Below are 72,089 nucleotides of genomic sequence, written 5' to 3' on the forward strand. Positions count from 1 at the left end.
TAAATAAACTAGTTTCAAATATATATGTATATACCATAAACAGGTCGATAACATTTTTTTTTAAAAAAAAAATCTTACTAGTTTTATTTTTTCTGCTTTAAAATAATTTTTTTTATGAATTTTAAGAGATCAAATCAGATTTTTATTATTTTTAGAAAATAGAAACCCACCTATGAAACCAGCTGGACGATCAAAATTTTCGAGTTACGATAATTAGAATGTGTTCATTATTTGGATTCGCAGTTTAGGGTTGAAAATTAGACTGACATGCAATTTGAAGGTTGAAAAGTGTACTTTGCCCTAATAACTAAAGTGTGTATATGTAACAGCTTTCAAAAATTTGAAGAACTTGCGAGAATTGCATCTACAGGGAAATCAATTGACCGGAACCATCCCAGCTTCCTTATTTGAGCTTCCACAGCTTAAGTACTTGGATATGTCAGATAACCTCCTTCAAGGACATATACCTATAAGCCCATCTTCAAATCTTTCTCCGTCGCTTCAAACTCTTATATTATCAAGAAATAAACTAGAGGGGACATTTGATTTATTCTGGCTAACAAACCTTACCGTGCTCGAGACTGTAGAGCTATCCATGAACGCTGATTTGACTGTTGGCGTGACGTTCAGTGGATGGGTACCTCATTTAGTCATTTTCAACTCAGGTCACTAATGCTCTCTGATTGTAACATCGACAACAGCATCATTCCGTTCCTTGGCACGCAACATCATTTACAAGTTCTTGACTTGTCTAGAAACAAATTGACAGGAAATATTCTCATTTGGATCTTTACCAATGAAGCAACTCTATTATATTTGGATCTTTCAAACAATTTGCTAGTAGGATCAGTAGATCCAATGTGGTGGCACCAATCTAATCTTTCATTTATCAACATATCTATGAACCATTTTGAAGGACAGTTGCCAAACAACATCAGCTCAGTCTTTCTAAATCTTGAAGCTCTAGATGCTTCCTATAACAACATCTCCGGATATATTCCACTGTCATTATGAGAAGTGCATGCCTGTTTAGTGGACCTATCAAATAATAAATTTATAGGAGAAGTGCATGCCTGTTTGTTCACTGATCTAGATGTCCCAATCTTGAAGCTCTCAGATAACAATCTCGGGGGTCCAATATTTGGTGGGGCCAATAATTTATCCGTGCTTGAAATAAGCCTTGGCGGCAACAGGATTGAAGGAACACTCCCCAGCAATCTGTCCGCAATCAATATGTATATCATGGATTTACACGATAACAACTTGTCTGGCAATCTCACTGCTTCATATTGGAATCTCCCTTTTTTGGCAGTTCTGAATATTGCTAGCAACAACTTAACTGGTGAAATTGATCCTACTATTTGCAAACTGACTGGCCTTCTCTTTTTAGATTTGTCAGACAACAAGTTAATGGGGTCTATACCAAACTGTAATGGCAGTTTACCATTGCAAGTTCTGAGCATGTCGGGAAATTCCATATCAGGCATCCCTAGTGTTTTTTTTCAATAGCTCCTATGTCAGAGTTCTGGATCTAAGATATAATCGGTTTACAGGTACTCTTGACTGGATACAACATCTTTCCCAAATCAGGATGCTTCTATTAGGCAGCAATTTGTTTGAGGGAAGTATCTCCCCAAATATATGTCGCCTCCACTTCTTTACTATAATTGACTTTTCACACAAACTTTCGGGTTCATTACCACCTTGCATTGGTGGCCTGTCCTTTGGATATCAAGCAGATTACCTTTCGCTTGTTGGCTTCAGTTTTGATATGTCCTCTGGAACGGAAATTGCTAGTTTTGATCCTGATGACTTATCTTTCATGTATTCTGATCAGTATCACCTCAAATGGTTTAAATTCTATACTAAAAGGAATCTTTACACATATGATAGTAACTTTGTCAGTATGATGTTTGGCATCGACCTATCTAGAAACATGTTATCAGGAGAAATTCCTAGGGAGGTTGGAAATCTGAGTAATGTTAAGTCCCTCAATTTGTCACACAATTCATTTACCGGCAGAATTCCAGCTACCCTTGGAAATATGATTGAGATAGAAAGCTTGGATTTGTCTCACAATGAGTTAAATGGAACGATACCATGGGAGTTGACTCGGTTATCATCGCTGGAGATGTTTTCTGTGGCATACAATAACCTATCAGGATGCATACCAGACTCTGGCCAGTTTGGAACTTTCAGCATGGGCAGCTACCAAGGCAACAAGAACCTCCAAGACATGTCACTGGGCCATGGGTGTTCTGCTGGATCAGGTTCCGTTTCCCCTGTGCTGGAAGATGCAGGTGAGGCATCTGACAATGTAATCCTTGACGTGGTCAGCGCTGCTTCGTTTGTGTTGGCATTTTGGGCCACTGTTGCATTCTCATTTTGCCATCCTCATGGGCGCTCTGTCATGCTCAAAGTATTAGATCACAACATCAGGATTTGGCTGACCGCCTCCGTGGAATAAGATGTACTAATGAAACTGTCGACACAGAATTTTCGCCTCCGTGCTGAGGACACACGCAGCAAGCTAGAAGGATCCGCTCGATGGAGCAGATCCGCCTGGCTTTAGCGCAAGGGTGGTCGATCCTGCGCAATCCTCCCGAGACGTGCCAGTCAATTTGACACTGCAATTGACAAGGAGAGAAAGCTTATCGGTAATTAAGGGCGAAACGTGCCGGTGTTGCCAGACAGTCCCGAATGTGTGGCTCTGAGAGCCAATATGAGAGGAAATCGACTAAAAAGCCGATCCCAGCATGTTCACAAGAATAAATCGATTAAAGCTCATGGGGTTGTATAAGAAGGATCGGTTATCATTCAGGATAAATGTTATTTAAGCAAATATTAATCAATGACAATAAGATATCAATGATGATTGATTTATGCTGAGCCAATGATTACAAGTAACCGAACTCCTTTTATTTAAAGAAACAACTCAACACCTCTTAACCATTTAATAAAGGTAAATCTAATGAACATGTTAGATCTCATCTATCACCATGACCAGTGGGGCATGAGACAGAATCATGCAGGCCGTAGAAACAACAATAGACTCGACGACCCTAACTCATTACTAATATCAGTGGGGCATGAGGCAGAATCATGCAGACCGTAATACCATAACAAGATCATAGTGCTAACACATCTTTTAACTTATCTCTACTTCAATGATCTCGTAATGTGAACTGTTCGTGAAAGCATTCGATATCGGCTAAACAGCCGATTCGGACATAGCGCACAGTTAAGGTCATGCATTCTCAGGAACAGGTCTACTAACTAACGATCCCCACTCCACGGTGCCAACAGTGGGATGAGAGGCACAATACCCGGAGTCTAAACATGAACCTTACTCGAGTACGACTCAATACAATCTTTGGTATAATAAAAATATTCCTAATTTAAGATAACTTGGACTCTAATCTTTCCCTTTTTGTAGAGTCCAGTATGTCTCGTCCCAGCGCCGATCGTAGCCTCTGTCGTCATCTGCTGGCGCTATCTGAAGAAAGCCGACTCTAGTGCATCCAAATCAACTAGTTCCGATCTCCACGCAGCTGATTCCTTGATGATAACATGATTTTCGGGAGCTTTCGAACCCCTGTAACTCTTCTTCTAAATTCTGGTGTAAACACATGCCCCTCCCCCAATTTTGGAATAAAAGTAATTTTATTTCAAAATTATCACGTCTTCATCTTTGATGGGTCTGCAGTCATGGGTAGAGAATCTTGATCTGGGGTCTACTGTTTGTCGCTGCTTATGTCAGCTCATGAGCCCATGCTTCACAACTTTTACGAGAGCATCATCGCTTCACAGACACTTGGATTCATCCTCCCAGGCTGGCTATAAAATGCCTATCCGCCCCCGGTGAGAGCAGCTTAATGATTCAGCTATGCTTCTCTTCTACCTGCCCTCTCGAGCTCTGACTTTGCTGGACCCTCCATGGTCCATCTTTTGCTATGAAGGTTTTGAGTGGCTAGAAGAATTCTTATGTATAGGGCGATTGTGTCGCTCATTCTAGCACCTTGTCGAGCAAGAGGATTAGCTATTGCGGCTAGAAGAAGTCTTGTGATACCACCTGAGTCTTCTCTCCATGCTTGCAAAGCTGTTCTAGTGTTTGCAAGGGCTAAAATGTGTGGACACTTTCCCCTTGTTTGCTTCATCAAACGCCCGCTGGGAGAGCCACAGGCTTCTTTCCCACAGTTCTCGATCTACCAAGCGGGCGGCCTTTCCCCTTCTCCTGGTAGAATTCCATTATCCGGCCGATGTAACCTGTTTCATGATGACCTTCGGCCTTGTGGGGGTCTGGACTTCCTTCAATCCAAAGAAGTCTTGGTGGGTTGGTTTCTGATTAAATATAAATTCTTTGCATCCATCCTATGATGTTTCGTAATATGGGAAAGCAATAAGTCTGAATCTATTATCTCTTCGTTATCTCTCCCCTAAAATTCCGGAGTGCCGATTCATTTCCGTATCTATTTTCATTTTTCATATCCTCGGCAAAATCTACCTCCTCGAGCTATATATGCGGGCCACGGCTGGGGCTCAGAAAACTACCCGTCTCGACTCAAACCTCTTGCGTCTTTAGCATAGTCCCTGCTTTTTTGTAGGTTTGAGATCATAGAGAATAGCAAGAGGCTTGCTGAGGAAGTTCTTAACGGGTCCGCATCATCGCACCAGCGTCTTCATCGCCGAGAAGGCGCTACTCGGGATGTCTCCACCACCCCAGAGCATAGGGTTGACTTGGTTCAACCTTCAATATCGTCTTCAACACTGACTCGCCGCCAACTTCCCAGTTGTCCGAGGAGGCAGATCGATAATGATGATATAATCGCTTCCATTGATTGGACTGATCAAAGTTTAACCAACTGTCTTTCCCTCGTGGAGTCGGCTCTAGCCATGATTCAAATCCGATCATCCTCTGAGGCCGATCTGAGAGAACGGTTGGCCAGGGCTAAAGTCACAATCACAGGTAAGATGGCTACCGCAATTTCTTTCGCTTTTCCTTAACTTTACCTCCGAGGCCTTCTCATCAATCATTCCTTTAATTTTTTTTTAGATCTAACTGCCCAGTTGGAAAGCCTTCGATCAGTCGTAGACCATGCGGTGAGATTTGTCAATGCCAGGGGCGCCGTTCCGGTAATCTACTTGCATGACATCCTAAACCGTGTCACAGAGGTTGCTCTTCATGGCGTTCGTCATGGTGCTGCCACAGCGTTGGCTACTGCACAAGACCGCTCAGGTCACAATCTTTGGCTCCTTCCTCATAGTTTTCTGGATGCAGTGCCTCCCGAGGATCATGAGCGTTTGATTGAGGAATTCTTTATTGCCGCCAATTCTATAGCTTTCAATACTTTGGCCGATGATGTAGTGAGCAAATTATTTTCCGGCCTGTAGCTTGTAATAGGTGATTTTTAGCAAACAATTCCTTTGTCTCTTATTTCATATTATACGTATCACTTCATCCATGTTTGCTTTCCCTCTATAGGCGATACGCATCGTACCGGCTTCTTTTCCTTTGGGTTCATTTTTTGTACTAGAGGCGATACCTTTCTGATATCAGCTATTAGAGTTGTTGACCGAACAAATCAGCTACTTAAGTGTTAATCCAAACACTAGGATAATATTTCTTTAGATATTTCCCATTGATTGCTCGGCTAAACTCTTCCTCTCCTCCTAGTGTCTCCAAAATATAAGCATTACTGGGCACACAATGTTTTATCCGATAAGGCCCTTCCCAATTGGGTGACTATTTGCCGAACTTACTGTCCTTTGACCCGATCGGCAATTTCACTTTCCACACTAAATCTCCTTCAAAAAATTACTTATTCTTGACCCTTTTATTGTAATATTTTGCGACCCTCAATTGATTGGCTTCAATATTTTTAAGAGCGCGCAACCAAAGGCAACTTAAGTCTTCTAAGTCGTCCATCATAAGATCTTTGTAGACTTCAGCTGTCAAATCATTTTGTAACATAACACGCCTCGATCCGGTTTGCATTTCCCAAGGAAGGACTGCGTTATGGCCATACACAAGCTCATAAGGTGATGTTTTAATTAATCCATGATAGGCCATCATGTATGCCCATAGTGCCTCATTAAGCGTTGATGCCACTTCCTGGGCTGTTCCTCAATTTTTTTCTTGATCAGCTTAATCATAATCTGATTGGATGCCTCTGCCTGACCATTAGCCTGAGCATAGTAAGGAGAAAAATTTAGCAGCTTGATCCCCATACTGGCAGCAAAATCTCCAAATTCTTCTGATGTGAACATGGTCCCTTGATCGGTAGTGATGGTTTGAGGAATCCCAAAACGATACACAATATGCTCCTTAACAAAATCAATCATGTTTTTGAAGTTACTACTTTTAAGGGGACTGCTTCAACCCACTTGGTGAAGTAATCTATTGCTACCAATATGAACTTATGTCCCTTGCTCGAGGGTGGAAAGATCTGGCCAATTAAATTAATTCCTCAGCCCCAAAACGGCCATGGTTTGATTATTGGGTTCATGGCCGATGCAGGCGACTTCTAGATATTACCAAAACATTGATAGTCTTGACATCCCTTGTAATATTCAAAATAATCTTCTAATATTGTTGGCCAAAAATATCTAATTCTACGGATAATCCATTTCATCTTATAAGCCGATTAATGAGCTCCACATGTCCCTTCATGCACTTCGCCCATTAAAACCTTAGCCTCTTCTTGATTCAGGCATTTGAGTAAGGCTCCGTCGATCGTTTTGTAATACAGCTGATCATCTAGTAAAACATATTTAGTCAATTTATACCTTAGCTTTCTAGTAACTTTTCATGACGGATCTCTAAGGTAGTCTACTATCTCAACTCTCCAGTCATTATCCAAGGTTTCATTGCTCAAGATTTCTTGAATTACTCGATAACCTGATGCACTTTGAGCCAAATGGTTAGCTTCTTGATTTTGTGCCCTCGGAATGTGCTGAAATGAGACATGAGGAAACTCTTTGAGCAACCTCTGACACTTGTCATAATATCTCCTCAAAGTGTTTTCCTTGCACTCGTATAGGCCGATCAACTTATTAATAATTAATAGTGAGTCTCTAAATATTTTAATTGCTTTGGCCTTTACCTCATGAAGAAGTTGAATCCCTCTTAGAATAGCCTCATATTCTGCCTGATTGTTGGTAACCATTGGCTTGGTTGGAAAGGTAAACTCAAAATTTGTCTCCCGAGACGAAATAATAACAATACCAATGCCATCACCTTGCTTGCAAGATGATCCATCGAAGAATATCGTCCAAGGTATCGGTTCTACATAATTCATGCTTTGTTTACGATACTGGGTGACAAAATCGGCTATTACCTGCCCTTTGACTGCTTTAGCCGATTCGTACCTCAAGTCAAACTCTGATAACGCGAGAATCCATTTTCCCACTCTCCCATTTAGTATTGGTAGTGATAACATGTGCTTAATTACGTCAGCCTTGGAAACAACCGTACATTCGGCCGACAATAAGTAATGCCTCAACTTGGTGCAAGAGAAATATAAGCATAACTTTTCGGTGGGAGAATATCTTGTTTCTAGATCTAGAAGTTTCCTGCTTAGATAGAAAACCACTCGCTCCTTTCCTTCAAACTCTTGCATCAAGGCCGATCCAATTGTTTTGTCATCGGCCGATATGTACAACTTGTAAGGCTTACCCTGCTGTGGAGGAACTAGCACTGGTGGATGCTTCATATACTCTTTTATCTCTTCAAACGCCTTCTGTTGTATGTCACCCTATCTGAATTCTTGATCGTTCTTTAATTTCAACAAGGGAGAAAATGGAAGAACCCTTTTCGACAAATTTGAAATAAACCTTCTGATGAAATTAATCTTGCCAAGCAAAGATTGCAACTCTGTCTTAGTAGTCGGGGCACCGCATCATCAATTGCCTTCATGCTCTTTTGACTGACCTCAATCCCTCTCTCATGGACCATAAAACCCAAGAATTACCCAGCTGATACCCCAAAGGCACACTTATTAGGATTCATCTTCAGACCATGTGTTCTCGTGCATTCCAGAGTTTCCCGCAAATCAGCTAGATGCTCTTTGTATCATTTTGATTTTATCATCACATCATCAATGTAGATTTTAACAATCCTGCCGATCAACTTATGAAAAATATAATTCATTGCCCTTTGATAAGTGGCACCAGCATTCTTTAGACCAAAGGTCATCACAACCCATTCGAACAAGCTGATTGCGTCGAGGCACCTAAAAGCGATCTTCGCTATGTCCTCTTCAGCCATAAAAATTTGGTTGTACCCTGCATTGCCGTCCATGAAGCTAATAACCTTGTGCCTGGCTGTTGCATCTACTAACATATCGGCTATCGGTATTGGATAACCATCCATGGGTGTGGCTTTGTTTAGATCCCTAAAATCAATGCAAACTCTTAATTTTCCATTCTTCTTCTATACAGGGACAACATTCGATATCCAATCTACATATCGGCATGGTCGGATGAACTTCGTCTCCAGTAGCCTTTCAGTCTCTTTTTTAATATCATTAAGCACGTTCGGATTGAATTTCCTTGGAGCTTGCTTGAATGGCCGATATCTAGGTTTGATTGGCAGCCGATGCTCAACAATTGACCGGTCTAAACCAGACATTTCATAGTATTCCCAAGCAAAGCATTCTTTAAACTCTTTCAATACATTAATTATTTTCTGCTTATACTCCGAATCTAATTTAGCACTTACATACGTCGGCCTAGGTCTGTCTCCAGAGCCAATATCCACTTCTTCCAATTCATCAACCGACGTAATGCCATGTCCTAGTTTATCATCTATACCATCTATTGGATTATCCATTAAAACAAACTTTCAAAGCCGACTGCTTGGGTCGGCTGTGGGCTTTCACCATTGACTCTGAACTATGACGGCAATAGAAAAACCATTCGAATATTAGTCGATGGTTGCTTTCTATCGGCTATTTGCTTGGCATGCCATACTTGAGTTTTACTGGATGCCTGAGTCTGTTCCAACTCCTTATTCCTTAGGCGTTGCATTCTTCTCTTCTGGCTTCTTGTTAAACCTCCGGGGCACCATTGGCCTTCCTGCCAAACATGTTCCCTTTGATTGTTTCCTTCTTTATGATCAGCCTAGTCTTGGTCAACAACTCTCTTTCCCAGCCTATCATGAATACTTTTATTTTTTAAGCGCCGATCCATGTTATTATGATGATATGCATTCTGGGCATGGATAGACCGGTGGTTGATTTGAGATTGCCTAAACTCCTAATATTGATTACTGCATTCCGGACAGTCATGTCTGATAGGTAATTTTAAACCTTTGTTCCAGCAGTATCTAAAGAAAGGACAATTCTGGTGTGATTCGGCTTGCTTCCTTTCATACCTCTCTTCTTCCAGTTGACGCTGGTATTCTTGAGCCTTTAACCATTGCTGATAATCTTTTTCCTTCTGCTGCCGCCAATTATTCAATAGGATCTGAGATGTGACTCGTGGCCTCATTGCTCCATCCTTTGACGTTTTCCCCTGCTCGTATCAGCTCTTCTACTGATCATGACGTTTTTAACCTCTCTGTATTTATCAGCCGATATCTACATCTTAGGATCGACTGTTCCATCTTTTCTTGATTTGGCCAATGTTAGGACCTTAGTTTTTCCTTTGAATATCCCAACATCAACCATATTTTGATCTCTTGGGAAAGAATTATCATTAACTTTTATCTTCCGAGGCGTATCGAACTTGAGCCTCCCTTGCTGAATAGCCCTCTGTATATACTGTCGGAAAATTCTGCACTCATTAGTGGAATGAGAAGTAGCATTATGGAACTTGCAGAACTTCTTATTCTTCAATTGTTCAGGGGGCAACATAATATGATTGTCCGACAATTTGATCTGGCCCTTCTCAAGTAAAAAGTTAAAGAGCTTGTCTGATTTCATAACATCAAAGTCATAGCTCTTCTCGACTCTTCTTCCCCAAGAATTTGGCACCATTACTGTCTTCTTGCCCCAATTCCAATCAGCTGCAGCAACCACCTCTTCTTTATCTTCATAGTCGTCATCTGCTAAGTATGGATCATAAGCTTTGGCTACGGTGGCACTCTTCTAGAATCGGGTGTCTACGCATACTCTGGAATTGGCTGTTGAGCGCTGCTACTCGTTGAGCCAATTGACCCAAGTTATAAAATTCTTGTCCTAGTAGCTTTTCCTTCCACATTGACAGCATTCCTTGGACAGCTAAAGCAGCTAGCTGATCATCGGCCAAACTCAATGAGAAGCACAAATTTCTAGTCTCAGAATCTCTGAAGAAACTCAGTGTTCGATTCATTAGTCCTCTGTCTCATGATCGTCAGATCGGTGATCTTCTTTTCTCTAGTCCCAGTATAAAAATATGTATGAAACTTCTTCTCTAGGTCAGCCCAATTAGCAATGGAGTTGGCTGGTAGTGACGAGAACTAAGTGAAGGCTGGCCCTGATAGAGATAAGGAGAAGAAACGAACCCGATGGGCATCCTCAACTGATGCTTCACCCAATTATGTAAGATACCGACTGATATGTTTTATTGTGCTTATACTGTCTTGACCAGTGAACTTGGCGAACTCTAGTAGCTTGTAATTTGTAGGAAGAGCGACCAAATCATACCATTCTGGATATGGACGTTTGTATGAAAAGGTCAGACCTTTCGGCTTCAGACCGAACTGATTCTTCATCATCTCGGTCACCTTTAGCAGCAACTCATCAGCTTGCGGATTTGGATTTCTCGGTACTTGCTGACCCATCTATGGATTGAAATCTCACGTGCCTTGATATCCTGGATTTAGCATCATGTGGAGGGTGTTATAATATGTGCCATAGTGATAGCCTTATGGAATCTTAATCTATTGGGTCCTTTGCTGGCTTGCTGCTTGAAGTCTCTGATTATAGACATAAAGATCGATATCTCTATGGATCTTTTGAATTGATGGTGCTATTTTTTGAGCCGACGACGGTATGTGGCCTGATGTGCCAAAATTGATTATCTGGTTCTGACTTTGCCCTGTCGGCTATTGTACATGCTGTATTGATGGTCTAGGATTGTATTGTACCTGATTCGTAGCAGTGCTTGGAGTTTGTTCAGATGAACCTTGAAGTGTCTGGACATCACCATTACTAGCTGGTACTGCTTCTTGATGGCTGGTATCGACTTGATTAGTCTCTTGAGTCGATGGATCTAGAATATTGTAATAAGTCGATCCAACCTGACCAACTGGAATCCCATGAATCGTCTCTTTCATGGTGTTGTGAAATGCGTCAACAAAAGCTTTATTACGACTTAATATGGCATCACGAACAGATTTGTCTATGGCTTCTGTAAAGAAACGCTTGTCATCAGCTTCGATTGTATCTGTCTGCCCGTGTAGTAGAACTCTTGGTAGTGGAAATTTCTGAATAATTATGTTGTCACGTATTTTGGTGTAGGACAACAAACACTTCTTCTGAAATTCTTCTGTAGCCTTGCCAATGGTATCCTTATCCTCATCAGGTAGGTCTTCATAGTGTACCATAAGAATGTTGTCATTGTTGTGAGCCGCCATGATGATTGTGGTATCCCACCGGGCGTGCCAGAAACGTGTGTCGACACAGAATTTTCGCCTCTATGCCGAGGACACCGCAGCAAGCCGAAAGGGTCCGCTCGATGGAGCAGATCCGCCTGGCTTCAGCGCAAGGGTGGTCGATCCTATGCAATCCTCTCGAGACGTGTCAGTCAATTTGACCCTGCAATTGACAAGGAGAGAAAGCTTATCAGTAATTAAGGGCGAAACGTGCCGGTGTTGCCAGATAGTCCCGAATGTATGGCTCTGAGAGCCAATATGAGAGAAAATCGACTGAAAAGTCGATCCCAGCATGTTCACAAGAATGAATCGATTAAAGTTTATGGGGTTATATAAGAAGGATCGGTTATCATTCAGGATAAATGTTATTTAAGCAAATATTAATCAATGACAATAAGATATCAATGATGATTAGTTTATACTGAGCCAATGATTACAAGTAACCGAACTCCTTTTATTTAAAGAAATAACTCAACACCTCTTAACCATTTAATAAAGGTAAATCTAATGAACATGTTAGATCTCATCTATCACCATGACCAGTGGGGCATGAGGCAGAATCATATAGGCCGTAGAAACAACAATAGACTCGATGACCCTAACTCATTACTAATATCAGTGGGGCATGAGGCAGAATCATGTAGGCCGTAATACCATAACAAGATCATGGGGCTAATACATCTTTCAACTTATCTCTACTTCAATGATCTCATAATGTGAATTGTTCGTGAAAGCATTCGATATCGGCTAAACAGCTGATTCGGACATAGCGCACAGTTAAGGTCATGTCTTCTCAGGAACAGGTTTACTAACTAACGATCCCCACTCCACGGTGCCAACAATGGGGTGAGAGGCAGAATCTCATAGGCCGTGATGACGGACCATGGAACGGTTTTCATTAACTAATAGATCTACTTAAGATCAGACATGCCTTAACCGCACGCTATGCACGATTAAGATTGACGTAAAACAGCCGATAAAAACATAACTCATCGCTTAAGATGTAGATTAGATCAGTTTTAGATTAGCAAACGATGAGTTAAACAAGATATAAGGCCGATCCAGATCAATCTCAATCAGCAGAGTGATATTGCTGTAATTAGATAAACAATGAAAGCAATAAGCAATATCGGTAACTTAATGAATCTATCAAAGACTGCCATACTAAGGTAGAGCCGATAACTTGACCTTGATCTAATTCAAGCAGTGAGGTGTGAGGCAGAATCACACAGGCCATACTTGAATTAGACAAGAATCGATAACTAGCCTATACCAGAGTCGCAGTGGGGGGTCGATCGGATCGATGCAGCCATACGAACAGAGGTATAAACTATGACGGTACTTATAGACAAGCAGTGGAGGTCGACCGGATCGATGCAGTCGTACTCACTGAAGAACTCGCCGAGATCTACTCTACTTTTACTCCTAAGGGGTGACCGGAGCCGAAAAAAGTAATTGACTTTGTATTTGATTGATTGTTGTTTTTACAATAGCCGGGGTTTAGTATTTATACCTAGAGTCTAAACATGAACCTTACTCGAGTACGACTCAATACAATCTTTGGTATAATAAAAATATTCCTAATTTAAAATAATTTGGACTCTAATCTTTCTCTTTTTGTAGAGTCCAGTATGTCTCGTCCCAGTGCTGATCGTAGCCTCTGTCGTCATCTGCTGGCGCTATCTGAAGAAAGCCGACTCTAGTGCATCCGAATCAACTAGTTTCGATCTCCACGCAGCTGATTTTTTGATGATGACATGATTTTCAAGAGCTTCCGAACCTCTGTAACTCTTTTTCTAAATTCTGGTGTAAACAGAAACCCTCTAGTGTCTATTGAAGTTGCTTTGCATGTGCAATCTTGCATTCATCCAATAAAGTGCTAGGATGAATGAATTTTTCTAGCACTTTATCCCGTACTTCCTCCATTCCAAATTATAGGTCATTCTAACTTTTTTGGAAAGTCAAAACATCTCAAGTTTGATTAAAATTATAGAGAAAATTACAAAGATTTGTGACATCAAATAGATATACTATGAAAATATAATTAATAGAGAATCTAATGATACTTAGTTGGTATTATAAATATTATTATTTTATTATATAAATTTGGTTAGACTTGGGATGTTTTGACTCTCCTAGAAAGTTAAAAAGACTTATAATTTAGGATGGAAGGAGTATATTATTGTACAATACTATTAAAAGAAGCCACCATCTTCACCCACGGGGTCTAAAAAATTACGAGATTTATCATAATAAACAATAAAAGAGTACGCACTGTTGATTTTAATGACAAATGTAACGGTTAGATTGATCTGAGGAGTCCATACGAAATATGACTGATATAGCTAAATTCAAAATAAAAAATAATAAAATCAGTAGTTTGGTATAAATACGAATTGTAAGTGAAACAGAAAAAAAAACTCGGCCCGCGGCGGGCAGACAGCCCCCGTGACTTTGCGCTAGGAAGAAGACCTCTCACGCATGCCGAGAAAATCCCCGAACCCCATGCCCTGTTCGCACACAGGGGCCCGTAACCCTGTGAGTGGGTCGGTCCTTATACCTGTGTTTTGGGAACGCGGGACAGATAATGAGGTTTTGTCTACACAAACTGCACAAGGTTTGTGAGTGTGGTGTTGCGTTGTAGCTCCTATTGACATCATTGGAAGCTCATTTGATCAAATTATATTATGGAAGATGTTGTTTACATGTTTGTTAGGTATTTAGGAACTTCGTGGGGACTGAAAATAGTTACATCATGCCTCCTCTGATAATTTTTCATCCATCTGCAAGTGAAAAGGCAGAAATGTTTAAGTATTGCCTGACCGCCACACGTTATGGCTCCTCTGTGTCTCTTTTTCTTTTCTTTTTCAAAAGGTCTTAGCTCGTGTTAACTCGCAGTAGTATACCAAATTCAGAAATTTGTTCATCTCATAACCACATACAGAACCCGAATGAGGCTAGGCGTCTGACGATCCCATTCTTCATGTATTCTAGCGTTTGACATGAAATGCTTCGAGATTTGGCTCTGTATGTGGTTATGAGATGAACAAATTTCAAGACACTCCACTTGTTACATCTCTTCAATATAGATTGTGTTTTCCGCATGTAGTATCCAAGTTCATTTGGCTGTGCCATGTTCATTTGGCTGTGGCTTGTCGTAAATGATCGTAAATTTTCAATCGGAACAGTATTTTACCTCATGTATTCTACCTTATGAAGCATGTTCGTTTGGCTGTACCAAGTTCATGTATTATATCTCATGGAGCCTGTTCGTTTGGCTGTGGCTTGGCGTAAACGATCGTAAATTTCCAGCCGGAACAGTATTTTACCTCATGTATTCTACCTCATGGAGCCTGTTCGTTTGGCTCTGCCAAGTTCATGTATTCTATCTCATGGAGCCTGTTCGTTTGGCTGTGGCTTGTCGTAAACGATCGTAAATTTCCAGCCGGAACAGTATTCTACCTCATGGAGCCTGTTCGTTTGGCTGTGAAGTTCATGTATTCTACCTCATGGAGCCTGTTCGTTTGGTTGTGGCTTGTCGTAAACGATCGTAAATTTTTAGACGGAACAGTATTTTTCCTCATGGAGCCTGTTCGTTTGGCTGTGCCAAGTTCATGTATTCTATCTCATGGAGCATGTTCGTTTGGCTGTGTCTTGTCGTAAACGATCGTAAATTTCCAGCCGGAACAGTATTTTTTCTCATGGAGCCTGTTCGTTTGGCTGTGCCAAGTTCATGTATTCTACCTCATGAGCCTGTTCGTTTGGCTGTGGCTTGTCGTAAACGATCGTAAATTTCCAGCCGGAACAGTATTTTTCTCTCACACAAACCAGCCAGCAGTACTTCTTCACGAACCAGCAACGATACGAACCAGCCAACCGAACAAGCTGATGTATCTTCGAAGAAGTTTATCCGGGAAACACATACCAAGTAAATACATGCCAATAAGGTTCGCATACGTGTGTTCCAGTCAAGACTAACTGCTAGTCAGCAAAGGCTACTAATTCCTCCTCTTGCTTGTTCTTGATGACCTATTACCCTTGCCTCCAGAATCTGAAACTGTAGGGAGTGGAACCAGCGTACCACCCTTGACACCGTCGTTCTTCTCTATTGACTTCTGCAGCTTGATGGAAAATTTGAAATCCTTTATCTGCAAGAATTTTACAAGACAAGTGTCAAGGAGTGGCCCTTGTTACTGAACAACAAATACCACCCTCTGAAAATGTATACTTCACACAAAAACAATGAAAAGCACCTGTTCTTCCAGATCGAGAATCATTTCGTGCTTCGACTTCAACTGTGCTCTTTCCCTGACAATGCATACCTAATTATTAATATCAACAAACAAAAAGGAAAACTTGTGGTCACACAGAGTGACCTTTTCACTGAACTGGGACTTAAAAATATATATAGTTCATTGGATCATTGCAAATATCAATGACTTGGGTTACTTCAGTGGATGCCATTTGTAGCCTTATAGTATTATTTCTGTTTTTGAAACCATAATAACACTGTTTCCTATTTGCAGAAATCAAACACACCTTTCCTCTATATCTCTTAGTGTCTGACGCCACATGTCTTGGCTCCTAGTGAGTTTTTCATTCATCTGCAGAAAGGCAGAAAAACATCAACACAACGAGACAATTGGTTATAATAATGCTAACAGCTGGCTGTGCTTGATAAATATGCATGAGATAAAATGCTCACATCTGCAATTTTCTTTTTCTCCACAATAAGGTTCTCAAGCTTAAGTTGCATCTCTTGAAGCTTATCATTTACAGCTTTATCAACAGCTTCAGAAATCTGGTGCTCCTTGTTTCTTTTAGCCTCAGACAACAGACCCTCATAATACTGCGAGTATGAACATTAGGCAGATGAATGCATCAGAGATGAACTACGTTTTCAACTGGCTAACAAAGTCTATACAATCTATACATCAGAGACAAACTTTGCTTTCAATAGTGACATAGAAAACTTAGCAGGTATGGACTGCACCTCTCTCTGAGTTTCAAGTTGACTTGCCAGGAGGCGATTGTACTCGTCCACAATCTATTGAGAAGAGCACGGTGTATGTAATTTATAAAACGAGATTAACAGCAAGACATGAGAGGGTAATTCAAATCAAGTGAACTTAAAATTCATACTGTTTCAGCTTTGCTGTTGAACATAGCTCCACCCATGTCAGAGTCATCATTGCACGAGCAGTTTACACAGTCATCCCCAGAATACTTACATTTTGATTTGAACTTAGCATGTTTTGCATCACTCTTGGATTGATTCAGCCGATGTACAAAACTATCACCAACATAGTCCCAAACACGCTGTGTTTCCAAATCTAGTGAATAGCAATGCTGAGTGTCTTTCCAGTGCTGTTTCGCATGGCCTTCTTTATACCTAGAACATCAAAGTCAATATTGGTAAGGTTGATTTTTTTTTTACAACTATAATAGTAAGATTGATTGGCCAGGTACAGAGAGGTTCAATGAATACCAAGCTGTGTATTTCAATCTTCTGGTAATAACTAATGTCCGCGTCATTATAAATGAATGTCTTTCCATGTAGCAGTCTTAACTTGGACTACGTAATTATGTATGTAAAAATACTTTAATATGAACACCCTTAAGATGGCAATGATTACTGATTACTGACTTACAGCAGAAAATATTAATACCTCCAGCCAACTTTAGTTAACGTTTCAGACAACAAATGTGACTTGCTTGTAGCTTATTTTTCTTGTCTGAAAACGTCAGTTTTTACTAACTGAAGGGAGTAAGTCAGTAATGGCATACCTTCCACATCCAACAAAACCACATATCACACATATCCAGAGGTTTCCAGTGGTTTGGCAAACAGAACATGTAGAATTTTCAGATTGTTTCTGACAAAACTGGCATACCTGAAATGCAAACAGCTATTGGTAAAGGCCCAACTCATGCTCAATAAAGTTCCGTATGTGATAATGGAAAGGAAAACGTTCTCATTTCTCATAATTCTCAATACACTGGAAGTAACTCGATATCACTTCTAGTTGAAGTACTGGCAATAATAAATTGGAGTACATAAGCAAGCATTTCCTGAGTATAATGTCCCTATGACTCACACGGTTTCCATTACCAAACTCAATATTTTTTCCTTGTGCAATTACTTGGAAGATATACATGTAGACATCTAGTGAATTCAGTAAGCAGTATCATGTATATGTCCCTGCCTCTGGGTAAGTTCATATTGGGTGGCCAGCATATCAAATTAGCAAGTTTGTGTGTGTGTGTGTGTGTTGGGTGGGTGGGTGGGTGGGGGGGGGGGGGGGGGGGTTCCAAACTGTTGTAAAGAATATCAAGCACACCAGAAATTCACTAGTCATCAAGAAGGTTATGCGCAAATAACACATCTATAAATTTATATGACGTACTTGTTATTTCAAATCCAGTACAATGTATACATCATAGAAAGAAATAATAAACGCCACAGCGAGCCCATGTTTTGACTGTTTACTGCCCTAGGACAAATTATTTAAGAGCAAAACAATCATTCATTACCGGACAGGATGAATTGGCCCACACTGAAACACATGAGCATTGGAAAGAGTGATCACAAGTAGTTGCCAAAATCCCACTGATGTCTTGATCCAATCTTTCTGATAAATTAACACATTAAGATGGCAGAGAATAGTTAGGTGTACCGTAAACAGGGCAGACAACTTAAACAATCAACAGAATATGAAAAGTGAAAATAATAGATGAAGTGTTGCTGTTGCATCAAACAGAAAGGTATCTAAAGTTAAAAACTATAGTCAGGAAAATAAGAAATTTAGCGTCTATTTATGAAGTGTCACATGTGTACATAATAATGTTGGCTATACAACGCATGATTAGTTTTCTTTTTTTCCTCAAAACAAACTTGGATGCACTGTTTGATACAACATAATTCAACATGGGTATGATCCTAGTAGGTTCGAAAGCTGCTCCCTGAAGGCAGCTCTAAAGTAATTCGTCAAAAATTCAAAATTGAAAGGTATTGGAATATGCAGCAGGAGTAAGGTTATTAGTTAAGCCTTCAAGTAAACAGAACTCCAAGACTGATAAGTTCGGGGATTTTGCAGAGATATTTTTCCAAGCATAGAACAGAAGTGCCTAAATCTCTTCATCAAAGATCACAACATGAATTCAAATGTGACACCATGGTGACGTGTACACATGACTATAAATTGTATTGCAGAGTCAACCCAGAAACAAAAATACAAAACAGTAAGCTCACCAATGCAAACAGGACACATCGGAAGTTCAGTGGATCCAGCCGGTGGAGTTGTGGCAACCTCTGAGGAAGGTGTATACTGCACAGCAGCTATAAACAGAACATGGCACACCTCTCGCTACACCATGGAACAAGAGTTAATCGCCAATTCAGCAACAGTCTCGAATATGATCAGCAAATAAACTTGAATTCAACTAAGAATATTTGACACCTCAGAGGTTGAGAACCTCCAACCATTGAGATCCGCGTAGAACCTTTCAGCGCTATTCTGGTCCTCAAACTCCACAAGGACGCTGTACCGGTCCTCCACTCCATCATCCCTACCGTTCGAACAGCATGTGTAAGTAAATTGCTCACTAAACAGGGCATGTTGCCATTTGCTTTTAAGGCGGTAACTGACCTGATGAAACGAATGTAGGAGGCACGATCGAGGCAGGGGCCGCAGAAGCGAACAAAGTCGTCCGGCGAAACGCGAGTCGGAACGGCGAGCACCAGGAGGCGCGTGCCGCGACATGGCTGCGAGAGGGAGACAGAAAGCAACTGGCGTAAGCGCGCGGAAGGCAATAAGAGAGAACCCGAGGAATAGTGGTTACCGGGAGGTGCGAGTCGGAGGCGAGCTGCGGGGCGGCCGGCCCGGACGAGGAGGAGGAGGTGGCGGCGACGGCCGAGGCGTAGGAGGAGGAGGTGGAGGTGGACGACGACGAGTGGTAGAGGTGGATGACGCCGCGCGTGTGGAGGATCCTAGGGCTTCGGCCGGGCGCGGCAGGGGTTGCGCCGGGGAGCTCGAGAGGAGGTATGGACGATGTGGTGGTAAAGGGGGGAGGGTGGCCAGAGAGCGGATGGGAGGTGGCAGCGCCGCCGCTGCTGGTGTCGACTTCGTCGGCGGCGACTGCTGCCGGGGAGGCGGACGCGGCGGCGTCGGGGAAGTCGACGGACTGGATTCGCAGGGCGAACATGATGGCTGGGTTCGCTGGGCTTTTGGGCCCTTTCCCTTCTTTTTGGCCTGGGGCTTGTAACTTGTTTAGTTTGCGAATTTTTTTGAAAAATAGTACTATAGTATTTTCGTTGTTATTTGGTAATTAGTATTCAATCATAGTCTAATTAGACTTAAAAGATTCATCTCGTGAATTTCGTCTAAACTATGTAATTAGTTTTATTTTTTATTTATATTTAATGCTTCATGCATGGGTCCAAAGATTCGATGTGACGAAAAATCTTGAAAATTTTTGTAAAATTTTAGGAACTAAACAGGCACTTGACTTCCATTACTTCGGTTTTTGTTTTTTTTACCGTATTGCTTTGTTTTTTCATGAGCGATTTTCTTCCACTCTGGACATTTTAAACGGCAAGTTTGGGTAGAGAATAGTTTTCATTTCACTGATGTTCGGCAATCAAGACCTGAGTAGGTGTGTGACTCATGAGTCATGAGCCACTCCACAAACCAATAAATTCGGTACGTTTGGCTTGACTTTGACTTATAAGATTTCTTTGGTTGATATCTAACTTTTTTATTCTAACAATCTTAGTCAAGTTATGGCTGCCACGTGAGATGTGGCGAATAAACTCAAAACTACAAATGAAGCAGAATTTAACACGAGATGTGTCTATAACGTGAGTTATGATACTAAAAAATTATGGCAAGCCATAGCATGGCATGGCAACGCTCTATAATCAACTAAACGAGTCCTGAGACGTTGCAATTGCAACTATTGGAATAGTCTTGGGCTCTGTAATATTTGTCTTCAAGGCCAACTCAACTCCATAAAACCCAATACAGCTTAGATAAATCTGACGCCACAGCTCACATACACCCGTAAGGCTCAAGTTAGAATTACATCCACTAACTTTAATGTGCAAAATTCCTGTGCCACGGTCATATAATATTTTTTTACATGTGCAATAGTTAGGCCCCGTTTAGTAGGGTTTCTCCACCGGCTTCAGGAGCCGTTTGGAGCCGTTTTTTACCAAACGGGGTAAAATAAAATAGCTTCACTTGTGAAGCCCCTAAAAATATGCTCTCACAGTGATTTGGGGTGGGATGGAGCCAAAAAAAGTGGCTTCTCCCGGCTCCTCCTCCAGACCCCTAAAAACATGCTCTCACAGGGAAGCTATTTTGCCAAACGGTTTACCAAAACCGCTTCAGCTCCACCGGTGGAACTGTTCGTGGAGCTGAAGCCAAAAAAAAATAGCTTCACTAGTAAAGTGAAGCCCTGTCAAACGGGACCTTAATCTCATGGCTACAACAGTCGAGGGGTCAAAGCCTAAGCTTTTTTTGGTGATATAGAGTCCAGACTGCAATTGTTGTATTTTTATTGTTAGCGTATTAAATATATTGTCATCTCTACAACCATGAAAAAGAGATAGTGCCGCTACCACAAGAGAACTGATGTGGGGATGCTAGTAAATATCAAATGGTGTTATATTTATGGGTCAATTAATTATTTACATGGCATTTTAATTCATTTCTTCTACTATAAATCAAGTACATGGTATTTTGTTTTAGTTCGTTTTAGTAAGTTATGGGTAGACTCAATAACCTGAAACAAGTGAAAATGGCAACATATAATTGAAGCTTCAGTCATGTGATTGATGTCGCTTAGAGTTCTCGCCAAAAAAAAAAACTCTTTGTCAAATGTATGGTAGTGTTAAAGTAACCTTTTTTCCGGTACGAAGAGGAGTTGATTGGTTTAGTTTCCATTCCTTTGATCTTGTCCTATGCAAGAATCTTTGTCAAATATATGGAACTTTGCTTTCTGCAGTAGCCATAGATGAAGAGCAAGGTGGTACTCTAAAAGTTTACAATGGTGCAATGAACCTTGTCGCCACAACTATTGACGCGGGATGGCGGAAAGTGATAGACTTGTAGCACCTCTGGCTGCAGATCAGTGGGAAAATTCTTAACTTAGATAAGCAGACTTGGTAATGTACCTCGTCGAGTGCAGTCGCGGCCGTAGCGCTGCCAACAAGGTGGTCACGACGTGTCGGTGTAGGGGAAGCCGTGCAGGCGCCCGCTAGGTCGTCGACGGTAGCAACAGCGTAGGCGCGGACCAGTGGCGACGGTGAAGACTGTGTGGACTTCCCGTCGCTTATAGCGCGCCCTTCTAGATCAGACTAGGGCTAGGAACCTCGATGGGACGCTGGCGGCTACGGTAAACCTCATCGTTGCGCCATAGCCCCCACCTTCCTCTTTCTGGCGCTACGCGACGGGGGGGCATCAGCAGGAGAACGGCTATGCGCCCCCGATCAGGACACAGATCAATGGTCCAATTGGCCGTTGGACCAACTGGTGGAGATCAATCTAACATTCCCCCCTTGATCTCATGTTATGACTTAAACTTAACTTACTTTATCTTTTTCCCATTCCATCGCAGATCAGTGCATAGAGCGTGCCTCATCATCACGGTCAGTTGCCAATAGATTAAATAGCTACAATTAAAACAGATTCTCAACTAGACCCTTAATATCCAGAAATCATAGGTTTTCCCGTAAACCCATGTCGACTGTGTATTCTCTAAACGCACTGGGTGGTTAGCCTTTGATAAGTGGATCTGCAAGTAGTTGCTTGGTACTTATATGCTCAATGCTTTTAAAATAATTCTGGATTTTCTCTTTTACAACATATAACTTAATATCAATGTGTTTGATAGCATACTTGACCTGTTGTCTTAGGAGTTAACTACTTTAAATGGTTATTGTTGTTGACTACCATTGTTAAATCAAGGTACATATTTCCTTAACCATTTTTGCATGTCCCTGAGGCCTCATGACAAGCTATACTATGGTATGCATCATTGATGACACCATAGCTGTTTTATTGGAGCTTTTTCATAATAATACTTCAACTGCGAGGTTAGCAACAACTGTGGATTTCACTACACATCTCGTCAAAACTTAACATTTATACCCATAACTATTTAAGAGTACTTATTCTTTCTTACTCAGCATGAGGCCTATGATACTTTACAAAAATTGCAAGATATTCTTAACTACATTCCAGTGATCTATATCTGGACTGGACTTTTGCCAAAATATCCCAGATACATAAGCTACGTCAGGGTAAGTTCTTACTTGTACATTCACTAAGCTTCCAACAGCTGAAGCATATGGAACCATGTTCATTTGATCGATCTCATATCGGCTCCTAAAACACTGAAAGTTCCCAAATCTACTACCCTTAACTATAGGAGCAGACGTAGTTTTACTCGCATGCATACTTTATTTCTTTAGAATCTTTTCTAAGTATGCCTTTACGATAGTCCTAATACCTCTTTTCATCTATCTCGGTGAATTTTAATTCCTAGAACCAATGAGGCTTTACCTAGATCATTCACATTAAAACTTGAGGACAAAGACTTCTTCTTCTCTAATGGCAGATTAACATTACTACTAGTGAGTAGGATGTCATCTATACACAGGATGTGAAAAAGGAATTTTTCATTCTAGAACTTCGCATAAACGTTATTGTCCTTCTCATTTTCTTTAAACCCAAACTTTCTTATCATTTCATCAACTTCAAATACTACAGTCTAGAGACTTATTTTAATCCATAAATGGATTTCTACAGGCGGCATCCCTTACTTTCTTTTTCTTCCGCGACAAAACATTTGGGTTGTGCCATGTAAACGTTTTCATACAAATCCCCATCGAGGAATACTGTCTTTACATCCATCTGATGTAACTCTAAATCGTAATGTACCAATAACACCATTATAATTCTAAAAAAATCCTTGCATGAAACTGGAGAGAAAACTCTCATCGTAATCTATTTATTCTCTTTGCGTAAAGCCTTTTGCTACAAGTCATGCTTTATATCTTTCCACATTTCTTTTGGAGTCACATCTTGTCTTGTAGACTATTTCACAGCCTACTGTTTTGGCTCCATTAGAAATTTCTTCTAAGTCCCAAATATCGTTGGTATTCATCGAATTCATTTCAACTTCCATAGCTTCTTGCCATTCAAACGAGTAAACGCTTCTCATGGCTTCTTCAAATGAGGTGGGATCACCCTCCATTTGAATTTCTTCACTAACATGAACTTCATAGTCATCAAAAAATTGGTTTACTAATTCTTTGAGACCTTCTAGGGCCTCAGCTACGGGCACTTTCATGTGGGGCTGTTGTTGCTCTTCATTGCTAAGAGGCAATTGATTCTATAGGCTCCTATATCACAAGATCCTTGTTTAAATTATTTATCTTCTTCGAAGAGCCAACAACAGATGTTGTATAAGTCATACAACACAACAGGTATCGAGAAATTCATTGTTTTGAATCACTGAAGTGGGCACGCAGTCCTGCTTCTCTTCAAGTCATAGGTCTCTACATATCATGCTCCCCCAGATCGTCCCATCTTTTATAAAGATAAGTATCTTTTAATTTCTTATTTGGGTTCAATCTGTTAAAATCTTATATGGCGCTTTAAGCACCGTTTTAATATCTTTGATGGTGACTACGCTATATTCCTCTCAGAACTTTAAAAAAAATCTAGGAATTTAGTTGTTTCTCTGCTTAGAGATAACATTGTTATGACCGATGGTCACATTCATCAAAATTTTTATCTCACTTAGTTTCTTACAAAATTTGTATCTCACTCTCAATGAAGAGTACACATTCATCAACATCTTTATCTCACTCTTAATAAAGAGTAGTTTCTTAATTGATATTAATTCTTACTCTTAATTTATCTCACAATTCTCCCCTTCGAAATATGGCATGAACTATACTGCCATAATTTTGAGAACTATTCAGAAAACTGTGAACGAGGAGACACTTATAACTTACTTCATTCACATGATTATGCCATACAAATAAAGTTATTTCTTGATCCGTATAGGAGTACACTTTCCTCATTCCACTTTAAGAACTCGACGAGGTCTTTTATTAACTGTACTTTTGTAAGTCACGCTTGCATCTTTTTCTTGTCCTTTGATTAGTATTGACCATGACGGTGCATTTCTATTGTGCCATGGTCAATACTAGGATAGCATAAGAGCTACCCAAACTTCTCTCGCTATGCGGGATATAAAAACATATGAGCCATTACAAAACTTCTCCTGCCATACAGGATTGACTAGCATAAGTACCATATCAAACTTCTCCCCATGCAAGATAACTCTATATACAAATTACTATAACGAAAAATTTAGTCATGATGACTAAAACATTCACTTCTACTTCATTTTCCAATTAAATCTTCCCATTAGTTCTAATTTAATCAGAAAATTAGTAAACTAACAAAAAATATCCTGAACTGGCTTGACTTAAGCCTTTTCATTCACATACCCCAACATTGCAGCCCATTGACATGCAGTCGAGTGATCTCGTTGGTTAAAAAATAAAACTTACAAGATGCTTCTGCATCAATTCTACATCACCGTTGGACAGAAAATAAAATTAATGCATAAAACTCATAAATTAACTTGAAAGACATATAACTACTCTTTAAAATTAAATTTTCCCGTTGGTTTGAATTTAATTAGAAGATAATCAACATCATTGCAGCGAAACACAATAATAAAATACATTCTATTAGTTCAAGAGCATTTCTTGATCTTTATCTACTCTCTAAAAAATTGACCACGTTGATGTAAAATTTATCAGAGATTTAAACTTCAACCTTAAACTCATTATGATATTGTTATCATCAATGTTGGTTAGAAAATAATAATACCATAATTTAACATAAACAAATCGGACTACTCCTTTAATTTAAATTTTCTCGTTGGTTCCAATTTAATTAGAGGATAAACATAATCATAATTTATAAAAAGTAACTGCTCTTCAAATTAAATTCTCCCGCTGGTTTGAATTTAATTAGAAGATAATCAGCATTAAACTTTGCAGCAGAAATATGAAAAAATAATTTATCTATTTTCAGAAACATTTTACTATGTACTTATCTACTCTCTAAACAATTTATCTCTTTAGTTCAAAATTGAATAGAGATGAAAAACTAATCAAAATTCACTTCTGAAAATAATAAACAAATTCACACTCATCACTGTGCATTCGGCCCGCCCTGGGGAAACCGTGCATGGCCCATTTCTCTATGCATCCGCAAGCGTGGCTCAGCGGCAACCCAACGGTGGCCCAGCGGCCTGCTTCGCCCACGCGCGTGCGCCCACTCCCCACGCCCAGGCCGCAACCTAGGCCTGAGCCGGGATTTTCCAACCCCACCTGGGCCGCTTTCGACCTGAATCTCTCTAAGCCGTCCATCATCATCCGACAGTCAGCCTTTACTTTCGTGAGATCAAAACCCAGTCACCTCGGCGGTGCGCCCTAACCCTAATTCATTTCTACCTTTCTTCTTCTGTTTCACCACCGCAGCCAAAAATGAAAGGAGCAGCGGTGTAGCGGCACCACCGTCGGTCCCCTCGCCGGCATGCATGCTTGCCTTAGGCTGAGTGCACCGCCATCGAGTGGTCTAGGCAACGGTGCCCTAGCCCCCCATGCGCGCTAACCCTAGCTCTATCCCTCTCTTCCCCGCACACCATAGCTACCACACCCGAGATCTGAAGGGCAGACACGACGCAAGAGGTGGCGCCGCCGCCGTAGCATCCTTCGCTGGTGCACGTGTGCGGTCGGAGCCATGTGCGGCGCACCACGGTGGTGCTCTTTGCGCCCTGCGCACGTGTACGCGGTGCCATAGAGCACCAGCGAGGTGGCGTCTCTCTTCCAGTGTGCGCGGTCTTCCCTCACGACGGTGGTACCGTCGGTAGTGAGGAGAACCCGGGTAGGTCTCTCCCCTCGCCGACCTCTCTTCTAGGGTTAGGGTTAGGGTTCCGATCTGATTTGAATCACTTGATTCTTGATTTCAATTCTGATTTCTACCCCAATCTGCTAGATCTACACACTAGGAATGGCTCTGATACCATTGATAGACTTGTAGGACCTCTAGGTGTAGATCAGTGGGAAAATTCTTAACTTAGATAAGGAGACTTGGTAATATACCTCGTCGAGTGCAGTCGCGGCCGTGGCGCCGCCAACAAGGTGGGCGCGACATGTCGATGTAGGGGAAGTCGTGCAGGCGCCCACTAGGTCATCGACGGTAGTAGCAGCATAGGCACGGACCAGTGGCGATGGTGAAGGCGGTGTGGACTTTCTGTCGCTTACAGCGCACCCTTCTAGATCGGACTAGGGCTTAGAACCTCGGTGGGGCGCTGGCGGCTACGATGAACCTCATCGTTGCACCCTGTCCCCCACCTTCCTCTTTATAGCGTTGCGCGATGGGGGCCCATCAGCCAGGAGAACGGCTAGGCGCCCCCGATCAGGGCGCGGATCAAGGGCCCAATTAGTCGTTGGGCCAACTGGTGGAGGTCAATCTAATAGAAAGATCATTGGTATTTAGCATTGGCGCGTCGATGAAGTGAGCAGGGTTGGTACTGAGCTGGCGATATTGTGTGTTTACTCAAGGATGAGATGAATGGCCACTAATATAGCAAGAGGGAGTTGCCAGAGCGGGAAGACAAAGGTGTGCAAGGAACAAAGACATTCATGGTCATAAGAAAAGAGAGCAATCGTGATAGGGATGGACATAACACCCGATACTTGAAACTTGAACATGAGTTATTTGGACTTGACCTCAAAATATCTAAACCCGAATTACCCTATCGTTATTTTGGATGATAAGTATGAAAAGTGATTTTAGTTTGGGTATTAGGCCCCGATAGCTTATTTACTCGTTTTACCCAAAATAGTATGGACCTATATATTTGCTACTAATCAGTACTATTGTGATTTGCTGATTATGCTATTTTCTGCTAATTTAATATTCTAATTTTCATGTTTTTTGTTCTACAAAACACTGCTGAGAGTTGTTTATATCACTTAAACTTGCAACTATATTTATGTCTCTTATGTTTTTTATGGTTTTACTGATTTTAGATAGTTTAGGAGTACCCGAACTTGAACCGAAATAGTAGGTACTATTTTCTCAAAAAAAATTAGGTATCGGTTTAAAACCAAATTTCTTAAAAACCTGAATTACCCAATCTAGATTTTTTTCCTATTCCGAGTGTCCACCCCTAAAACCACCGCCTGGTTTTTCTTGTGTGGCTCTTCTCCATAGTTGTTTCATGAGAGATACAATGACGATGGAACAACAAATAAACGAGAACATAAATAGCAAAATGAAGGATCCGCGATACGGCAATAATAACATGAATACACGAGTTATCACTTTCCCCGAAGTCATGCTGTTTGTTTAGGAGCACTTCAATCATGAAAATGTATAGGCCTGTTTGATCCACCCAATGAACTATTAGTTGTATTAGTTAGGGAATACTAGCTAATACTCTCTCAATTCCAAATTATAAGTCGCTTTGATTTTTTTAGCATATAGAATTTGCTATGTATCTACACATATATTATATCTAGATGCATAACAAAATGCATGTGTCAAAAAAATCAAAACGACTTATAATTTAGAATGGAAGGAGTGGCTAATTGTTAACTTGATGACAGGTAAGACATTAGCTAACTTATTAGCTAGGATCAAATAGAGCTTAGCTCCTAACAGACCTATTACTCCAATCGGTTTGTCACGATCAAAGTGCTGCCATTGAGGGCCCTTTGGTCTGAAGGATTGCCATAGGAATTTTGGAAAATTGAGTTTCCTAAGGATTCTTTTTTATAGAGCTCTTTGGTTCACAGAAACAGTAAAAGAACAATTCCTTAGGATTGTATTAAAAGGAGCGTGAGCTCCGAGTTCTTGGAAAATTTCCTGCTCGCTCACTTGTTTTCCCGTTGGCTCGTATCGCTTGGCGCTTGTGTTTTTAGATAAGGACAAAACCACCGCTCGGTCAACCAAGGCCTTGTTTAGTTGGCGAAATTAATTTTTAGCGAAATGGTACTGTAGCACTTTCGTTGTTATTTGACAATTAGTGTCCAATCATAGTCTAATTAGGCTTAAAAGATTCGTTTCATAAATTTTGTCTAAACTATGTAGTTAGTTTTATTTTTTATTTATATTTAATACTTCATGCATGCGTCCAAAGATTCGATGTGACGGAGAATCTTGAAAAATTTTGCAAAATGAAGTGCAACTAAACAGCTCCCAAAACGAAACCCTTCCCCATCGCGGGCCAAGGGGCGGCAGCAGCCGCCGCATCACCGTCTTACGCGACGGTAGACGGACACCTGTCGTTGGCGCAGGCGATGGTCGCCCCATCACCGGTTCACACGACGGCGACCCCATCACCACTGCACGAGACGACGGGAGGCCCTCCCCATCGCCGACCAACGAGTCGGCCTGCCCCAAAGTCGGTGACGGAATCTGCCGGACCCCATCCCCGGCCACCTAGTCCAGCACTCGCAGCTACAACGCCATACGGATCCATGCATCCGCGTGTTCCTCCATCGTCCAGGTATTTCCTTTTCCCCCATCTGCATGCAAGTACGTTACTTTTCCCCATGTGAGCATGAGTCAAAGGCGGAGCTCCCCATGCGACCACACGGCATCCCGAGGGCCGAGGCCCCAGCGGCAGCTGCTGCCGGCGCGCCGCTCGCGCGCTCGCTGCAGCCCCAGCCGTGCCGCGCAGCCGCGCCGCTCGCAGCTGCCATGTCGACGCCACCGTGCCGCACCGGTCGCCATAGCCCGCAGGCCGCAGGCCACTGCAGCGCCGCGCCGCTCACAGGTTGTAGCCATGGAAGAGGAGGATTTGGGGGTGGGGGATGGTCGCGGCGAGCAGACAAGAGGCGTAGCAGCAAGTGGCGCTGGCCACAAGTGTCGCCGGGGTGCACCTGGCGCCGAGAGGCAACAGCTACATGCTGAAGCAGAGGGAACTGATGCCGAGTACTTTTTAATACCATATTTTATACGCCTAGTTCATCTAATATACCTTATTTTATTGCAAGGGAACTGATGCCGTGGAGAGGATCCACCCAGATTAATATGGTTGATCAACACACTTTGTCTGATATACGACACCACCACTCCCAATCACAATGGTCTGTTGATGCTGACGATGAGCATCAGTCTACAGAAAATAGCCAGCAAATAGGTGATTCTTCTTCTCATTTCAGATCCACCAGTACCTTGCCTATAATTTGTAGTTGCATATTCCTGATGAAACAGAGTCTATGTAATCATCTGAACTGTAGTGAATTTAGGGACAACAAAGAGAGCCAGATGGAGTCACCAAATGAAATCATTCCTTATTGATCTTTTAAAAGAACATGATGTGCCGGGTTTCAGAACACATAATGCTTGGAGTAAGGACGCATGGACAAACATTGTTCGTCGCATGAATACAAAGTTTGGTACATCATATTCTCTTAACCAAGTCAAATAGCAGGAGCAAGACTTGAAGAAAGCTTACCGTAGTGTTAAATATTTGTTGGCTGAAAGTGGATTTGGATGGGATAATGAGAGAATGATGCTCACTGCACCTGCAAGTGTTTGGGCTAGTTTTACTGCTTGCAAGAACAATAAGGACGCTCTCCATTCCCATATTATAATGCTTTATCTTCACTCTGCGATGGTGAGGTTCACATATTCTGTACTTTTTTATTTGCATTTTTCTTTGTTTTTCTAAAATGTGGTGATCATTTTTTTTGTTGCACATCATTCTGCAGGGCGTCACGCCGAAGGGAGAACCTATCATGGCATGGACCATTACGCAACCAAAGCAAAGAATGCGTCAGTTCCATCGACACAAGCAGCACAAGTGGCTGACACATATCAATCACCGTCTCCAACGTTAAATGCTCTGGGTGAATTAGGTTTGCAGTTTCCTTTTGAGGAAGAGACCGAAGGTCCATACAGCATCAACAACCTAGGTCAGTAGGTGGTAAACTTGGTTGTAGCTAGTTACACTCTTTTGGTAGAAGCAAGTAGAATATATTAAGTTGCTTATTAGGAGTACAAGGGTTGCAATGACCCTGACTTTTATATCAGTAAATACAATGTTACTAAGTCCTTCATGCTATGTAATGATCCCACATCCTTCTTGCTATGTCATCTCACTTTTGATTCCCAGCTTGTCTAGAGTTATTGAATGCTTGAATATCACCATTATAGTTCAGATCTCCATTTGGCACGTCAACAACCTGGTTTGCATCAATTTCAACATTGGAGTTACTTGGCCACAACATATCTCCGTTGTGTAGGCGTATGAAGTTGTGTAGAACACAACAAGCAACTGATATGTCCACTTGCTTATTAACGGGTAGTGTGCACCGGTTCTCATAATAGGAAACCTCATTTTTAATATGCCAATTGCCCTCTCAATATGGTTCCTTAGCTATGCATGTCGAAGATTGAACAATTCTTTGTAATCCCGAGGCTTTTGATTAGCTCTTCTAGGTTCCTGTAGATGATATCTTGTTCCACGATGTGGCGCAAGAAATTGTGTGGTGTTTGCATAACCTGCATCTACGAGAAAAAATTTACCAGGAGGCACTTCAAAGCCATGGTTAAGTGCATCTTGTAGAACTCTTGCATCTGTAGCTGATCCCTCCCAGCCGGCATGTACATGTACAAATTTTAGATCGAAGTCACATGCTAGCTTAACATTCTGAGATAGTGTTTGCTTTCTATTCCGATATGGTTCTTGCTGATCCAGCGGAAGTATCATTGGTATGTGAGTCCCATCAATACAACCAACACAGTCCTATAGAAGAAAAAAAATTGCATGGTTTATATAGTATATGGAAAAAGTCTACTTAATCCCCCACCTTTCATACTTGGTCTACTTCACCCCCCTCAACTATGAAACCGTCTGTTTTACTCCCTGAACTTTCCAAAACCGGCTATTTTACCCCCTGGGCGGTTTTGCAACGGCGGTTTTGCTACAGTAACAACGAGTTGCTACAGTGTCGCTAGGCTTGCTGCAGTGCCGGCGGTTTTGAATTTGCTTTTTTTTATTTATTTTCGGTGAATTTTTGAAAAATCATAGAAAATTTGGGCGCCACCTGAACTGTAGCAAAACCGCCATCAGAAAACCGCCCAGGGGGTAACATAGACGGTTTTGGAAAGTTCAGGGGGTAAAACATACGGTTTCATAGTTGGGGGTGAAGTAAACCAAGTATGAAAGGTGGGGGGTTAAGTAGACTTTTTCCTATAGTATATTGGCCCCGTTCGCTGGTCTGAAACTTGGCTGAAACTGGCTGAAAAATACTGTTCCGGCTGAATTGTTGTGAGAGAAAAATATTGTTCCGGCTGAAAAAAGAAACCGAACAAGCCATTTTAAGACAAGCGAACGGGGCCATTATCTTTAAGTAGTTTGTGTGACCTTCTGAAATTTAAAAATTAAATTGTGCATTTGGTCATACCTGAAAGAAGGGGTGGAACTTTGGTCTTCGCAAAATCTGGTGCGGGTGTAGGGAAGGTGGGCGTATATATACACATGTAAGCTGTGTAATTGCATCAAGCACTGCTCCAAATTGGCGACTTATTGTTTCTCCACTGTGCTGAAACTCATATTGCAAAGTCTCATTACTTGCATTTTTCGCTAGTGCATATAAGAATATAGCAACCTTCTCTTCTACTAAGAAAGCCCTTGAATCAGCAAGTAGTTGCTTCTCACGCAACTTATTGACCAAAGCTTGGAAAACACCAACTTCCATTCAGAAGTTCCTTTTACTTAGGCTCTCGTGGTCTGTTAAGATTTCATGAACACGCTCAGCTCCTGACAGTTTCTCCTGCGGTGCTGCCAAAGAGCAGCTGTTTTGACTTTCATGTTTTTTTGAACCCTCTGGGATTGGAAACCTAGCACGTCATTTCCTGTGCCTATATGTTTCATATCATGTGATCCAAAAGGCTAAACTGTAACGCATGAAAAAAGATGAATACACGAGCTGACCAATGTTATGACTTTGCCAACTTGCAATCATGCCGTAGGAACGTGTCGTCTACGACCACGAAGGAACGGTCAATCAGTTGCAGCCAGAGTTTATCACTCGACCAATAATATTTTTCTCTCACGATAAATCGCTAGAAACCATCCAGCTTGCTACATCCCGGACATACCTCGACGATGATGACTACTCGTGCGGTCAGAGCAGGATTTGCGACAGTGACCAGGTCATCGCCTTCCCGCCAAAAACACGCCCCGCCCGAGCCGTCTCCTTTCTACAGGCCTAGTACTACACAGCTCACGTCGCTTCTCACTCACCAGCTCGCGATGACAGGTTTACCCCACACGGGACGGGACCCGGTTGCCACTGTGAGGGCTCAGAGGCTGACGAGTGGAGTGGTTGCTGATTTCTTCAGACAAAGCACGCGCTAATCGTACCGGGCTCTAGCTTTTGGAAGTAACTCGCCTCGAGAAGCGCGACAAGGAAGTGCATTAGACAATCAAGAGGGGGGCATCAGCTCCTAAGCAGGTGCAGGCAGCCTTTTGTCTTCTGATGCGACCTCAACCAGTCCTCCTCGCCGTCGCCGCGCCACTTGTTGTTGGTTGCACACTTGCACCTGCTGCAGCTGCAGCTGCCACACTCGCTCTCCCTCAGCTCTGCACCGCGACCACTCCGCTTGGCGCCCGGCGCCAGCCAGCCATGTTCACGGACGGCATGTCGAGGCTGGCGGTGGCGGTGAGCGTCACGGTGGCGCTGAGCCTGGCCATCTTCCTCACCATCCTGGTGCTCCTCCTCGCGGACCTCATCTGCGCGCACCTCCGGCGCCGGCGGCTCCGCGCCGAGACGTCCCGGCCGAAGCTCGGCCTGGCGCTGGCAACGACGACGTCCCCGGAGCGCGGCGCCGACGACGCCGCGTCGTCGGTGGCGACCACGGCCACGACGGCGGCGCGCGAGGCGCTCGCCGGCACGCCGCCCTTCTACTACGCGCACGGCGTCCTGCACGCGCCCAGCAGCACCAAAGACCTCCTCCTCGCCATCCCCAGGCTGGAGGGCGCCGTGTGGCGGTGGTCGCCCGCGCGCCGCTCCTCGCCGTCGTCGGGGTCGGCCTCCTCGGCGCGCGGCGACGGGTTCATGTGCATCTCCAACCCGGTGTACGACCGGGGCCAGGTGGCCGCGGCCGCGGCCGCCGGCGGCGGCGGCGGGGACACCCCGCCGTTCGAGACGCCCGGCGCGTCGCCGTCGCCGTTCGGGATCACGGAGGGGGCGGACGCGTACGACGAGGAGGACTGCGGCGGGTTCTCGCCGCCGCTGTCGGCGATGAGGAAGCTACCTCCGTTGGGCGTCCTGGCCGCATACCCCCCGCCGGCGCTGAGCTTCGCCGATGCTAGGCCGTCGCTGGCCACGGTGACCGACACCAACCGGGCCTCCTCCTCGTCGTCCGCCTACTTCTTCTCTTCATGGTCGTCGAAGTAAGAGATCACTTGTAACCTGCGCCGAATGTAGTGAGATGGACGTGTTTTGCAGCTCGATTTCATTCATTATTTTGGCCATTTTCCTTGTTCAGTCATATCGTTATCATCGTCTCGGCCCTGCTAGTTCTTGCACATTCCATCTCCTCTAGCTTATGATGCCGTTTTTGCGTGCGAAAACCAGAGCTTTTGCTCAGTGTTTTGTCCAAAACTCGCCAACTTCGTTTCCACAATTAGTTCTAATGTTCACGAATATCTGAACTGAAGGATTGGTCTCATTGCGAAGAAAGGAACTAAACAGTTTTCAGTTCGTGAGTTGTGTATATCGTTCAATTCTCTTCATAGTAGCATTGCAGCGTCCGCTCATCAGTTCTTGCATTGGGTCGGTCGTTTCAGCAACCTGGGCACCGGTACGGAAGGCCCCCGTCGTGCTGTGTTCAGGCAGAGAGGCTGACATCGGCTAAGTGGGTCCTGACATCGAACCCAAGAACACTACTTACCATTAACCGAGCTGTTTGCACAAAAGGTCTCAAACTGTTGTTGACCACGCCTCAACACATACTCGATTACTCTGACACCCATTGCAGTCATGCAGAATGAAAGATCATGTAAATAAATCACTCATGGATGGATGATGGACAAAGGCACAAAGTGTTGACAGAACACAAGCACACACACCGCCAACTCCTGGTGCCATCGGAACATGCAAAAGCTACAGCTCGGCACGCCCCCTGCATGTGTTCGGTAACTTGCCGTTTGGTGATGCACATCTCGGGGGACACAAAAAAAAAAGATAAGGGCGAGGCTTGCGTACGTATCTAGGCCATGGTTGCACACCGTTGCAGTCGAGAAAAGGCGTGACGTGTAGTTATTTAGCCGTATGAAAAGCCTGGCCGAAACGTGCATGCATGCTTGGCCTTGCCCCGCCTTTGGGCTGTTCGTCTTCGCACTTCGCGGCAGCAAGCCAGCAAAGCCTGAGGCGTCACCGCGTCAGGACTCACGAGTCACGAGCCCTGGGCTTGACCTCAACAAAGCAAGACGAAAAGGCAACCAGCGGTCCGGCGCCCCCAGCCGCAGACGCTCAGTGGTTTGTCTTTGCTTTCCCGGGCTTTTCGGCAGCGCCGTGGCTCTGCCTCTGGCCTCGTCTGTGCTCTAGCTCGGGTGATCGGGTCCCGGCGCTGCTCCAGCTCGTGCACCCTGTTGCAGCGGTGCATGCTTGCTTCGGCGTTTGGTTGCTTGGCATCTCCCGAGTGAACGGGCCGTGCTCTGTTGCTTGCTTACATTGTCAGCGTCAATCACTGGCTCGCCCTCCAAAAGTTTATACCAATGGAACAGTAGTGGGTGAGGACAATCGCATGAACTGCTTATCAGTCATGTTACGGTATTGTAAGTTGGCTTATCAGCCGTAGAAACCATCAGCCGAATAGGGTGAAAGATTCCGTGGTTCTCACTATCCGATCAGGCGAAGATTGGATTAAGATTTTTCCTTAATATGTTTTGAATGATCCGGAGCCTAAGGTTAAGGATGTGTTTCATTGTATTTCACATATTCCCACATTTGTCTATTAAATGTTGCTTAAAGTTTGTAATTTGGCACCACCCAAGCAAATCCTAATTTATTTTTTTCAAAACATAAATCTCAAGAATTTTAATATTGACCTATGCATGCAGCTAATAAGACCTTTCTCTAATTTTTTTTTTTTTTTTGAAAGAGATAAGACCTTTCTCTATGAAGGAGGCCATTTTGGAGATTGAAGGGACTCTGCCCCTCGTCCAAACAGGTTCAAGTGTTCAACACAACTTTCTTTAAGGGATACTGTTGGGACCTAGTGTCAAATGATTACACGGGCATGTTTCATAATTTTCATGAATGGGAGCAGGATGTGAGAGCAACTCCACTAGGTTCTTTCCCCTTTCTCTTAGAGCAACTCTAGCAGGGCCTCTACTTGAGCCTCCATAGCTAAATATAGGTGTCAGGCCAAAAACATCACTCCAGCAGGGCCCCTACTACAGATCCCATATTTGGCTGGGCACCCAAATTCTACCCCAGACCCAATTCCTGTTGGCCCAACACCTCAGCCCCATCCTTCGCTACGGCTGTTTCCTCCCCATGCACATATGGACGTGGCCTCACCCGTCTTTCTTCGGTGCCGATATCCACCGTCGTGCTCCCTCCCTCCACCCCTCCCTCCACTGGTGGCCTCACTCCACCGCTGGGCCTCTCCCCCCTTCGCTCCGGCGAGCACGACGGCTCCTGCCTCCGCTCCAGCAGGGCCTGTGCGGGCGCGGCCTCCCGGAGGCGTGGATCCGGCGGCGCCGAGGACGGCTCCTCTCCTGGTCGCTCGCACGTCGAGGACGGCTTCTCCATCGGGCGCTGCCGCTCCCCGGCGCTTCCCCGCCTCGACGTTGCGACCCGCCGCGAGTTGCGACTCTGTGCGTTCTAGATCCGACTCCACTTCCCCGTGACCATAGGTCAGTTGTTAGGGAGGATGACGAGCGGGTCCCTTTGGTCAGTGTCTACCTAAAGGAATTTGGGGGCCTTCATTTGGATGCTACTGCTAGAGTGGAAGCATAAATTTAGGCCAACAAAAATGGGGGTGGGCACCCAAATAAAAAATGGGGGCTTGATTTGGAGGCCTACTGCTGGAGTTGCTCTTAGAAGTTAGTATAAGGGGTTGACAAAACTCAATTTCAGATTATAGGGGAGAGTTTTTGCAGCAGATTCAGAAAAACTTATCTCCTTTTCATACGTGTGACCCACTAGTCACTAGCGTCTCTCTACTTCCCTTTCCCTCTTTTCTCTTTCCTCTCCTTTTGTCACGGCAAAGAAACAACATCACACTGCAGCGCACGCTCTTCCAGTCGACATGATGGCGTCTCAAGCAGTCCAGTGCGCGGTGACGTGGCCAACTTGTGCGGTGGCGACGATGCGTGGCTAGTCCGATCGCTCAGCGCGGTGGCGACGCTCGCCCAGAGCACCTCAATGGTGCTCCACCATGTCGTGGACCCACACATAAATGACAAGAGCGAGGAGAAAGGGGATTGAGAAAAATCTCACTTCCTCTTTCTTCGAAGGGTTAAGGCTATCTCCAACAATAACACCCAAAATACAAAACTCATTCTCCTTTGGGTAGCGCTACAGGCAAAAGGTTCAATACCTATTCGGCATCTTCTCCAACAACAAGACCCAAAAGAGAATCCTTTCTGCAAATAGGTTTTCAAGAGAGATGATGTCCATATTTGGGTTGTGCCTCTCAGGCAACTCAAATAGGTCTCCCGTATAGGTACTCTGTTGGAGGCTGATTTTTGGTCTCTTGCTACCCATTTTAGGTTTGGGTGCCCATATGGGTTCCTTGTTGGAGACAGTCTAAGGAGAGTTTTTGAGTGAGTGAGATAAAGTATAGAAAAAAGGAATTGAGAAACAGGATCTACTGGAGGAGTTTTTTATTTCATTCCCCTATATCCCAATTTTCAGGGAAAGAGGGTTGTTTTTATCAATCTGGTGGAGTTGCTCTAAGAAAATGAATAAGGTGTGATCACTCTCCTTTCTAAAGTTAAAAAGACCAATGAACATCAAGCAATACAAAACCATATCCCTTCTCAATGTTTGATTTCAAGGGCTTCACCAAAGTTTTAACGAACATGTTGACTCCAATTACAAAGGTTGGAGGAAAACAAAACTGAATCTGAAACACAAGAACAAACAAGGGGTGGTCGGTAGAGGCAGATCTAGCATCGGGGCTAGGAGCGCTCATGCCCCACTACCCCTTCCCGGACAATGGAACCTTCCCAAACCCTTCACTTTATAATTGATATCTTTGATCATTGTACTCTCAATTGAAAATCTTGCTTTACTACTTTGAATACTTGGCAGGCTTAAAGGTCAACTTTTTCACAAGAGGGGAGTATATGTTTTTGGGGTCTATCAAGAAGACAAACAACCCCTTCCCGGACAATGGAACCTTCCTAAATCCTTCACTTTATAAATAATATCTTAGATCAATCTACTCTCAATTGAAAATCTTGCTTTACTACTTTGAATACTTGCTAGGCTTAAAGGTCAACTTTTCCACAAGAGGGGAGTATATGTTTTGGGGTCTATCAAGAAGACAAACAAAGGACGACTTACATTTTTAATAGCATATTAGAGGAGATATATAGGGATATATGTTCACTACTACAGATTGGCCTATCACCAAGGCCTCTATCACCACCGGTATCATTAAAACATTAGTGATGCTTAGCACCAATACTAACCATTGGTGATGAGAGTATCATCGCCGGTTCGTAAGAACATCGTGGTTGATAACTATCACCGCCGCTTCATCTTACCAACCGGCAGTGATAGTCCATCATCACAGCCGGTTTGCACCACCAACCGGCGGTGATGATGTGCTCCTCATCACTGCCACCTCGCCATATGAACCGGTGGTGATGACATTTTTCACCGCCAGCTTGTTGTAAGATACGGCGGTGATAACCATGCCGTAGCACAATAAAATTCATAACTTTTCAAATAAAGTTGGATGAAAACAAACTTTATATCAAAGCTGTAGATTTTGATGAGATCTGCAACTTTGTAGTTGATGACTTTTTCATTTGAAACCATTTGTGGTCCAAGAATTCTTTTTGAAGCCCTCAAATTTGGAAATTCATTTTTTTTAATTGTACAAATGACCTTAGACAAAAAATGACCAAAACCAAAGTTGTAGATCTTGATAAGATCTACAACTTTGTAGTTGAAAACTATTTTATTATAAATCATTTATAGTCTCAAATTTGTATTTGAAGATTTAAATTTTTAAAAAACCAAAATTTTCAAACAACATCGGATGGAAAATTGACCAAATGCAAAGTTGTAGATCTTGATGAGAACAACAACTTTGTAGTTGATGATTTTTTTATTTGAAATCATTTGAGGTCCCAAAAGTCTAGTTGAAGTTTTGATGTTTTGAAATTCAAATTTGTCAAACGACCTCGGATGGCGAAATAACATGTCGGGGACCAATACTACGGTACCCAAAGAAGAGGAGTTGATACCCATCAACGCTAAATCATTGGAGCGATCAAGAATGCGATTACATTTCCCAGTGGGCCCCGCCTCATCCAAACCACTAAGGCCGTAGGCTCCGTTTCATCCGATCGTCTAACCCCCGAGGGTTGGGAACACCTCAGGGTGACTCCTAAGGGATGGCTCCGCCTCTCCCAACTTCTGAGAGCTAGCACTGCCTCGCTCGACCCCCCAAGGGTTGGCTCCACCTCTCCCGACATTTGAAGGATGGCTCTGCCTTGTCCGACATCTGAGGACTGGCTTCGCCTCGCCCGACCCCCGAGGGTTAGCTCCGCCTCACCTGATGTCTAAAGGATGGCTCCGCCTCGCCCGATGTCTGAGGACTAGCTCCACCTCACTCGACCCCCGAGGGTTGGCTCCACCTCGCCCGATGTTTGGCTCTGCCTTGCTCGACGTCTGAGGACTGGCTCCGCCTCGCCTGACCCTAGAGGGTTGGCTCTGCCTCACCCGACGTCTGAGGGCTGTCTCCGCCTCACCTGACTCTCAAGGGGTGGCTCCACCTTGCTCGACGTCTGTACGCAACTCCTTCCTAACAACACATGTAGATAAGGCAGGGCATTCAAGTCAACCGTAATACCGAGGATGATACCCTACACGCCTGCAAGAAAGTACCATCAGGATATGACAAGACGGGCGCTTTAAGCCCTTCTAGGCATGTCAGAGCCTGAACAATGTTGTAGGCACCAACATCTGTCTTATAATGTTGTGGGCGCAGCCATTTTCCCTCGGGAGCGGATCCTAACGGAAGCTCACGACAACCACTACGGTCCAGAAGTAAACTTGCATCACCTATAGTAATGGACATGCGGTCACTATGTCGTCTGCTCCCTATATGGCCGTGGATTAGTGCCCTGGTCCACCACGCCACCCGCCGAGGTGGGAGGGGACGCAACAACTTGCTGACAATGCTAGGATATGACATCATCAGCGGACAGATGCCTAATGCGGCCCTATCAAGATCAGCGAACATGCACCCAACGTGGAACTATCCCTAGCACCACCTGCCATGTCAGTGGGGCCCACATAGAGGAAAAGGAAGACTCGGCATCTTTGAAGAACCTCCTTTGTCTCTAGTTTTTCTTCTTTGTTCTCCCATCTGTAATCCCTGCTCTCCCATGGCCTATAAAAGAGAAAGCAGGGCACCCCACTAAGGGGATCGTTTCAACACACCACGCATCACATCACACATAGTTGAGTAGTGACCAAGCTCTCAGCACCCATTCGACCTTTCCATCAGAGACCTGAGACCTTTCCCTCTCTCGCCCGTTTGTAACCCCTACTACAAACTTTTCAATGCTAATAACACGAGCAGCAGCCATGAACTGGACGTATTCTGCCCGAACTAGTATAAACCTTGTGTCTTTTTAGCACACCATTCGGGTCAGATGCGTAATAACACAAATTTACTCATTGGTGATTACTCGAAACACCGACAGTTGGCGCGCTAGGTAGGGGACCTTTGCGCTTTCCGACATTAACATTAGGCCATGGATGGCAAGCCATGATATCAGCTGGGTCTCGGGCGCACATGTGCACTTTAGGGACTTAGACTTCATCATCACAGTGGGAGGAGAGTTGGCATTGGCTCACGCCACCATCCAACCTCTCCCCTCCATCGACCTTGACTATGGGAGGCTTGAGCGCCAGCTCGACATTTCCCTAGGACCTCAGCCGTCCGGGAGGACCCACGCTACCTCACCTTCTCTTATGCCAACAACATGGTGTGGCTCGCCAGAGGGGAACCCCTCTCTCCAGAACACCTCATACGGAGTGCCCCGACAGTGCTTCTGTTTGGTCTCCGCAATGCCATGGGGACCGTTAGCCACCTTATGGCACAACACATGATTCCACCTCTCATGAATAATGAATTCGTGGGGGTGATCGAACACGTCATAGAATCTTTCTATGACCTTCTCATAGAGGAGCTAGAGTCACCCTCTAGCTATGACTCCAACAAGGGAAGCCATCACCCCTCTCACGAATGCTTCATGATGGGTATCCCTGAGGGACATGTTGAAAGCATCTGTGAGGAGGAGGCTACCCTAATGAACAACCTCAATGATGAGGCCGAGGGGGAGACAGCGGCCCCACCTCGTATGCGGGTGGAGCAGCTAAAAGCCTAGCACCAAGAGATCGAGGAAGCATGGCTCCAGCTTGAGCAGGAATGCACGTAGCTCGATCGAGAAATCGAGTGCCACAGAGACAGTGGGCGCACACGCGCCATGGCCTACGATGTGAACCGAAGGATCATCGCCGATGATGAAGCCCTCCCTCGTTTCATCCAGGTAAGCTAGAACATCGCTGTCACGGTGGCCTTGCTCCATGGCCTTCCAAAGGCCGTGATGCCTGAGGATCGTTAGGCCCACTATGAGATTCGCACGCTGCTCGAGCGTATAGCAGTGTAGCAGGCAAAGAGCTCATTGTCTCAACAATGCGAGCTTGATGCCAGGCAACACACGCTCTTAGAGCATCTCGGCAGGGATGTGTCGATCCACTAGGCACCACAAAGTGGTGGGCAGCGTGCCATGGTCCTAGTGCATCAGTGTCTTGGCCACAACTGTGACGCACACAACACCCTCCATGCTCGCAGGCATACCCACGATGATCTAAGAGAGGGAGCTAGCCAAGGCTATCACCCTCGTCGTGGCAGACGCTATGACAGTGGCGAGGATTGAAGCCTAAACCCTAGCCTACCTAGGCCTTAGGCCTTTGGTCAACACACCCTCAACGCCGCCTTTCTGCCAAGGTATCGACCACCAACCAACATCCCGAAGTACTCTAGGGAAACAAACCCCGGGCTATGGCTCAAGGATTATCGGCTTGCCTGCCAAGCTGGTAGTACGAATAATGATGATTTTATTATCCACAACCTTCCATTGTTCTTGGCCAATTTGGCACGAACATGGTTGGAACACCTAACCATCTAACAGAATCTAAGGTTGGGCGGACATGAAGAAGATCTTCATAGGAAACTTCTAGGGCATATACAAGCGCCCTAGGAACCCATGGGACCTCAAGAACTGCTGATAGAAGGCTAGAGAAACCTTCTGTGGGTACATCTGATGCTTCTCCTAGCTATGCAACGAGCTACCTAATGTCACTGATGCTGATGTTATAGGGGCTTTCCTATCTAAGACCACCTATGAGTCTCTGGTTCATAAGTTGGGACGCAAGGGTCCGTGAACCACCAAGGAACTCCTTGATATCGCCACCAGCCATGCCTCAGGAGAAGAAATGGTTGGAGCGATCTTTGATCGCCTCAATGACAAGGCGAGGTGGGACGAGGATGGTGGTGAAGGTGCCTCTAATCGTCCCACCAAAAAGAAGAACAAGAAGTAACAGCGCGAGGACTCTCTCATGGCTACCGCTGATCGCAGGGGTGGTCAGAAGCCCATGGAGGGCACTCTGAACCACTTCAAAAAACTACTTGAGGGGCCATGCCCAAACCATGCCTTCCCCGTTAAGCATCTATCCAAGGACTACGCCCTCATGAAGTAGTTCTTGTCCGGAGGCTCCAACAAAGGGGAGCATGGGAAGGACCCCGACCCTACCATAGATGCCGCCAAGGGGAAGGACGATAACTTTCCAATGTTGGATGGCGACCTCATGATCTTCGGAGGATCGGAGGCCTATGACTCCAAGCATCGCTAGAAGATCACACGCCGTGAGGTCTACATGACTGAACTGGCCATGCCTGCCTTCCTCCAGTGGTCAGAGTCCGCCATAACCTTTGACTGGACCGACCACCCAGAGAGCGTCCCATAACTAGGGAGATATCCACTCATGGTCGACCCGATCATCGGTACAAAGCGGCTCACCAAGGTACTGATGGATGGGGGCAGCGGCCTCAACAACATGTACGCCGAGATGCTTGACACCATGGGCATCGATCGAGCGCACGTTTGACCAACCAGAGCACCTTTCTATGGCATCATGCCTAGAAAGCATGCCATGCCACTTAGGCAGATCAATCTGCCCATCACCTTTGGGGGTCCGTCCAACTATAGGACGGAGACCCTCACCTTTGAAGTGGTTGGGTTCCATGGAACCTACCATGCCATCCTAGGACGACCATACTACATGAAGTTCATAGCCGTCCCCAACTACACCTACCTCAGACTGAAGATGCTGGGCCTAGGCAGGGTCATCATCGTCAGCACCTCCTTTCAGTGTGCCTATGAGTGTGAAGTTGAGTGCTGTGATCACGCCACAGCAATCGTCGCCTCCGTAGAGCTCGCGACTCTTAGGAAGGAGGTCGTCGAAGAAGCACCTGACCCCAAGCGATTGACTAGGTCCTTCGAGCCAGTGGAGGGCTCCAAGGAGGTTCTCATAGACCCCGGGAGCATCGAGGGCAAAACGGTGTGCATTGGTACCACGCTTTCCTCCGAATAGGAAAGCACGCTCGTCGGCTTCCTCCGCGTCAATAGAGACATCTTTGCGTGGAAACCCTTGGATATGCTAGGCATTCCGAGGAAAGTCACCGAGCATGCCTTGAAGATCTACCTAGGATCCAAGATGGTAAAACAATGCCTGCATCGCTTCAACAAGGGGAAACGTAGGACCATCGGTGAGGAGATAGCAAAGCTTTTTTTGCAGCTAGATTCATCAAGGAAGTGACCACCCAAAGTGGTTTGCCAATCCGTTCTTGTATGAAAGAAGAGTGGGAAATAGAGGATGTGTGTTGACTACATGGGTCTCAACAAGGCATGCCCGAAGGATCCATTTCCTTTGCCGTGCATAGACCAAATAATCGACTCTACCTCAGGGTGTGAAACCCTCTGCTTCCTTGACGCATACTCGGGGTACCATTAAATCGTGATGAAGGAGTCCAACCAGCTCGCGACATCTTTTATCGCCCCCTTTGGATTGTTCTGCTACGTCACAATGCCGTTCGATCTAAAGAACGCCGGGGCTATATACTAGCGTTGTATGCTCAAGTGTTTCGGGGACCTTATTGGGCGGACCATTGAGGCCTACGTTGATGACATTGTGGTCAAGTCCAAATGGGCTAACCACCTCGTAGCCGATCTTGAGCAGATCTTTGCAAAACTCTAAGCAAATGACATCAAACTCAATCCCAAGAAGTGCATTTTCGAGGTATCTAGGGGCATGCTGCTTGGTTTCATCGTCTCCGAGCGTGGCATCAAAGCATACCAGAAAAATCTCAGCCATCACAAGGATGGGCCTAATTTAGAATATAAAGGGGCTGTAGCGAGTTACAGGGTGCCTCACTACGCTCAGCCGCTTCATCTCGTGGCTCAGCGAATGAGGTGTCCCCCTTTATGAAGGCCGACCACTTTGAATGGACATCCGAGGCTTAGGAGGCACTTAACATGGTCAAGCTGCTTCTGATGAAGGCCCTAATCCTAGTTCCTCCTACCAATGGAGAACCCCTTCTGCTCTACATTGTGGCCGCCACACAAGTGGTTAGTGCCACCTTGGTAGTGGAGCAGGAAGAAGAGGGCACGCCCTCAAAGTATAGTGCCCTGTGAACTTTATCAACGAGGTCCTATCTGAATTAAAGACCCACTACCCCTAAATCTAGAAGCTTTTGTACGCCATCCTCATCACCAAGAGGAAGCTACGTCACTACTTCAAGTCACATCCAGTGATGGTTGTGACGTCCTTCCCCCTCAGCGAGGTTGTCCAAAACCAAGATGCCACTGGAAGAACCGTGAAATGGGCACTCGAGCAGATGGGTCAGAGCATTACGTATGCCTCCCGGACAGCCATCAAGTCCTAGGTGTTGGCTGATTTCATCATGGAACGGACCGAGGTCCAAATGCCACTAGCGATCGTTGATCAAGAATACTGGACGACGTACTTCGATGGTTCACTGATGAAGAAGGGCATCAACATAGGGCTGGTCTTTGTGTCACCCCTCGGGGTACGAATGAAGTACATGGTCCATCTCCATTTCCCCTCCTCCAACAATGTGGCCAAATATGAGGCACTCATCAACGGCCTACGCATTGCCATTGAGTTGGGCATCTGATGCCTCAATGTTCGACGAGATTCCCAACTAGTCATCGACCAGGTCATGAAGGAGTCAAGCTGCCACAACGCCAAGATGGCCACATACTGCTAAGAAGTCTACCAGTTGGAGGACAAGTTCGATGGCCTCGAGCTCAATTACATCCCAAGGTGCCTCAACAAGGCGGTCGACGCGCTTGCAAAAGCAGCATCCGGTCAAGAGCCAGTGCCAACAAGCGTCTTCGCTAGCGACCAGCACAAGCCCTCGGTTCGCTATGAGGGGTTAGAACAAGGTGGTAATGGTCCATCCAATCTAGGCCCAGGGGTTGACCAGCCATTAGCTCCATCTAGCCATGAAGTCATGGAGCTCGAAGAGGACCCAACGATAGAGCCCGACCCTTTGGTCGACTGGAGGATGCTCTACCTCGACTACCTCCTCCATGACACGCTACCGATGGACAAGACGGAGGCTTGACAGCTCACATGTCGCACCAAGTCCTTTGCTCTTGTGGAGGGCGAACTCTACAAGCGAAGCCACACTAGGATCCTGCAACATTGTATCCCCATCAAACAAGGGAAACATTTGTTGAGCGATATCCACGATGGGGTCTACAGTCACCATGCCACACCTAGAACCCTGGTCAGAAATGCATTCCGATAGGGCTTCTACTAGCCTACTGCTGTAGCCGACACCGAGCAGATCATGCGCACCTACGAAGGGTGTTAGTACTATGCTCAGTCGATTCACCTACTAGCCCAAGCACTCCAAACAATCCCTATCACATGGCCATTCATGGTCTAGGGGCTCAATCTAGCCGAACCTCTCAAGAGGGCACCCGAAGGCTACATCCACATGCTTGTCACCATAGACAAGTTTACAAAGAGGATAGAAGCTTAACCGATCTCCATGATCAAGTCCACACAAGCCATGTTGTTCTTCCTCAACATCATCCATTGCTTTGGAGTCTCAAACTCCATCATCACGGACAACGGCACATAGTTCACCAAAAAGAAGTTCCTTTGATTCTGCGATGAATACCACATCCAGGTCAATTGGGCTGCCGTCGTGCACCCTGAACGAACGGGCAGGTCGAGCGCGCAAATGACATGGTCCTACAAGGCCTCAAGCCTAGGATCTTCAACCAGTTGAACAAGTTTGGCACACGTTGGATGGCCGAGCTTCCTTTAGTACTCTAGAGCCTGAGGACAACCCCTAGTTGAGCCACCAGCTACACACCCTTCTTCATGGTCTATGGTTCCGAGGCCGTCCTCCAAACCGACCTCGACTATGGAACGCCAAGGATTAGGGCATATGATTAACAGGGAGCCAAGGCATCCTACAAGGATGCCATGGACTAGCTAGGCAAAGCGCACGACATTGCCCTCCTCCGCTCGACCAAGTACCAACAGGTGTTATGACAGTACCACATCCGATGAGTGCGGGGTCAAGCCTTCAACATTGGGGACCTTATCCTCCATCTCGTACAGAGCAACAAGGACCGCCACAAGCTCTCCCCGCCATGGGAGGGATTGTATGTAGTTGCGGAGGTGCTCCATCCAGGCACCTACAAGCTCAAGACCATCGACAATGAAATCTTCACCAATGCCTAGAATATTGAGCACCTATGTCGCTTTTACCCTTAATAAATGCACACTTTTCTTTATTAATTTTGTTATCCAACTCCCCGATTGTTTAGTGACATCTGACCCCATCAACGGCAAGGGGTTGGACCTCACTCAAGGGCTAATATAAGCATATCTAACTGGCAAACATTTTCTGTGCCTGTCCCCTTTTTATGTTAGGACCTAGGAGCTAGGTTTGCGGGAATAAGCTCTGAGTATAACTGGTCGGACTACGGAATACCCACGCCCTAGTGGCTATGGTGTCTTTGCTCACCAGCATAATCAAAATGGGCTTGCCCGCACTTTGAGCTTTTATGACCTTAACAGTGAAAAGGGTCGGAATGCACTAACTCTTTATGCAAAAAGGGGAGAAGAGCTAAGAGACCGTTTGCCACACAAAAATTCAAAAGCTTGTCCATTTGTGACAAGTTTTCTCCATTTGGCTTATCTGCCTAACTAAATTCTTACGAAGGATGTCCTCTTCCTCTATTTTTCGTAGGAAAAACTTGTCTCAACCGGTAACATGAATCGATTGGATGGCTTGGCCACTAACAAGAAGCGGGTAAGGAGTAGACAGGATCATGCCCATATCCGGTGGAGGTTCTCCGAACCCATCACTCTTACCATCAGGTAAAATCGATGCCCAGGTTGATTGAACGGCTCCAAACCACCACCAAGAGATAAGCACCCTTACTTACTTTACGTATTAATTTTGATACTGAGCCTCCGACCCTAGCAATGGTAGGGGGTCAAACATCGCTCGGGGGCTGGCAGAAGTGTCTATTTGCTAGACATTCTCTTTGCCTGACCCCTCCTTACATTTAAAAACTAGAGGCATGGTGTGCGGGCATAAACTCTAAGTAAGCCTGGTCAAACCGCTAGGACCCTATGCCCTAGTGGCTACGGCATTTTTGTCCACCAGCGCAATCAGAGTCTCTATCCCTACACTCCAAACCTTAACCTCCACCTTCTTAGGAAGGGTTTGGAGGGGCCTACCTATGGAATCTCCATCAAGGAGAGGCTATCAAGTCGTCCAAGTTGATCAAATGGCTTGGGCCGCTGCTGAGAGATAGATACAAAAGATTGGGAGGCTCGTGCAGGTTACGCCGGCCCCATCATGAACATCAAACTCAAACCCCGCACGGACACATCTGATAAGAACTCCTAGAACCCATCACTGGTGCCATCGAGGTAACATTACCGACCCCACTATTTCTTTATATGATCATTCATTCATCCATTTTCATTCATACTTCATTCATTCAATCATTCATACATTCATCTCATACATCCAAACATTGCATATGCAATTGCTACATCACAACACTTCGCATCGCATCACGAAGCGGTAGTCGTCTCATTCGATATGAGCGGTGACCGACCGAGGTTCAAAGGCTAGCCCGTGAAGGGCTTGGGGCCACCTCGCATCAAACAGAGCCAGGGGAGAAAAACCAAGATGAGCCCTAGTGGCCTTGCCTGACCCTACTTAGAAGCGGACAGGGACATCTCGACCTTTCTCGTTCGATTCTAACCTTGAACCAAGCCCATAGAATCTCTATTGAGGAGAGGCCAATGGGCCACCCGAACCTATCGAATGACTCAGACATCTACTGGGAGATAGGTTAAGAAATAGTGGAATGCCACATGAGGGCTCTACCGACCCCGTCAGCGGATGACAGACCTAAATTCCACTTGAACATGCCCATTAGCGAGCTCACTGAGCACGACACTCGAGCCATCGAGGCAAGTGTCATTGGCTTAGCCCCTCCAGTTGCGAAAACTGAGGACGGGGTGACACATGAAACACGCTCGACCCCTACCAAACCTGATGGGGCTTGAGGGCTCGAGCCACCTGATCCTAGATCGAGAGACCGAGGTTCGAAGGCCGGCTCGTGAAGGGCTTGAGGCCACCTCACGTCGAACAAAAGCCAGGGGAAAACACAGATGGGCCCTAGCGGCCTTTGCCTATCCTACCTAGAAGCGGACAAGGTTATCTCAACCTTCTCATTCGATCCAAACCTCCAGCCAAGCCCATAGAATCCCCATTGAGGGGGAATCTATTGGAAGGCGCGTTAAGGAGCAACCGAATGCCACACGAGGGCTTTACCGACCCCATCACAAGCGATGGAACACTGAATTTCATTTGAACATGCCCGTTAGCGAGCTCACCGAGCGCATCACTCGAGCCATCAAGGCAAGTGACATTAACTCAACCCCTCCGGTTGCGAAAACTATGGACGGGGCGACAGTCATAAAAATGAGCTAATCCTTGACTGAATCCCTACTATGCATAGGGGCTCAAGGAAGGTTGGACTTACAAGGAGACTGAACTCACAGTCATAGAATGATAGCTAAGATCCTAGGGAGGGGGTACGTGCGAATACAAGATATGCTTTCTCCTTCTAAGTTTCACTATCCTCTCCTCGATTTTCAGTGACATCCGACCCTAGCAACGGCAAATGGTCGGATCTCACTCGGGGGTTGATAAAGATATAAATACACCTTTTCTAAAATAGTTGTCATGTCAGACCTCTTCTTCACACTAATCCTAACGACAAGGTTTGTGAAAATGAATAATTGATCATCCCTGGTCGAACTGTAAAAAGCCTACGCCTCGGGGGCTAGATGTCTTTGCTCACCAACATAATCAAAGTTCTGCTCTTACACCTTGGGCCCTACGGTCTTAACAAACAGAAGAGTCAAAATACGTGAGCCCTTTCTTTCGCATACAAAAAGGGAAGAAAACAAGTTGAATCAAACAAAATGAAGTTACGAATTTGTTTTTATAAGGGTCATCACTTGTTCACATATTACAATAAGCATTCATATGATCTATTTGACTAACTAGCCCCTTAGGAGGAGAACTATGTCTTCGACTCTATCTGCCAAGTCCCATGCAAGAAGAGCCACAGCCGTCTCTATTTTGTCCAGCTCGAAGGCTTCATAGCTAGGTGCAGAACCGAGGCTCATTGTCTCCAAGTTGATGTTGTCCGCATAATGCGAATGAGACATTGCAAAAGCTTGGGTGATCCTGGCATGAAGAGCTTCCCTCTTGAGCTAGCGCACCCACGCTATGATATCTACGGCACAGGCCACAAGTGAGCTGGTCCCCTCTGACCACACCACCTCCAGGTCATCATAGACCACTCTGAGGGCAGCGCTCAAGAAATCATGCTCGTCGCTCTCCGCTTGAAGGTTTCTCCATGTCTCGGTGAGCTCCATGGCTAGCCCGATGAAAACACTCTCGGCCTCCAGCCTCTAGGTCATCATAGTTTTGAGCTTGGTCTAAAGGGAGCTAATCCTTTGCTATGCCTCATTGCACCCTAGGATGGCCTAGTCACACTCCTCGTGGGTTGTGCCACGCTTTGAGCGGAGCCTCCCCACGGTCTAGAGCAGCTCATCTCACTCCTTGCATAGCCGGACAACTGCCTTGGCATCCTAACTCGCCCTTCGCTCTAGGGCTACAAGCTTCTCCTCGGCTACTAACTTTAGGTCCTACTCCTTCTCAGCCTCAGCCAGGAGGTTGAGGATCCACTAGTGGGTCATAGCGTCCCTCTGAAGCAGCTGATCCTAGTCCCTCCTGACTCTGGCGGCCTCCTCCTCATCTTGTCGTGCCGTCACCGATAGGGCCTCGAAGGCCTTCTCGGTCTCCTCCTCATGTTGATGGGCCTCGACCTCCCATAGCTAGAGACTGGCTACCTCCTCGGCAAGGGGAGTTAACTCGGCCACCCTCTGTTGGGCGGCAGCAAGCTGGGTGATCACCTCCTCACGTAGCTAGGCCTCTTCGATGAGGCGGTCCTAGTTCTCCTTTTGCTCATGAAGGAACTAGGATTCCTCCCGACTGTGAGCGATAAGGGACTAAAAATAAATAAATATTAGAACACAGAAATACTTGAAGAAAGAAGAAGATGAGAGGCAAGGTCAAGTGAATACCTAGCCAGTGGGGATGACGACCTCGCGTAGGGCGCTCCTAGCATCGTCCAAGGCTGATAGCACAACCGCAATCCCCTCATCAAGACTCTCCCGCTCCATGCTTTCAGTGGCATCATCGAGGGAGAAGAGTGTTGATGTTAGGTCTCGTAGATTCATCCATCGGAGCAGGGGCTCACCTTGTGCTAGCGAATAGCTACCCCCAAGGTTAGGGCCTAGGATGATTCCCCGCTGGCCCTCTTTGCCATCATCGCAACGTCTGGGGACCACTCGGCCACGTCCCCCTTTGTCCAGCCCACATCAGGCGCCGTCACTTTGGCCACCGTTGGCGTGGAATGCGTCGCTTCCTCGACCACCGCCACAGCTACATCTAGCTGCGCCTGGCTTATCATAGTCGCTGCCACCTCCGCCTGCATCGGCGAGGCCTCAATCGGCGATGTCATGCCCACCGCAGTCAGCGCCACAAGCACGAGCGGTAGCTCTGTCCACCCCGACATCGGTAGTGGAATCGACACCCTCACTGGCTGTTTGGCAACCTACGAGGGTGTTCCTCTAGCCTTGGCACCTGCTTGTCCCACCGAAGGCATGGGAGACACCATAGGCGGCACCTAACTAGCCAACGAGGTGGTAGCACCAGTGCTGCTCCCGCCCGAAATGGGTGCCATGTCAACCGATGGCCGCTGCCTTGCTTGAAGGGCGACGCTCTTCTTGGGCGCCAGTGCCAAAGAGTTGCCCCATCTCAAGACGCTGTAAGAAACAAAAGGCATATGTCACACTAAAAGAGGAGAAAAACAGAGAAAACAGAGGAGTTGGTGACTTACATTGGCATTGTCGGGCTGTGGATACATTTGGGGGATGAACCCCTAGGTCTCTACTCCACCTCATTGGGGTAGGGCAATTTTGAGCCTACCCCTACTCCTGGGCAGAGGGGCTCGATTCCCTTGTGTCTTGGGGCATGAGGGCAAAGCCACCCCCCTCAGTTGGCACCTCAGATGTGGCGGCAGGCCTGCTCGCCCCTGTTGGCTCTTGGAGCATGGCGGCGGAGCCACCCCCCTCCATCGACACCTCAGGCGCAGTGGTAGATCCACCCACCCCTATTGGCTCTTGAGGCATGGTGGCAGGGCCAACCCCCCTCCGCTGGCACCTCGGGCGTGATGGCAGATTCACCTGCCCCTGCTGGTTCTGAGGGTAGGCCGATGGTCGAGCTCGTCTCCACCGGCCTCACAGACACACTTTCCCCTCCATGAAATGGGAAAGGTCTCGATGCCTGTAAGGATGAGCGGGTGCCTATCAGCATGTCCTTGCTCTCCAGACCATCACACTTGGTGTCATCAACTACCTCAACATCTTCTTCCTCATCATCATCGTCGTCACTATTAGTTTCCTCCCCTCGCTCCCATGCATGCAATTTCTGTTGTTTCTTCTTCCTCTTGTCCTCCTTTGCTTTCCTCTGCCACTCGGTGTTGACACGGTTCACCGCCCTCATGAACAGATCCCTCGGTAATGGAGCTGGGAGATCCATGAGGATGAGGTCCCTTAGCTAGTCCCCCAATCTCAATGTCAATATCAAAGGGTTAGAAGTTCAATTGAAGAAGGCACGAGAGAGAGAAAACTTACAAGAACAATGTACCCTGGTTCCGACCGCATCGGGGGATGCCTCGGCATCAGGTACACAAAATCAAGAGGGGCGCCCATGCTGTCCTAAGAAGGCTCCATCGCCTCCTTGATGCGTTATATGACTTTAGAGGGGGAGAGCGCCTCCTTGGCAAGCGTCATCCTATTGAATGACGCCCTAGGTGCCATCGCGTATAGGGGAAGCACGTGCCTCGTCAGTGGTGCCACCCTTCTCACATGGTAGGCGTCGATGATTCCTGACCCCTTTAGCCCCTTCTCCTTCAAGAAGTAGATGGTGGTGAGATGGGCCTAGATCCTCTTATTGTCCTTCTTCAGGACACCCCACTTCCTCTATGAATCTAGGGCCTCTTTGATTAAGCGCCTGATAAACTCTAGCAAGGGGGCAGCGACATCATTCTTGAGATAAAACCAATGCGAATGCCACCCTTGTTGGAGGTCGACAGCTACATTACCGAGTAGTCATCGACCTAGTTATTCTGAAGCTAGATGTCAGTGCATCCCATCGATATATTCAGCTCCTGCCTCTTCTCCCTCTTCTTCTAGAGGGTGACAGCGAAAAAGTGCCGCCACAAATCAAAGTGGGGGCTGATCCCTAGGAATCCCTCACATAGGGTGATGAATGTCACCATGTGTTGGATCCCATTGGGGTTAAGGTGCTGCAGCTCTATCTTGTAATAGTACAATAATCCTTGAAGGAATCCGTGGGCGGAGGTGGTGAACCCACGCTCATGGAAGCGCGTGAACGAGACGATGTAGCCATCGGGCGGTGACAGCACGTCCTCCTCACTGGGTAGCCACCACTCCTTGGCGGCGGTCCATGCACAGAGAAGACCATGATAGACAAGGCCCTCTAGGCTCTGGAGGGTGATTTTAGAGCGGCACCATGGCTCCATTGGAAGATGGGGGTGGGTGGATGCAAACTTGACGATGGTTGAGACGTGGATGCAGGGAGCTTAGGCGATTGGCGATGGAGGTGGCAGATGTGATGGCAAAGAGGCAAAGTATAAAACCCTAGGGGTGAACCTTTTTGGTTTTATAGAGGCACCAAATGCGAGGAAACCAAATGTCTGCCTAGATCTTCGCGTCTCCCATGATCTACCACAACATCATGCCACGGAATACACGCACGCAATCCCTATCCTTTCCTTCGTTAAACTCGCTGGATGTTTTGCCTCCTTGGGTGGACCAAGACTCGTTACGAGTAAGAGGAATATGGATCAAAAGCGCACCTATGGCCCGTCTAGGCCTAGGAGTCCGATGGTTAGCCCATCAACGGGTCCAACAGCCACTCCAAACACCCCTACGACAAAGGGTGGGAAGAGCTAGGCCCCGTAAGTGGCCAATGCCCAGACACATGAGTGCCACAGGCATATCGGCCCATGATTGAGTCTCGACCAGGCTTACCCTGACCAAATCCCCACAAACAGGATACGAGGACCCCAATCGAACTATCTAGCTAAACAACCATCAAAACTCACGACCACAACCACGAAGGGTCTGGCCTTGACAAAAAGGGAATCACCATCCCTAGGGCACACCGTGGGCGACAAGAGAAAGCCAAGGCCCATAGAGTCCTCCCTTTCAAAAAACCTTCGAAGGAGTATTCTACTCCTCCGTAGGCTCGGGGGCTACACCACCGGGTGCGCTCGTGCGCACCCGCTGGCAAGTCGAAAAAACCTTTGAAGGAGTATTCTACTCCTCCATAGGCTTTGAGGCTACACCCACCGGTGCGCTCGAGCGCACCTGCTGGCAAGTCAAAAGACCCCCTAGATGATTCTACTCGAATCACCTAGGGGCTCAGGGGCTACAGTCGAAGACCAATACTAGGGTACCCAAAGAATAGGAGTTGATACCCATAAACACTAATTCATCAGAGTGATCAAGAACGCGATTACATTTCCTAGTGGGCCCCACCTCGTCCAAACCACCAAGGCTGCAGGCTCCGTTTGTCCGACCCCCGAGGGTTGGGAATGCCTCAGGCTGACTCCCAAGGGATGGCTCTACGTCGCCCGATGTTAGAGAGCTAGCTTTGCCTCGCCCGACCCCCGAGGGTTGGATCTGCCTCGCTCGATGTCTAAAGAATGGCTCTACCTCGCTCGATGTCTGAGGACCGGCTCTACCTTGCCTAACCCCCAAGGGTTGGCTCCACCTCGCCCGACGTCTGAACGGTGGCTCAGCCTCGCTCAACGTTTAAGGACTGGCTCCGTCTCGCCCGACCCCCAAGGGTTGGCTCCGCCTCGCCCGATGTCTGGCTCTACCTCGCCCAATGTTTGAGGACTGGCTCTGCCTCGCCTGACCCCTAAGGGTTGGCTCTGCCTTATCCAATGTCTGAGGGCTGTCTCCGCCTCGTCTAACTCCTGAGGGGTGGCTCTACCTCGCCCAACGTCTACGTGCGACTCCTAACTAATGATGTGCGCAGAAATGGCAGGGCACTCAAGTCAACCACAATACCGAGGATCATACCCTGCATGCCTATAGGAAAGTACCATCATGATATGACAAGACGGGCGCTTTAAGCCCTTCTAGGCATGTTAAAGCCCAAACAGTGTTGTAGGCGTCGACATTTGTCTTACAGTGTTGTGGGCGCCACCATTTGTCCTCGGGAGCAGATCTAGATGGAAGCTCACGACAACCACTATGGTCTAGGAGAAAACTCACATCACCTACAGTAACGGACGTGCGGTCACTGTGTTATCTATTCCCTATATGGCCATGGATCAGTGCCCTGGTTCATCGCACCGCCCACCGAGGCGGGAGGGGACGTGACAACTTGCTGACAACGCCAGGACATGACATCATCAGTGGACAGACGCCCAACGCGGCCCTATCAGGATCAGTGAACATGCACCCAGCGTGGAGCTATCCCTAGCACCGCCTGCCGTGTCAGCGGGGCCCGCATAGAGGAAAACGAAGACCCAACATCTTTGAAGGACCTCCTTTATCTTTGGTTTTTCTTCTTTGTTCTCCCATCTATAATCCCTGCTCTCCCTTGGCCTATAAAAGGGAAAGTAGGGCACCCCACTAAGGAGATCGATTCAACACACCATGCATCACATTACACATAGCTGAGCAGCGACCAAGCTCTCAGCACCCAATCGACCTTTCCATCAGAGACTTAGGACCTTTCCCTCTCTCGCTCGTTTGTAACCCCTACTACGAACTTTTCAGTGCTAATAACATGAGCAGCAGCCACGAACTGGACATAGGGACATTCTGTCTGAACTAGTATAAACCTTATGTCTTTTTAGCACACCATCTGGGTCAGACGCGTAATAACACAAATTTACTCGTTGGTGTTTACTCGAAACACCGACACAACCATAATCAAAGTTGTAGATCTTGATTAGAACAACAAATTTGTAGTTTATGGATTTTTCATTTGAAGCCATTTAGGGTCCTAAATATTTATTTTAAATCCTAAAAAATGAATACTAGGGTAATAGATATGCTATATAGACATAAGTGACTTAGGGGTGGAGTGGTTAGAGGAGTTAAGGACAAAGGTCCTAGGTTCGAATCCCACCACCGTCGCGTACCATGAAAAATAGCGTGGAGCTAGAGTTGGTGGGAGGGGCTTCCTAGGATTGAAACAAAAAATTTTGCTATTTTTTGGGAGCTAGAGCTGGTAGGAGGGGCTTCCTAGAATTGAAACAAAATTTTTTGGTATTTTTTGGGCCCGTTTTTAGGATTTTTGGAAATTTAAATCACCGTCGGCCGGTAGCACAAACCGACTGTGATAAGCTAGTATCACCACCAGTTGCAAACCACCTGTGATGAGAATGTCATCATCAACAACAGTTTATTGTCGAGGCTGAAAAGCGTTTGTGATGGGCTTTACGAACCACTTGTGATGAGCCTAAATGTAGTAGTGGTTCTTATACTATCATAGGGATTTCTATTATTCATGGTTTGATTAACAATATTATCAAAACATTGGACCAATGGAAAAGGAAAGTATATGTCTTCGCTAGGAGGTTGAACTTTACTAAATCATGCCCTAGCAACCTGCTAGCGTTTTTATGGGCTTCAACATGTTACATGTGGGTGCCAAGGGGCTCATGTGAGGAAGTTGGAGTCCATTAGGGATAAAATTTTTTTGTAGAAGGGATGAGGACGAATTCAAATAACACATGGAACTTATTTGTCCTTCTTGAGTATTGAAATCATAAATACATAAATCATGAAAGATTTTGTTTTAGTCAAACTATTTTGGAAAATTGCTTGAGGGTTGGAGAAACGTAAGTACTATTTGGATCAATTAGGACTAGTTACTTGTTGAGGTTAAAATCAGCCCGAATGAGATGGAGTTGACTATCTAGTCACTAACAACTAGTTGTAGACTTGACTAGCAAATTAGCCCATATATTTGTTTTTTTGATGAACAAGCCTATTTATTTGTAGGATTTTTCTTATGGTATTCAATAGGATGACAAGTTGGCAATGTAAAGTGTACAACGTTACCAATGTTTTCTTTCATGTTGAGACGGTTGATGATTCTTAAAGAGGAATATCGATAAAAATGAATAATGTTCTCGAGAAGATCATGAAAACACTAGAGGAACACTTTTCTGAAGCATTGATCAATGAGTCTGACAGTTATGGAATCTGAACTGTAGTTTGCTGAGAGTGCTTTTTGTGCTATCCATCGTAAGCTGTCGGCAAAGCTTATAACTTTTTACTGGCTCTCAAGAAAAGCAAAGTTTTTTTTTAAAAAAGACCGCACAAAAGAAGTCCATAGGTCACAAACGTTACCATGGTGACCTTTTACACTAATCTTAAGATGTCTAGTATGTATCACCTTAAAATGATATTGTAGTCCTTATGAGAAAGAGGGTGATAAGCAAGAATTAAAAAGTTAAAGGTTGAGTTGGATGGTAATGTTATGTACAATAAATTCCCAGATTATATGGACTCATACGTGCAATCCACTTGCAAGGAGAGATTAAAAAATGTTCCAAGGTTTAAAAGTTTCATAGAAGCATTAATTTAAGTTGCACAATAATTCTATGCTTGTTTCTTTATCACTTTACTTTTGCATTTATTATAGTGTCTATAAAAAGTTAAACCACTCTTGGGAGGTGTATGTTTCTTTAAGTAATAATTGTCAGTTTTAACACATTTGTGTAGGTTATGTCCTCCATGAACGGCTTCTCAGTCTGTTTTACAACTCGTAACCTGACTATTTATAATTTTTAGCTAAGCTTGGTTAATGTTGGAACTAGCATTCCAAATAGTAGAGTACGGAGAGAGTAGAGGGGAGACAACTTGGTAGTGAGTAGGGGGACCCATTAGAGTTCGAGGGCATACAAGTGAGTGAGGGGTGAGGCCTTCGTCTTCGGTATCTTCTCAGCACGCGGGTCTTTGTCTCCGAGGCCTTCTCGGCGCAGAGGTCTTCGTCTCCAAGGCCTTGTCGGCGTGGAGGTCTTCGTCTCTGAGGCCTTGTCGGCGCCGGCCTGGCGCCCTCATCCATCGACAACTCATCTAGGGTTTAGGGTTTAGGGTTTAGGCCTTCTATTTTATTTTCCTATATTAGTGGATATTTTTCCTTTTCATTATTTTTCCTCATGTTTTGTTCAACCTTTTATTAATTTATTTTATATCTATATTATTTATTATTTATTTCTATATATTCATAGCATTTGTTTTTCATTTTCATTTTCATTTTTCTTCTTCTTTATTTTACACTAATTATTTATTTTATATTTTTTCATTATGATGCTTTTCTTTTCTATTCCCTGTTTTCCATAATATACTCGAGATGTTCACTTAGTATACGCGTGATGTTTGAAGACGTATTTTGAAATGTTCATGTAGTACACATTTGTTCCATAATATGTTTTTTTCTTTTACTTATCTTTTGACTATTATTTTTTATTCCACTCTTTCTTTTATATTTGTGTTTTGTTTTCTCTGTTAAATACAATTTTTATATTCTATAAGAGATTTTTTCGAAGTTTATTTTGGTCTAGAACATTATTCGTGTGAGGATGGAATGCTTTTTCTTTTGACTTAAAAACGGTCTGATACAATTTAATAATATAAAATTTTATACCTTAGACAAAATATTTACCTCTTGTGTTCAATACAACCTACACACTATTTTTTGCTACTATTTTCTTTACCTCCACTTATTTACTATTTCTCTTATTTTTCCATCCGGCACGCAGGGGTCCTCGAGCGGGAACGTGAGGAGGCGGGCGGGAACGCGTCGTTTGTCCGCACAAGCTGGGCTGCGGTGGCACGGACTACAACGCCGCCTGCCCACACGAGCTGGGCTGGGCTGCCACGGGGCGAGAACGTGGGAAAGTGGGCAGGGCGGGCGGGAATGAGCGAGCTGGGCTGGGCCGTAGGACGGAATCACGAGCTGGCGCGTGCGAAGCTTTCCTTCCTTTCTCCGCAGCGAGAGAGCCAGCAGCGACAAGTCTGCAGTCGGCGCCGCGGCCGGGGCCCGGATGCCCTAACCCGCCAAACCGCTCAAAATCCAAAATCCAAAATTCCCCATCTCGCCTCGGCTAGGCGAATCCCCAAACCCAGCTTTTCGCCCATGGCGTCCTCCGTTCCCGTAGTCGACATCCTCGACGACGACGACGACGACGACGACGACGACAACGGCCTCGCCTCCCCTCCCTCCTGCAAGCGGTCCCTCGGATCCTCCGGAATCTCCTCCCGCGACTTCCTCGACGCGTTCTCGCCGTCCCCGCCCCGGCACAAGCGCCCTCTGCCCGCGGCGGAGGGCCCCATCAACCTCGACGACACACTGTCCCCGCCAAAGCGGCGGCGCTCCTCGGTCTCCATCGACCTCGACGACACCCCGTCACCGCCAAAGCGGCAGCTCTCCTCGGTGCCCATGGTGCCGGTTCTTGTGGTGGACGAGGACGTGGCGCCATCAGCCCCTGGTGATGTTGTTACCGACAGGCCCGATTCTATCTTTGACTGCGCCGCTTTCTCCGAGTCACCGGAGACGGTTGTGCCCAGTTCTGCCGGCGTCGGCAGTGTTGATGTTGACACTCCGGGCTTCGCCTCCCCGCGCTCGGTTAGGCCACCTGCTGCCCCTGGCATGTCATCTGCTCCGCCTGCACAAAAAGGATCTGGTAAAGTGTCCTCCCTTATGGCTGCTTGCTCTTTATTTGAGTCATGACATGTGGAATCTACTACAGTACTAATCTTGTTGGTACACTGGTTTTGTTCACTTAAGATGGTTTCTTTTGTCTAATAGAATAGAGTTGTTTCTATTATGTTTCAGCTTACATTAAGTTAAGGTAATTAAAAAAAAGAATTGCGATGCAGCTCTAGATTTTGGGAATTATCTTTGTAACTCACCAGCAACTTCCATGTGATTTTGATGAAAAAAAAAACATCACTTTTTTTACCCCAATAACACTCGGTTCTAAACTCACCATGGTTTGTCTACAGTCTGCTAGTAATGACACTAGTTTCTATTTCGCAGGAGTTACTTCTCTGATATCACTTGATAGTGACGATGAGTCGGATGATGACATCATGAAAAGGGAGCCTTCAATCAATTTGCCAAGCAATACGGTAAAGCCTGGCCTTGTGGTTGAATTCATTTGACAAAAAGGAAAACATGTATTGACTTATATGCATTTCTGTTTATGGATGTATATGTCATATTTTGAACGCAATGTATTCTTGCATAAGTAGAAACATTATATGTTGTTCAAGAAAAAACAATGCTTCATTGCATAAATAAAGGCAAAACTTAGTAGTTGTGCATGCGCATGCCTAGTGCCTAGTGATTAAGATTAGATATATCAACACGCCTAATTGTAATCAAGTGACCACCATGTCTTTGTAGGAAGCGATGATGTGCCAGAAGGACGATGATGCCCAACATGTGCAAGCGAAGCAGAAAAGACAACCGGTGTGGCTTTTGTCAAGAGGGGACTCAAGTTTTAAAGACATGTAGTTTAATTGATGAGACATTCTTGCAAATTATGTAGGCAGGGAAGAAACTGACAAAGGAGGAGAAAGACAAACTGATGCAAGAAAGAAAACAAAAGCGACAGGTTCAGCAAGTGTTTCATAGAAGAATATGCTTATTCATGCATAAGATAGGTTATTAGAGCGCATATTGGTTATTTTGTAGGAAGATAAACTACGGAAGCAAGCTTTGAAAGATAAGCTAGCTAAGAAGAAGAAAATGGAAAAAGCAATTCAGAAGTGGGAATCAGGAAAACTTGCTTTAGAATGTATTACTGTTGAGATTGACAACAGTGTTATCCAAAGGGGCTTCATTGGAGGTCTGTTTGAGTATGGTGAATTAAGTTGTATCACAAAAAACCATGTATCGCCATTCGCTATTTCCATATTTTTTCACTACTAATATATCTGTGTCTTTTTAACAGGTCCTCTTCTTTCAAGTTTGACAGAGAATGGTCTTTCCTATGAACCTACTAAGAATAAAATTCGTGGTTCGATTTTATGGAAGTTGGATGTTCCTGATGATATTGCTCAGGCATTTTCCGATCTTAAAGATAGCTGTGATATGGTGCTACATGTTTCCTTTGTTCCTCTCTAACCTTTTAACATCGTATCTTCTTTTTTAAAGTAACCACATAATAATATATCCTAAAATCGTAGCGTGACATATCTTTCTACAGAACCAAAATCCATTGTCAGAAGTGAAATATGTTGCAATTGTGCTTGAAGCCGAGGAATTTTGTAATCTTATAAGCAACGGATTGTTCTTTGATCATGTCCAAAGAGTTCGTGATGGATACCCAGGATTCACCATTTGCTACATCATTAATAAATTGATGAACTACGTCAACAAATGGTGAGCTCTCTATAGTCTGAATTATATGTTTGACTGTTTCTAGTTTGGCCTTAAAAAAAAACATTTTAATCTTTGCATGTTGTGCTCACTGCCAAACTTTAACAAAACCTTCTGAACCTTTTTAAACAACATGTTGGCTAATTCAGTTCTTATCATTCAGTACTTATTTATTTTTGGACATGGGGGCGGGGGGGGGGGGGGGGGGGATGAATGCAAGATGTTTGATCAAAAGTAACCTTTCTATCTTCCCTATGCTTCGTCTTGGGCCTAGTCTTTCAAACCATAACCTAGTGAATTATGGTATCCCCTTTTCAACTGGAGTTTTTAGTATGAAATAGAAGGGATGGGAGAAAAGTTTACTTGCATTGCCATGTAATAAAGTAATGTTAGATAAGGTTCAGTGCCAGGTGAATGAGGACGCAAATTGATGGAAGAATGAAATGAGGGCACCATTTTTTCTTTTCTTAACGACAATGGGTGACAACTAGGTGGTCCCCAATAATATTCTAAATTTTTCATCTGATAACAAGATATGTTATGCCCTGAAGATATTAACTTGCTTATGGAGTTGATTGTTATTTATCTGTAAGAGCCTAAGCTCAATTAACCTTGGGAGTTGGGATATGGATAAGGCTGCTGTTCACTGTGCATCACCTTGTGGGCTTTTTGGATTGTGAGGAATGTGCATGGTAACTTCTGTGTAGTAGGAAAAGTAACCAACTTTGACCATCTGAATCTGCTAAAATTAAAATGCCTTTTGTTGTCATGTCAGTGAGCAAAGTCAATACAAGAACCATTTAAATACTTGGAGACGTCCACCAGTGGAAGAGGTCTGTTTGCATTTCTTGCATTTTTTTTCATGATGAACTTTTATTATCCTGGGATGCGTTTCATCTATTCTTTGTATAGGTTTTATGCAAACTGGCAACACACTATATTAATGTTCACTCAAGGCAATGCATAGATGAAGCTGAAGTAGTAGAGCACCTTGTTGGCCTGACGTCTAGTCTTGCAAAATGCAAATTCAGGCAAGTTACATTTACTTAGATAAGTTCAGTAACTTTGTTGGTTTTTTCTAGTGAATCTAGAAATTTGTGATGCATTGTAGTTTTCCCCCCTATGCTTAACTGTTATGTATGGTCAATGTTTTGTGCTGTCAATGAGTCCATTGCTATCATGCTGTTTTGTTGGAACCTACATCGTAGTAGCAAAGATAAAAGTTGATGTCCTAATTGAAAACTTGTATTCCCTTTGATGCATGGAAATATTTGATGAGGTGGAACAGTAAAACCTCTGATATTTATCATTGGTGTAATGGAGTGACAAGTAAAAAATAGAAATTCATACGTGTTTACCAAGTTCTTTTAGTTCAGCAGGCATGTGCATATTTCTTTTAGATGGATGTACCACTAATCCTTTTAAATGACACGATAGGTTAAATCCTTGACATGTAGTTTATTCTGGCAATGTGATCTGGATATGCATTTAGTGCAGGTCTGCAGTTCTATTTGCTGCCAGGAGCATTTCCATGTTTGATTAATTTCCTCTCGGATTTTTTTTTTTTTTTTTTTTGCAGGAAACCAATAACATGGTTATCTGTGCATGCTAATGGTGCAATTATCCCTAAAAGTTTTGTTCATAAAAACCTGGCGAAGAACGACACCTGGTATGTTGTGCAGAAGTAAATACCGAACCAGATCTCCATTGACTGTCTTCTGTTTTGCTAACCACCACCACCACCACCTCACCGCCCACCCCCACCCTCAGCATGCACTATAGTCTACAATCAGTACTTCAATACTATCCCTCTTGCTGTTTTGCATGATGTTAGGTACAATTTTATCTGATTTGTAATGGAACAAAATCTAGTCACTCATTCATCTACTGATGAGATTTCTCATATGCAGTGTCTAGCTTAACCTTTCTACTAGGTTCCTGAATTCTTTTTGCTTATTAGTAGTATTCTGATTTGTCCTTTGAACTAAGCCAATTGAAATAGTAAGCTTACCTTGAAATAAATAACTGAGATTTAGTTTCTAGTTCATTATTTTCTTCAGTTCTGTTTTACAATAGTTTCATGTAGATGAACACCATCTATTTGGCTATCATGGTCATGAACCATTGTACATGTGTTATATCTGACAGGTTAAAAGCTTTAATCGTGATCCCTGACATCCAGCCAAGATATGCTATTGCAATCTGGAAGAAGTATCCCTGTATGAGATCCCTTCTAAATGAATATATGGATGCCAGTAAAACCGTGAGTGCCGTCCCTGGGTTCATATAAGATCAAAAAAGTTAGGAACTATGCCCTTTTGTGCTGTTAACTTGTCCCTGAAACAGGTTGCCGAGAAGGAACGTCTGCTTAGCGACTTGAAGTGGGAAGATCGCCTGGGTGATGAATGCAAAAGGTTGGGTGACAAATGCTCTAGAAGGGTGTACAGAATGCTCATGGCACAAAACGGAGGCTTGGATACAGATGACCCCGAAGCTGGCGGTAGAGCTTAGTGCTTGTATGCATGCCCTCTTGATGACCGGTTTGTGTACATATCGTCCTTTTGATCATGCTTGTACTTACTGATGCACTGTCAGGGTGAAAGAGTCGCATTAGTTCGTGCGATCTTTGGTGCCCAAAGCATGACCTGCAACTGCAATGCTACACGATGGCACATGCTGTATGTTTTGTTTATTAGCTAGCTTTGAAAAGCATTTGGTCGAATGCTAGGAAACTGGATGGTAAGGCATGTGTATCCTATTCGCTGTGCTTTAGGTTACTATTGCCTTTTGAGAGCCTATAAGATATTAGTACTTCAGAAAAGCACAAGGAAATGTTTGGTATTGCAATCTACATGTGTCTTTATATCATATATATATGGGGCCCTTCATTCATCGACCAGTGCTGCATTTGTCCGTGTCGGCAGTGTCACATAAAGTACCTTCTGGTGCTGCCCTGCATTGTACGATTACCCGCATTGATCCAGTGAAAGATGCCTTCGCACCTTTGTGGAGTACAGCTCCCAGTAAACTGTCCATTGCGCAGCTAATTTTGCAGTAAGTTTGTTCGTCCGAAATATGCTCTGTGGAATCCGTCTGGTACTTGGGAGCTAGGTACATTGCTGGCTTGCTGCTGTTGTTAACTCTCCAGAGTCCAGAGATTAATTACTCTGTATGTACCCTTGTTCCTGTTTCCAAATATGGTTTTATGCTCGAGCTCACGATCCATCTGATGCAGGCTTGCCGTCCTCGCAGACGATTGAAGAAGAGAGGAGACTTTGTTGGGACGCCAGGGGTGCCTGGGCAGCATTTCTTGGGACAGGCATCGTTTTCGCTGTAGGGCAAGCCGGAGATTGCGATGCATTGATCGGGCGCATGGAGTACTGATGGTTCCCGGGCCACCAAAAAGCTAACGAAGCGTGATTCCGCTATACACGCAGAGGCCGAATGAACCGTCCGAATCCAAAGGAGTGGAAAAATGTTTTAAAGGAACGCCAAAAGGGGAGGAGATAGGATGGAATTGATGCATGAGCAGGCATCGCAGAAAAACCGATCGTGAAATCCCGATGTCTTGGCCCGAATCTCTCTTGGATTTGTGCGTAGTTTTGGACCAACAAATGCATGCCTCCTACTTCATCCAAGCGGTGGTCACCGCAATGACAAGAGAGAATACCTCTCTCTTGACTTCTTTGCCGGTGCCTTGCATCCGAAGCCGGCAGGTGCATTCACCTGCCGGACTGCATTGCTGGGTTGCACACGTGTCGTCAGGATTTTTTTTTTAATTTTAACATTTTTTGAAAACTAATTTTAAATCTAAAGTTTTTTTTAAACTAACACTTTTGGCCACGCCTATTGCCCTGGCGTAGCCAAATGCCTGTACCGCGCAATGCATGGTGGCGCGGTAGAGGGCTGACGTGGGGGCGACCGGAATCGCTGACCGCTGACAGGGTAGGGCTTGCCGCGCCACCAATTTTGGCGCGGCAGTGCCGCGCCACGGCGCATGGCGCGGCGGTACCTGGACGATTTAGCGCCTTCACCGTGCCTTGTGCTTGGAACTCCGCCACTCGCCGCGGCCACGTGCCCATCCACCTATTGCGGCCACTACCGAGGCCTATGCCGCCAATGAACTTCGCACCGGTGACTACCCCGTCACTCCATGGCATCGAACTCTGCGTCGACGTCGAGCTCCGTATTGACGAGCCTTTTGCAACTGGATGTTTTACGCGTTTCAGATGTATGTTTCATGTGTTTTCCCTTTCAACGGCCGTCCATATTAACCACCGTAATGACTGGTCTTCAGTTCCCCCTTGCACGCCTCTCACATTAATTATAGGTGAATCAATCGATTACAAGCACTCGTGGACTCGTGGTGTTGCTCCTTAAGAACTCATAGGATATATACGTACGCACTCATCGTGGAAGTTCATCAGATGCTTTCGACTTCTGGCCTCCTCCTCCCTGTCTATCTTTTCAGCTCCATAGAATAGATAGAAATGCAACTATAAAGCTACGATCCTCAATTGTTTTTCGGTGCTCATCTGTTGTGTAGTATCTTGGGACGCCAGGAAAGCTAATCACGACGGCAGTGCTGCCGCGACGCATAGAAACGAATATGAAGCAAATAAATGAGGTCCGTGCGCAAGTTGACCACTTAACATTTTCATTGTTTGACATAAGTTTGACATAACATAACCAAATAACCCCGCAAGTTTCGGACGCCAATATTCGTTTGACCTAACAAACTAAGACCCAGGAGTGTACGGATCCCTCGGACGCCTCTGTCTCTTCGGATTTGTTGGCAACACATTGGGAGTGTAGCCAACGTCGGTATGGTCGCATCGACGGTGCGTACGGTTCGTACCCTGCAAGTATATGATACACATGATTACTTATAATTTTTTATGATCGTTAGTTCATGGAGCATACGTATTTAAAGAAACTACTTTTGTTAGTACCTGTGAGGCTCATTGGGTACCAAGCGGAGCACCACCTAGCTGAGACATGCCGATCTCGTCCTGCGCCCAATCGTCCCACTGGTCCTTCCCAGCGCTATGATGTGGTGGTGTACGCACCGCGGAAGTGGCACTTGTCATCTGCTGAAAAGAACCGACTGGTGTCCTCAAAGAGGTTGAAGATGTACCACCCGATCGCACCGGGAGTGGTGGTTCCTCATAAGGAGTGTCCATGTAGCTCAGTTTTTGAGCTAGCTTTCTGCAGCTCTTCTTCACCTTCTGCATAAGTAGACGTTAAAGTTAGTGCATTTTCCAAACGCATATACACTGAACAAATATTTTCGGAACGGACAAGTTTATGTTTACCTCCACAAAAGAAGCGAGAACGCCTGGCCCCAGCCCTCTAGACTCGTGAAGCCGAAACGCTGCTTCGTTGGACAACCTTGACAATTATGTCGCCTGGGTACAAAAATGCGGTTGGACAGTTTTAGTACACATACTTAATACTAAAAGGATAACAAATTGTACCATTCAAGTATCTTACCACGTATCTTTAAAGCGGGGCTCTCTGTAGCTATGTGTCCTCCCTAGTGGTAATGTCGTACACATCTTCAATGACATCTTCCTCCAAGTCCTCGTTATTCGCCTCCTCAGTGTACGGGGGCTTGATATGTGTCCTCGTAGACCTGTGAAGCCACTGTAGGTACTCGTCGAAGGTGTGCGGGTCACGTGGACGACCCGTATGGACCGGATGTCGTACCCTGTTCTGCCACAAATGGATGTACGCATTGTGTGTCATGCGCCAATCCTTGGTCTTGTACCTTTTTCTGCGGTCATACCTGCAACAAAACGATGTTAGTTGTACCACATACCTCTAAATATAGCTTTGTTATTAATCGATAACACACCCGTGCAATGCTTGGTTGCTGGAGTAAAGCGGTGGTGGACAGCCTGTTATTCTTCCAAACTGTCTGCAGACCCTGATGGACAAGTGAATCTCGACCACATGGAAGAAAATAGGAGGGACGTTGCAGCGATACTTGTTTGACTCGCCCCTAGTGACAAGACTGAGATAGTACTGGAGCTCCAGAACATCCCAAGGACGCCAATCCACCAGAAATTTCATAATTGAGTTAGGTTGTGATATAGTGTACATCAAACAAGACACATGTATGATAGTAAGAGAGCGTAACCTAGTGCTGTGTCAGGACGTCGAGACCATCCGTGTACTCCCTGTACTTGTGCCTTGCATTCCCTCTAACTAACTCAGCTTCCGTCCAGATATACAGAGCTGTAGGGAGTGTATCATATTCACTCTATTGCTGCATTGAACATAGTAATGAATTAGCCATTGATAATCTCATCATATGTAATTGCCTTGAAGAATATAGTGAACCGAAGTACTTACAGGTAAACTATTATTAAGGGGCCTCCCAACGGGCTATCTTTCCCAACACCAAACCTGGAGTAGGTAGGAGCAACCCCCAAGGTTCGCATATCCTGAGGTACGGCGGCAGGCAACGCATAGCTATTGATATGCCCATACCAGGACTACGCTGCCCCGGCTATACGCCGCTATGTTCTCCCACGACTGGCGTAGTATGTCAAGGAAGATCCAGTTGATGGTGTTGTCCGAGGTGTTTGGGAAGAGGAAAGCACCAAGAAAGTGCCAGAGCCACACTCGAGCGAACCTATCGATTAGAGCCTCTTCATCCTATGGGTTCAAGTAATTAAAGCACTCTGTGATCCAGGACGATGAAACACTGGAACTTTTTCTGAAATTGATCAAACAAAATGAGACCGGATGGCTGTAGGAAAGCAATGCAAGTATTAAATATGCTTGAATTACTCACTTATTTTTCTTGGAAGCCTCGTCGTCCGGTGGAAGAAAGCCAGTAAACTGAGCCACCAGCTCCCTCTAGTGATCGTTGTCAACTATCCCTCTCACTGTAAGTCCCCCCAACCGAAGGCCAAAATAGCCTTCACGTCTAGCATGGTCAAGGTCATCTCGCCACAAGGTAGGTGGAACATGTGGGTCTCAGGCCTCCACCTATTATAAGAATAGAACGACTGTTAGTTGCCTCAAATTTATTACAAGAAAGTTTACGTATAAAGAATGCACTCGCACCTATCTACAGCTGTAGTAAGTAGTGCTGGGTCAAGGGGCGGAAGATCGTGGTTGACAACACGGATAAGCTCGAGGAAGCTGGCACGCCATATGTACGACGCGTAACGCCCGTCCCACTGGTGCGCCCTGGTGTGCGTGTGGGGCCTCAAAGGAGGCAAGGCCACCTTTGCGTCGTTGTCACTCAAGATGTGTGCTCGGTGCTAGTCGTCGTACTCCACCTCAAGAATGGGGTACAACGGGTGCTGCATGGGGGGGCCATCCTGTTACAAATTGATAAATAAAGCGTTAGAGTATTTAAATTAACAAAATTCAAAATAACATTATGCAGCATTGCAAAATTTGAACTACTTGTTATGCAATATGAAAGCACATATATATATTCAAAGTAAAATTAACAGACATATCACGCACTAGTAACATAAACAACTTCACTAGGAATATAAGCATTTGACGAAACTTTATGAAGTCATCAAAATTGACGTATCACACACTAGTAAGTACCGATATTTGTAAACTAGTATCTATACCCAAAATCCCTAACTAAATAACTAACTATAAACTAAATAATAAATACCTAATCAATTCCTAAACCCAAAATCCTAACCTCAAACCTAAAAACTACCTACGTAAATCACAAACAAATTCACTAACCTAACTATCCTAAATCACTAACTATCATAAATCAATAACAATACTTGTTGGGTTCATAAACCCAGGCTCTCTCGGGGACCGGCTTCCACGCCAAGGCTCGGTCTAGAAGGACGGTCTTTTCTTCTTCTGGACCGGCCCAAGAGTCTGAACTCAACAGACCGGAGCACTCGCTTCAGACCCTGGCCGCCTTCGGCCCATCTTTCAGACCGGAGCACCTCAGGCTCATGCCAACTCCGAATGGACTCTCCGATCGGAGTGCTAGCTTCAGGCCCTGGCCGCCTTCACACGGCCTCTGCTCGGAAAGCCTGATCCAAGGACTGCCTCTAACTTCGACCCCGTGTCTCTGACCGGGGTTCATAGAAAACCCTGCTCATCGCTATTCTCCGACTGGCGCGCCAAAACCGACTGGGGACCAACCAACCGGGGACGCCCGCTCGGAAAGAACCAGAAGGCGTGCGGAGAAAGACAAGGCATGGCTTATAAGTCAACACCACTGTACCAGGAACCATACCTTGCACGAAACTCCTATATGGTAAGCCCCCCCGCGTGTCTCTAGACGTCAATCGTAGTATGGGCTCGATGATTTGCCATACCGGGTGAACATAGTACGGCTCCTCACATGCCGCTAAGCATCTAGAAGTATTTGCATGTACCGGCGTCCATCCTTCCAGAAGAAGATAGCTCGACCCCCCGTGCACATCTGACATCCTACAGCGACATCGACAGTATTGAGAGACGTCAACTATTATCCAGTTTACATCACCATAGGCAGCAAGGCTTAGAAATATCTGTACTCTCCCCCTCTCACCTGTAAAGCCACCCCCTTCATCTATAAAAGGGGATGCGCTTCCTCCAACGAGGGGGGGTCGACTTCTTCAAGCTCAGACTCACTAGATCGACATCAACACTCCCAACCGCAGGACCACCAAGTTTCGACTGCAACCCTTCCGGTCGGAGCCATCCGAACCTCTTGTACTCCCCCTCCTTTCTCCTTCTTGTTTATAACCCCACTATAGACTTCGAGCACCTGGGGTCAGCAATAAAGTCACCGACAGACCCCGACTGGACATAGGGCACGTTGCCTGAACCAGTATAAATCCTGTGTCATTGAGTGCTAGGCCACCTCCGATCATAACGTACAATAAAACTATAAATATTTACTAGTTGGTCACTTTCTGCACCGACAATACTATATTACTAATTATCCTATATTCACTAACCTAACTATCCTAAAACCCTAACTATTCTATATTACTAATTATCCTAAATCAATAATTATCCTAAAACAATAATAATCAAAATAACATGAAATCGTACCTTAGGAGCGGACGGCCTTGACACACCGGCGTTCGTGGCGCGGCCACGTGTGGGCGCTGGCGGTGGACGGGCGGGCAGGTGCGGGCGGGGGGCTCGCTCGTGATATTTATTCGGCTCTGCCGTGCCACGGATCAGGGCGCGGCAGTGCCGCGCTAAGATCGGTGGCGTGGCAGGCCCTGCCCTGTCAGTGGTCAACGATTCCGGTCGCCGCCACGTCAGCCCTCTGCCGCGCCACCATGCATGACGCGACACAGGCATTTGGCCGCGCCAAGACAATAGACGTGGCCATAGGTGTTAGTTTAAAAAACCCGACCGTGTTATATTTAAAATTAGTTTTTAAAAAGTGTTAAAATTAAAAAAAATCTCTCGTCGAGGCTCGGAGCTGCCAAATTCATTCATGTTCCGGTCCACTATATGCGTAATGATATTCAGCCTGTTCGCTGATTGGTTTCTGGACTGATAAGTCCGATTAATACTGATTTATTATGAGAAAAAAAAATATACTATGACTTATAAGCCCTGGCTGCGAACGTATTGTTGTTGTAGAATCTGGGGCAAGCCGGCCCCGAAAACACACTGGTTTCTTTGGTCGCCATGACGAGGTCATGATGCAGATTTCACGAGGGGGGAGAAGTTTACATTATCCCCAGCTGCCTGCGCTTTCTTTGCCCTGTCTCTTCTCCGTTGTCATAGATGCCCAATGGTCCATGGATGATCGTGTATATATAATACTATATATATTTATTAGTAATAAGACGGTAGCTTCACCTACAGGTAATTGAGTAACCTCCCGGATTCGTGTTGGTTCTCCATTGGCAGGCTGCGTGCTTAAGCTTTCGAGAGTAGGACACGTTAGCAAAGAAAAGGGTGGCTACCCGTAGCAGCAGCAGAGTCCTTTTGGGTATGATATGGGCCTGTTTGTTCGAAGGAATTTGAAGAAATTTAGAGAAATTTAATAGAGAAAAATACTATTCTAGATAAAAAAAATAAATTAAGTCGGATTTAAGGACAAGGGGGCCATGATCCTGAGGTTGCTCTTCTATAGCTTTCCTTCCCTCTGTTGATAAAACACCGAAAATTCTGCTAAAAGCACCATAAATTTGCTTCAGAACGCCTTTTTTTTCTCCGATTGTTTTTCCCCCTTCAAGTCACGTCAGCATTGCACGTCGGAGCACAGAAAAAATGATCGAAGAGACGCCATTTGGAATTGAATATTATCCACATGGATGCACTATACGCCAGCAGAGCAGAGGCATAGCCAGACGGTAGCCGTCCCAAAGAGGGGAATCTCTCTCCACATGCCCTGTAGCCATAATCCTCTCTGCTTGGGCTATCTATGAGCAAAGGAGAAACAGAGAGCCGTTCACTGACTCGTCAGTTGTCACCTTCACATGCCTCCCTGTCGGACCATGAACCTACTTCAAGGGCCGCGTTTAGTTTACGAAAATTTAGGAATTTGGCTATTGTAACACTTTCGTTTTTATTTGGTAGTTAGTGTTTAATCATGAATTAATTAGGTTTAAAACGTTCGTCTCGCGATTTCCAACTAAACTGTGCAATTTTTTTTCGTTTACGTTTAAGGTTCCATGCACATATCGTAAGATTCGATATGATGACTACTGTAGCATTTTTTAGGAAAACTTTTTGAAACTAAACGTGGCCAAATACACACACAGCAGGGTGACAGGGCACAGGGGAGTATACTCCTACGCCAGCTCGTCATTACGGCCACATGGTCAAGAGTTTGGCAACAGTTGCAAGCAAGCCTACGGCCGTAGCCCTCAGATTTTGAATCCACGTGATGAGCCATTAACTTGTTGCCTAGACAAACGAGAGCAGGAGGAAAGGCACTTGATGAGCTCATGCCTCTGCGTCCTGCCAACCCTTGGATACCACGGTTGGGCTGGAATTGGATAGCAGGAGTACTTGGA

General features: G+C 45.1%; 3 protein-coding genes and 3 pseudogenes across 3 annotated transcripts; 4 read left to right on the forward strand and 2 right to left on the reverse strand.

Moving 5' to 3' along the window:
• The window catches only part of LOC136493879 (receptor-like protein 15), a 3,641-nt pseudogene extending 992 nt beyond the window's left edge, over positions 1 to 2,649 (forward strand).
• A 12,681-nt stretch (positions 2,650 to 15,330) lies between these two features.
• Positions 15,331 to 19,801, reverse strand: LOC136493880 (BRAP2 RING ZnF UBP domain-containing protein 1-like). Its single transcript, XM_066490005.1, has 12 exons — positions 19,418 to 19,801; positions 19,225 to 19,340; positions 19,036 to 19,144; positions 18,828 to 18,942; positions 18,110 to 18,207; positions 17,363 to 17,469; positions 16,718 to 16,967; positions 16,569 to 16,622; positions 16,281 to 16,424; positions 16,115 to 16,179; positions 15,829 to 15,883; positions 15,331 to 15,723 (listed from the first exon to the last, which is right to left on the reverse strand). The coding sequence occupies exons 1-12, from the start codon at positions 19,778 to 19,780 to the stop codon at positions 15,574 to 15,576; spliced, it is 1,626 nt and encodes a 541-aa protein (XP_066346102.1). The 5' UTR covers positions 19,781 to 19,801; the 3' UTR covers positions 15,331 to 15,573.
• Positions 19,802 to 29,682: 9,881 nt separating this feature from the next.
• Positions 29,683 to 30,607, forward strand: LOC136492441 (uncharacterized; annotated as a pseudogene).
• A 133-nt stretch (positions 30,608 to 30,740) lies between these two features.
• LOC136492443 (uncharacterized) lies at positions 30,741 to 33,110 on the reverse strand (annotated as a pseudogene).
• A 207-nt stretch (positions 33,111 to 33,317) lies between these two features.
• On the forward strand, positions 33,318 to 34,091 carry LOC136492873 (uncharacterized). Its single transcript, XM_066488931.1, has one exon. The coding sequence runs from the start codon at positions 33,318 to 33,320 to the stop codon at positions 34,089 to 34,091; it is 774 nt and encodes a 257-aa protein (XP_066345028.1).
• Positions 34,092 to 58,781: 24,690 nt separating this feature from the next.
• On the forward strand, positions 58,782 to 63,944 carry LOC136493961 (crossover junction endonuclease EME1-like). Its single transcript, XM_066490086.1, has 12 exons — positions 58,782 to 59,410; positions 59,767 to 59,858; positions 60,136 to 60,201; positions 60,281 to 60,346; positions 60,427 to 60,580; positions 60,686 to 60,828; positions 60,941 to 61,116; positions 61,889 to 61,946; positions 62,026 to 62,144; positions 62,693 to 62,782; positions 63,262 to 63,376; positions 63,460 to 63,944. Exons 1-12 carry the CDS (start codon positions 58,864 to 58,866, stop codon positions 63,622 to 63,624), a joined length of 1,791 nt encoding a protein of 596 aa, XP_066346183.1. The 5' UTR covers positions 58,782 to 58,863; the 3' UTR covers positions 63,625 to 63,944.
• The last annotated feature ends 8,145 nt before the right edge of the window (positions 63,945 to 72,089 follow it).

The sequence above is a fragment of the Miscanthus floridulus genome, chromosome 11 (genome assembly GCF_019320115.1).
Source record: "Miscanthus floridulus cultivar M001 chromosome 11, ASM1932011v1, whole genome shotgun sequence".
NCBI lineage: Eukaryota > Viridiplantae > Streptophyta > Magnoliopsida > Poales > Poaceae > Miscanthus > Miscanthus floridulus.

Excerpts from the sequence above, each read along its gene's own strand:
- LOC136493880 (XM_066490005.1), bottom strand. The coding sequence starts at position 19,780 with ATGTTCGCCCTGCGAATCCAGTCCGTCGACTTCCCCGACGCCGCCGCG. Across the intron at positions 19,341-19,417 it reads CCTCCGACTCGCACCTCCCG|CCATGTCGCGGCACGCGCCT; the intron begins GTAACCACTATT and ends TCCCTCTCGCAG. Across the intron at positions 17,470-18,109 it reads GGGCCAATTCATCCTGTCCG|GTATGCCAGTTTTGTCAGAA; the intron begins GTAATGAATGAT and ends TTTGCATTTCAG.
- LOC136492873 (XM_066488931.1), top strand. The coding sequence starts at position 33,318 with ATGTTCACGGACGGCATGTCGAGGCTGGCGGTGGCGGTGAGCGTCACG.
- LOC136493961 (XM_066490086.1), top strand. The coding sequence starts at position 58,864 with ATGGCGTCCTCCGTTCCCGTAGTCGACATCCTCGACGACGACGACGAC. Across the intron at positions 59,411-59,766 it reads GCCTGCACAAAAAGGATCTG|GAGTTACTTCTCTGATATCA; the intron begins GTAAAGTGTCCT and ends TCTATTTCGCAG. Across the intron at positions 59,859-60,135 it reads TCAATTTGCCAAGCAATACG|GAAGCGATGATGTGCCAGAA; the intron begins GTAAAGCCTGGC and ends ATGTCTTTGTAG.